At 46.3% G+C, this 70,479-nt stretch overlaps 9 protein-coding genes across 9 annotated transcripts; 6 read left to right on the top strand and 3 right to left on the bottom strand.

Moving 5' to 3' along the window:
* Positions 1-9,868: 9,868 nt before the first annotated feature.
* PtA15_1A413 (uncharacterized protein) lies at positions 9,869-10,792 on the bottom strand (the record flags this gene model as incomplete). The annotated part of the gene is made up of 5 exons (XM_053165439.1): positions 9,869-10,115; positions 10,196-10,254; positions 10,370-10,452; positions 10,541-10,597; positions 10,663-10,792. 5 exons carry the CDS (start codon positions 10,790-10,792, stop codon positions 9,869-9,871), a joined length of 576 nt encoding a protein of 191 aa, XP_053016630.1.
* Positions 10,793-21,914: 11,122 nt separating this feature from the next.
* PtA15_1A414 (uncharacterized protein) lies at positions 21,915-23,027 on the bottom strand (the record flags this gene model as incomplete). The annotated part of the gene is made up of 3 exons (XM_053165440.1): positions 21,915-22,736; positions 22,812-22,817; positions 22,893-23,027. The coding sequence occupies 3 exons, from the start codon at positions 23,025-23,027 to the stop codon at positions 21,915-21,917; spliced, it is 963 nt and encodes a 320-aa protein (XP_053016631.1).
* A 910-nt stretch (positions 23,028-23,937) lies between these two features.
* On the top strand, positions 23,938-26,202 carry PtA15_1A415 (uncharacterized protein; the record flags this gene model as incomplete). The annotated part of the gene is made up of 7 exons (XM_053165441.1): positions 23,938-24,601; positions 24,684-24,967; positions 25,128-25,154; positions 25,236-25,738; positions 25,806-25,885; positions 25,971-26,050; positions 26,128-26,202. 7 exons carry the CDS (start codon positions 23,938-23,940, stop codon positions 26,200-26,202), a joined length of 1,713 nt encoding a protein of 570 aa, XP_053016632.1.
* An 852-nt stretch (positions 26,203-27,054) lies between these two features.
* PtA15_1A416 (uncharacterized protein) lies at positions 27,055-31,048 on the bottom strand (the record flags this gene model as incomplete). The annotated part of the gene is made up of 17 exons (XM_053165442.1): positions 27,055-27,175; positions 27,262-27,459; positions 27,537-27,575; positions 27,661-27,900; positions 27,979-28,384; positions 28,477-28,648; positions 28,719-28,923; positions 28,993-29,064; positions 29,152-29,319; positions 29,400-29,560; positions 29,634-29,654; positions 29,722-29,769; positions 29,832-29,861; positions 29,929-30,074; positions 30,152-30,376; positions 30,477-30,913; positions 31,005-31,048. 17 exons carry the CDS (start codon positions 31,046-31,048, stop codon positions 27,055-27,057), a joined length of 2,733 nt encoding a protein of 910 aa, XP_053016633.1.
* A 348-nt stretch (positions 31,049-31,396) lies between these two features.
* On the top strand, positions 31,397-32,122 carry PtA15_1A417 (uncharacterized protein; the record flags this gene model as incomplete). Its single annotated transcript, XM_053165443.1, has 5 exons — positions 31,397-31,414; positions 31,587-31,604; positions 31,701-31,730; positions 31,827-31,909; positions 32,038-32,122. The coding sequence occupies 5 exons, from the start codon at positions 31,397-31,399 to the stop codon at positions 32,120-32,122; spliced, it is 234 nt and encodes a 77-aa protein (XP_053016634.1).
* A 2,448-nt stretch (positions 32,123-34,570) lies between these two features.
* On the top strand, positions 34,571-35,697 carry PtA15_1A418 (uncharacterized protein; the record flags this gene model as incomplete). Its single annotated transcript, XM_053165444.1, has 7 exons — positions 34,571-34,634; positions 34,721-34,829; positions 34,976-35,046; positions 35,159-35,268; positions 35,355-35,387; positions 35,449-35,602; positions 35,681-35,697. 7 exons carry the CDS (start codon positions 34,571-34,573, stop codon positions 35,695-35,697), a joined length of 558 nt encoding a protein of 185 aa, XP_053016635.1.
* Positions 35,698-48,036: 12,339 nt separating this feature from the next.
* Positions 48,037-52,343, top strand: PtA15_1A419 (uncharacterized protein; the record flags this gene model as incomplete). Its single annotated transcript, XM_053165445.1, has 13 exons — positions 48,037-48,314; positions 48,394-48,516; positions 48,611-48,668; positions 48,799-48,911; positions 49,225-49,395; positions 49,485-49,951; positions 50,036-50,465; positions 50,542-50,791; positions 50,876-51,013; positions 51,089-51,208; positions 51,341-51,513; positions 51,600-51,687; positions 51,768-52,343. The coding sequence occupies 13 exons, from the start codon at positions 48,037-48,039 to the stop codon at positions 52,341-52,343; spliced, it is 2,985 nt and encodes a 994-aa protein (XP_053016636.1).
* A 4,649-nt stretch (positions 52,344-56,992) lies between these two features.
* PtA15_1A420 (uncharacterized protein) lies at positions 56,993-57,408 on the top strand (the record flags this gene model as incomplete). The annotated part of the gene is made up of 2 exons (XM_053165447.1): positions 56,993-57,226; positions 57,310-57,408. 2 exons carry the CDS (start codon positions 56,993-56,995, stop codon positions 57,406-57,408), a joined length of 333 nt encoding a protein of 110 aa, XP_053016637.1.
* An 8,383-nt stretch (positions 57,409-65,791) lies between these two features.
* On the top strand, positions 65,792-66,599 carry PtA15_1A421 (uncharacterized protein; the record flags this gene model as incomplete). Its single annotated transcript, XM_053165448.1, has 5 exons — positions 65,792-65,852; positions 65,937-66,015; positions 66,137-66,214; positions 66,311-66,409; positions 66,524-66,599. 5 exons carry the CDS (start codon positions 65,792-65,794, stop codon positions 66,597-66,599), a joined length of 393 nt encoding a protein of 130 aa, XP_053016638.1.
* Positions 66,600-70,479: the final 3,880 nt, after the last annotated feature.

Here is a 70,479-nt window from a genome sequence, read left to right on the forward strand (position 1 = left end):
GACGTGTAAAGCATGTGTAAAACCACGCCGAACCTCTGTAAATGGTCCTTGGCAACCCTTGTATCCAAGCCCCAAGGTTCCACGACCAACAGCGCCTTCTCGCGCAACCAAATTGCCTCAGAATGCGCCCACAAGGGTCCCCCTGTCTCCTGGGCGCCCCTGGAGGCCTGCCTAGGCTATAAAAAGGGCCCTTTCTCCGCCCAAAAGGAGATTCCCCAGCTTTAAATTACATATTAGAATTTTACCCGCCTTCAACAGCCTCAATAGCCTGTGATTTTCCAGGTAAAATACCTACTTTTGTGATTTTTAGCCCCAATTTCCGCCTTGAAGCTGTCCAGTAACCACCCTGCCCTCAAGATTACCTCCTCTGAGCGCCTCTAACTGCCCAACTTCACGCCTGAAGAACCTCAAGTGACTCCAGGGTCTTATATAGGGATGGCCACTCGCACCCGGGCACCTGCCGTGGGTGCGGGTACTACCCTGGAATTTCACTCATGTCAGATACCCGCACCCGCACCCGCCAAGGCGGGTACCCGGGTGCCAAGTGCCAGGTACCCGGGTGCAGGTGGCGGGTTATGCAAACAACGGACCTGTGACAAGTCTGAAAAAGTGTCACAGGACCTCTGTCCGTTTGCGTGCAAACGGACAGGACAAAACATTGGCGTCCTGTAGACAAAACATCGGCCCTGTCCTGTCTGTTTGCACGCAAACAGAAAGGACAAAACATCGTCTCTGTCCTGTCCGTTTGCACGCAAACGGACGGGACAAATCATCAGCGTCCTGTCCGTTTGCACGCAAACGGACAGGACAAAACATCGGCTCTGTCCTGTTGTTTGCAGGCAAACGGACAGGAAAAATCATCGGCTCTGTCCTGTCTGTTTGCACGCAAACGGACAGGAAAAATCATCGGCTCCGTCCTGTCCGTTTGCACGCGAACAGACAGGACATGACATCGGCATCCTGTCCGTTTGCACGCAAACAGACAGGAAAAACCATTGGCTCTGTCCTGTCCGTTTGCACGCAAACGGACAGGACAAAACACAAAACATCCGCTCCGTCCTGTCCGTTTGCACGCAAACGGACAGGACAAAACATCAGCTCTGTCCTGTCCGTATGCACGCAAACGGACAGGACAAAACACAAAACATCCACTCCGTCCTGCACCCCCAAACGGGTACCAATGATCATCCTTACCCACTGTTGTCTGCTTGTTTCCTCAGAAAAATCTTGGCTAAGTATTAATTACGAGCTATCTACTTCATAAACATATTTATTCTTCCCACTTTTCTGCTTAACCTTTTGTCTTTCCTCTCCCTTCTTATCTACCTTCCATTTACGCAACACCCCACGCGGTATTTTACCGTTTTTCGAATAGAATGCTACTGTCATTCCTTGAGTGAGAGAAATGTTGCTGAGGCGGTGCCTCCTGACTGAAACGTAATCCCGACCAAAGTTGAACGATTGCTCAACATCCACTGTTGTTGCTAGTGTCAAAAAAATATGGTCAGATTTGAAAAAAAAAATGAAGAAAAATTGAAAAGACATACCTGGGCAACTGAGTACATCAAGTGCCATCTGGAGTAGACCTCCGTGTGTATTTCCTGCACGCCCTTGGGCAATCCACCATTTTATAGGGTTCACCGGCTGGCCTTCATCATCCAAGTTTAACCCACCCGCAAGCCACACATTGAGTGGATCAGTCTCTACATTTCCTGTGCGTGCTTCAGAAGCACCAATGAGCCTGGCAAGAACCCCAGTCTGAGGCTGGCAGGAAGAAATTTAGCTTGCTATCAGAAGAATTCAGATCCAAAAGAGAAAAAGACTCACCTTTGCGCGCGGAGTGGGCTGAGCTGGCGGTTTGTACAGATTTTCCCACATTTCTCTTGCAAGTCGGATGGCTTCGGCAATCCATTCAGGTTCCCACTTGGCAAGTTTGAAATATTCATCTTTGAAGGAGGGATGAAGAACTTGAATATTAAACAGTTAGTTTTAGTATGCATTGTATGATAATTGTTCTACAAAATGACTCACTCATAGCAACCCGGTACAATGGTGAGCAATCAGTAAGGGTGTAGCATTTGTTTGTCAGTTGAAGTCCTGCACAACAAGAATTTCTTAAGGCAGGGGGGTACACATTGCGCTGATCGGATATGATTGTCAATAAGTGGCTGGTGATCTGATCAATGAAGACAACGACTTGAGATATTTGGGCCCCGCCGCGTTGTGAGACTATCAGTGTTATGTCATAGAAGGGTTCGAGTATTTTGACCATGTCGTGTGCCAAGTCGAGATCGTTTTGGTTGATGTGATATGCTCGAGGAGTGCCATGTCGCTTATCTTTCTGCCACTCAAGACTGAAAACAAATATTATATGAGTACTTTTAGATCAATTGGATTAAGTATGTACTCACATAGCCTTGGAACATCTTCGGATACTGGATAGTTGCATGAGAGTCGAGTTCCACCTGGTCCGCACGTCCCGCTCGACATTATGTGGCCTCAAACAGTCGTTTTGCTGACAGATGTCCACAAAAAGTGCCCTTGAGTTTGGTGACTTGTTCAGCTTCCCTGCGATTGCTCGGAACTGTTTTGTTGGGAAAGATAGATTAAAATTGGGGATCATTTGTAATCTCAAAATCAGGATGTGAATGATGATAGCATGAGCTTACCTTTGCCAAGGACTCCTTGCATGATCGGGAAGTGTATACATCACCTTCGTCTTCATCACTCAAATTGTTTATATCTTCGGTTTCCAATTCAAGTTTGTCATCTTGGAGCAGCTCTGCAGCAATATTGCGGTCACTCTGATTGTTTAAAGCTTCATCGCCATTGTAAGAACCTCTTGAATCTTCATTCAAACTAAGTAGGATGATCAAATAGTCAGCTGAAATCGCAAGAAGAGTGTAAAAAACTTGGAAATACAATTGAATTTGGTGTTCTGGGTCATCTTGATCCGAGTCATCCAATTCTTCTTCGTCATCAGATGTGTGTTTGGTATCACTCCTCTTCTTGTGGCTTCCAAAAGGATGCAAGATCACTTGAACAATCAAATTAATTTAAGATATGGCCAAAGCATCGAACCTATTGAGTGCTGCCTTGGAACCTATCCCACTTAAATTTCTTGAGCTCGTCAACCATGGTTTGATTGTTTGTGGCATTGTCGGTTACAATGCCACAGATCTGTGAGAGGAACAGGGATTAATTCAAAAAAGACAAGCAGAGTGACTCCGAGGAGCTTACCTTGTTTTGCACCCCAAACTTTTCAACAATTAGTCGGACTGTGTTGGCCAAATAGTCACCTGTATGTCTTTCTTTTAACCTAACAAAGTCAAGAGGCATCGCCTCCAATTCAAAATCACCGGAACCTTCTTGAACCAAGCGGTAAATTACCGTTCCTAGAATATCGAACCCATTTGGCGATTGCCAGGCATCAAGGCCCAGGTACATGGCCCCTTGATGATTCTAGAATCACAATAATTATGGTGTTCAAAGTTGGTTTGCATAATTTTATGCATGCATAAATCATAAAATCATAAAATCTTTTTTGCAGGGGATATGACTGTCTGATTATGTAATACAAAATTTCCTCACCAAAATATTTTTATGATTTTATGATTTATGCATGCATAAAATTATGCAAACCAACTTTGAACACCATAAATAAACCAAAAATCAGAAAATATTACCGATAATGAACGGAAAAACAACCCAACTTTAAAAGATTCAATGAGAGACTCCTGCACTGATTTATATAGCCGGCCTATGTCATGGGAGACCACCTTTCGACTAGGCAAATTTTTGAGCACAATAGGATGCAAAATACCTTGATGTGCCTCTTCGCCAAGCGCTGAGAAAGGATGAGCTGTTTCAGCACACCAGATTGCGCAGAGCTGGGGGACCTGTTGAATCAAAAATTTCAGACCATCCTCTCAGCAAAAAGAGGAGAATTTATATCATCTCACCTCTTGCGGATCTATATCACCAGTTCCAGAGATGCCCAGCGCAGCCAGTTTGGTGTTTTGGTCCACCTCTCTTTGTTTCTTGAGGCAGCTAGCAACATGCTTCGATAGATTAGTGGGTGACGTGTTGTAAGTAGGGCGGTGGATTTTAGAGCCGCAGCTGAAATTTAAAACAATGAATCTGATAAGTCAAGCTAAGTGGAAAGAAGTCCAGGTCAAAAAAAAACTCACGCCCTACATGGGAACGCTATCATCTTGCGCCCATGTTTGTCGATTTGGTCGGAAAGTATAGGCGGATGATAGTGTGGGTAGGCTGTACTCTGTGAATTTTGATGCAATTTACGTGCTCTTTCTGGAAATTGTAAAGTGTGGTCAGTCATTTCACTCGTTTAGCAAACAAATAGATTTTGAAAGATACTGACTGAGCTCTTGGTCATCTGAAAGTCCCTGAGTATTTGCAGGGGTGGTGCTATCATGGTCAGTGGCCTCCTGTTCTTGGTCGGATTTTTCGTTGAGATCGATAACAGTTGGATTCTTTATTTGACAAGAAACTTTTTATTTGGCTGGAGAAATGTGGTCGGATGACCCAGATGCAGATGATGGTGATGATTTTTGGCGCTTCTTGTGTTTGGGTGCCATGACAAACTGTATCAGATGGCTGCAAGGAGGATTGAGGGAACTGGTTGGCGGCGCCGGAACTATTGAAGAATCTCAGACCCGGGGCGGGTACCCTGCTTTGCAGCACCGCAGTTGTACTGTTGGATTACGTGTAATCCAACAGTACAACTGTGGCGCATTTGGTGCCCTGGAAATCTAAATGTGCTGGGCAGGTACCCGCCCTCTTTTTCTCTACAAAACCAGACACCCGCACCCGCACCCGGCACCCGCCAGCGGGCACTAGGCACGTAAACGGGTACCCATGGCCATCCCTAGTCTTATACTAGTAAGTTTAAGCCCCTTCTCTTGAGATTCTCCGCCATTTCTTTCTGGGATTTGAAACACCCCTGTTTACAGGCCCCAGTTCTTTATTCTTGAGGGATTAAACACCCCTGATTTATCAGGCCCCTCTTAAAATTAATTATATCAATTTTATTATGTCTAATTGGCTCAAATTGCCCTATTTTTACGCCATAATTCCCAACATTTACGTTGGAATTATCCCTTATGACCTTGTCTTAGAGTTTTACAACTCTACACTTTTGCTTTGCACCACGTGTAGCTAGAAGGATAATATCCTTGGCATCACATAGGCTGACAAATTTCTCCATGTGCAAGGAGTTTCACGCAACATAAATGTGACTAGCTGGGGCTTCAATAGCTTTCTGACCAGTTTTTACTTTTCATGGAGCTGTGAAAGTCCCCTCTGGTGATCTGTCACCCCAATGTACGCGCGTACACGAAGGTGACATTTCAAAAATGCAAAACAGCTCACATGCATGTGCATGGAGACATTGGAAAACAAAAAACCATAAAAACAACTCACAAGCTTATGTGTGTTAAGAAGCCAAGTTGTTTGGCTGAAATCTGGTACCACAAACCTCCAAGCTTGACTTGAAACATACTTTCACCCTATTTTCATCCTTTTTTGACTCAATTATAGATGATACCTGACTTTTTTTAGGGAAATATGACAATTAAGGCGGGCCTTTCACATCATTCTTACCAGTGTGTATGTGTTGTTGATCTGAAAGAGGCCCAGCCTTCCATTTGTAACAACCTTTTACGAGTGCACATGAGGGAAAAATTAGCAAAGTGAAAACAATGAACACCTTCATGAGTATGTGAATAATATGAATTGAACCCCAAGAAATCATCCCAATCAACAAACGGGTCAAATTGAGTTATGATTTCATTGCGGTCATTGTGCCTTAGTGGTTTCAACTGTGTTCTGATTGAGTTCCAGTTGAGTTCTGCATGACTTCTGGATGATTTATGGATGAATCCAGGATCAGTTTCAGAACAGTTGTGGATGAGTTCAAGCATTATTCATTATTTCTTACACTCCTTTCACCGAAGCATCCAGCACAGTTCCGTAAAAAGGGTATGGTATGGCACTCTCTGGAGAGTGTGTCAAAATCACCCCTGGTGTGTTGTTCTCTCACCTAGTACTTGCCTTGGAGCACTGTGGCGCAGCGCCCCACAGCAAGTGTGGGAGGAGAGGTCAAGAAGGGGGGTCCCCTTTCTTGTCTCAACTAGGGAAGAGAAATGAGCTAGTTTCATTTCGCGTACAGCAACCAGGAAGGTGTAGGGGTTCAGGAGCAAACCCCTGCGCCTTTGAAAGAAGGGTGGGTGGGAGGTGTCTAAAAATTGAGACAACCCAGAAGTGGGCAAGTCTCTGATGGGCGTGGAGAGGGGCAAACTTAACCCAAGTCCCTCCCTGCTGCGGGCGTCTGGTCTTGCGAAGCAAGCGTCCGATAGCCCTTGGCAGGAGGGACTTGCGCGCTATCACCCCCTTTTCCAGAGCCTAGAATTTGAGTTTGGCTGGGTGGTTTTTCCAAACCATCACAGTTCCTTGCCCTCAAAACCTTATACCTTAAAAATTTGCTTGGCAAAAAGCCTTGCTTCTTGCGCGTCATCCCACACAATCTGAGGTATGTTACATCATTTCTTCAAGTTTAAATAAATTATCAAAGTCAACCAAACCTTGAATTTTACTGAAGTCAAGTAACAGAGAAGATCTGTGCTCACATACTTATAAATATACTTTTTTTTTTTGACTTACAGTCAAGCCTCTGAGCCCTCAATTGTTGGCACAGACCCGCCATCAAGACCGCATAGCCCTCTGAATGACTGGTAAAGACCTGTCATCAAGAGGAATATATACAACACCCTGGATGACTGGTACAGACCGGTCATCAAAGGGATATGTAGAACCTCTCAATTACCGGTCTGTGCCGGTCATCAAGGGGACTCAACACTCTCAATGGCCAGCACAGACCGGCCATCAAGAGTATACAAACCTCTCAATGACCCGTCTGTGCCGGTCATTGAGGGGACTTGACACTCCCAATGACCGGTATCAACCAATCATTGGGAGGACTCAACCCTCTCAATGACCGGTACTGTGCTGTTCATCGAGAGGGCTTTATCCTCTCAATGACCAGAACATACTGGTCATTGAGAGGGTCGAGTTCCCTCAATGACCGGTTGATCCCGGTCATCCTCAAGCTAGCTGCGTGTCAAACACACTATGTATTAAACAGAGAGTCTGTGCTCTCATTTTATGATTAATTTCTGCAAATCTGGGTTATAGACTTGGTAATAGTTTTCAGGTTTAGTTGTTTTGTTTAATTTTTCAGGACTGACTTGTGTCAGTACATAAAGAAAAAAAAAATACAAGGCTCAGCGCGTGCATGTTGAACTGATCTGGAGCAAAAAAGAAAATCATGGAATGAGGGAGATACAAGGGGAAAAGCAAAAAGAGGGGTGAAAAATGCATTCTCCGTGCGCCAGAAAGGGGAGGTATGGTATAAGACCCTCCTGCCAAGGGCTGTTGGAGGCTTGCTTTGCGAGTCACACGCCCGCAGCAGCGAGGGACTGTGTCAAGTTTGGGAGAGGGGAAGTTCGGAGCGATGAGCTTGCAGGGAACTTTTATTGCTGGGGGATTCATATATGAATCACCCGGGTGCATTTGTGCGCGTGTCTTCGCACAACACTGTGCTGCATGGCTGAAGCAGCCCAGCCCCAGCTCTGATCCATCAGGGCTTCCCACTTAGCCACCTCCATGGACAGAGGGGACTTGTGGTGCCCTGCTCGCTCCCCCGCAAATTAATTCTTGAAGTCATCCTTCAACCCAAACTTAACCCAAGTCCCTCGCGGCTGCGGGCGTGTGCCTTGCAAAGCAAGCCTCCGACAGCCCTTGGAAGGAGGGACTTGCGCCTTATTGCCCCTTTTTGTGGGGGCAAGGTTCTAGATTTTGGTGGGAGGAATTTTCAAAAGTGTATAATTCCTTGCTTCCAAAACCTTCTTGAGATTAAATTTTCTGAGGTTGAAGACTGGCTTGTTCCCATCCAACCTGGAGAATTTGAGGCATCTCAATCCATTCCCTCCACTCCAAATAAAAACATCAAAAGCACTGAATCTGTGGATTTTACATGGAAAAGGTCTGTGCTCAGCACCTCAGTTCCACAGTTCTGTCCAGAATAAAACGTAGAGGGGATCAATGGAGATAGAATAATTTCTACTCTTTTCTCCAGCATCTTCTGCTGACCTTGAGCTGATCACATGGGAGTGGGTGTGATAGGTGAGCTATAGAAAAAATCAAGAAAGTACCCCAAAATTCCATTCTCGCTATGCAAGCTTGGTGCGCTAGGGTCTAAGTCCCTCCTGAAGGAGGCTCGCTTTGCAAGTTCAGTCCCAAAGTCTTGAGGGACTTTGTTAAGTTTGCCTTTGACCCCAAACGCGCAGCTCAGGATCTCTCAAGCCGCAGCATGCAGCGGGCCCAGCATCCCAACTCGTTGTCGCCGGTCGGACTCCTTGCAGATCGGGCACGCAACAGGACCCAACGCCTAACTTAACACAAGTCCCCCACATTCGAGGGCCCTGGTACAGCCTGGGCTGGCGCGAAGCGCAAACTCCGAAGGAGGGACTTGGGACTAATGTCCACATTTTGGCCTGGGGGTTTGAGGCCTTTTGGTGGGGGATTTGTGCCATTCCAATTTTGACCTTGTTCCCAAACAGCCCCACACATGCCCTTTGGACCATGAGAATCCTCTGGTTCTTCCCCATCTTTTGACACTACACTCATCCCTGAGAAACCAACCCTTCTCTTTCCATGCTCCTTCAAACTTTTGGTTTTGAAGGTCATTCTGAGCTGTATCATGTGAATGTATTGAAAAACAGTACAGAATTCAATTCAATCCCCAGGAACCAAGCTCTGTTTTAGATGTCTTGCCCAATCCAGCTTGTGTGACAGATTTTCACTTTGAGGACAGGAACTGGAAGCCAAGAAGCTTGGCTGTTCCACCCCTTCATAGCTTCACCCGGGTTGGAACGGTTTTTGTTGTGTGAGGGGAAAAGAAGGAAAAATGGCTAGAAAGCCACAAACAACCCAAACCCTCAAGCCAAAATTACAACATTAGTCATAACGGAGAGTCCCTTCGGGACGCGGGTGTTCCCCCCTCCGTTCAAGAGGCTTAGTTAGGCTAGACCCGGCGCCGTCTGTGGGATGGCACATATGCTTGCCTCGGACATGTCAGATTGTGAAATGTTGACCGTTGAGGTGAAGACGACCCAATCAAGCTTATACTGCGCACCGGTTCGGGGCACGTTGAGAATTGGGAGGACGGTCAAAGTATTTCCAGTGTATTTCAACCGTATCCGGACATGCTTATCTGCTAGCTGCAAGCGTCCGGGGAGACTGGTCGCAGTCTCGTTTCCCTCCATAATCACTCACACAGTCCTTTTTACACGATTACCTCTTCATTTTGTCTTCTCAATTCCCTCTGGGATCCTCATGGGCTTACTTTGACCCAGGGATCTCAGAAAAATCAAGTTTTTTTTTCTTTGAACTTGATTTCACACAATTTTTCTCATTCAAAATTGTGATTCATCACACGCACCGTTTATGTCTTGTCTGAACGCGGTTTTTTCAATAATATTACTGCGGGTAAATAATTCCCTACTGACAAATCATTACTCAGATCACGGTAAGCCACTAGGTTCGCGTAATTCCGTGTTAAATCTTTTCAGCATGGGATTGCATTTTGCGAGTGCGAAGAACGCTCAAATCCAATGCCTTATTCAAGCACGCATGATAGCAGTTTTTAGCTCTTTATTTGACTTGTGAAGGCATTGGAGGCTGAGAATTTTCATTCAAGCTATTCTCAAAATGTATGTATTATAGAGACGCATGACCAGTAAGTGAGACTTGAATAGAAGGCGCGGTTCAGGTGGTCATATTTTTTCATCTATTTCCCGATTTCCCCAATTCTAGCAAGACCGTTACCAGTTCTGGAATTATTGATATCCGCACCAGTACGAACCCTGGCATGATGCGCACCAGGAATTTTGGTCCTACCCTTGCTACTCTTATAGCCGCCATTATTAGGTGGGTTCCCGAGATGAAACTTTCCTGAATCGTCCTCGTATCCAGGTTCTCCGGTATTCGGATCCCTTATCGGCCCGGTGCCTGTTCCCGATCTTCCTCCAGAGTTTCTAATGAATCATCACGGAGAAAAACACGAAAGTGTTAGAGGATTCGAGGGCTACGAGAAGCATGACACAAAGTAACTTACTGCCAGAAAAAGACATCATAGCCGCTGTTATTTTCGAGCTGACTCTCAGAAGGCGCAATCTATTTGTCCCATCAGCCAATATTTATGGAATATAGAAACAGTAAAATTCCCGTATCAGATCACTCCGCATCATTGAATGCTTTGCATGAAGAAAATTGAATAAGAATCACTAACAGTAGTAGCGTAGCAAGTCCCATACGTAGAGCCATTTTGATTAACTTTGGAGGGATCAATTTTGAACCAAGCAAATTTTTGATCTGGAAATGGTAGGCATGGTCAGAATTGGGATTGCATGGAATGAATTGAAACGGTGAAAATAATACTTATTGGTCCCATTTAACTCACTGGACATCCTAGTATTGTGGGAGCATTCCGCGGCTTGAATCCCAGGAGAAGCCGTGGCTGAAGTGAAAAGAAAATCGTCAAATTCCGAGCAGTATTATTCGATGTCACATTTCAAAACTCACGCGAGGCTTTCGCTATCCAAGAATCTGTGGGTTTTTTACCCAGAGAATAACCAGTAGCAGGATCACGGGAGGCTGAAACTGCTGCGCCTAGCAAGAAAACGCACAAAAGAATCACCGAAGCTCTTATCATGCTGTAATTTAAAGCGGATATTTTATGTCTATCTTATTGTTGCTGATAAATGGTAAGTAGGTGGAAGCTTTTTCTGAACTGAGTTCTATGTGAGGAATAACGCTTCCTCCAACCTGAATGAGCCTTTATTTATACCTGAGAATTTGTAAAATCACCTGTACGAAGTCGAGTCTCTAAGGGTCACCATGACTGACCAGAACCAACAGGCCCATGAGTCCCCTCAACACGAATCTCCTCACGCACAAGCTATCTTCCCTGTAGCTCAAAGTTTCTTCGGAAGCTGAGACGTGTAGTCAAGGTGTTGAGATTTAATTTTATCCACACGACCGAATCTCACTGATTTGGCCCCCCAGTAGCGAATACTCTGATTTGGCTCCAAGCAGCGAATGCTCTGATTTGGCTGTAAGCAGCAAATACTCTGATTTTGGGTTCAAGGAGTAAGATAAATCTGAGCCGTCATTCACTCACGATAGATCGCCCTCCCATGAAAGGTTCGCCATGCACACTTTTATGTAAAGATTCCCGAGAGTCTTTGTTTTGGACATTTAGGTTGGCGATTAAAATTGTACGCGAGTCTCTGTCGCCTTTCCATGGTTTCGGGACGGCTTAGATATTCCAAAAGAGTACTTGTGTATATCTGGAATCTCAGCAATGTGCGCTCGCACGCTATCGCAAATGGTGGCCAGCAAAGTTTCAGACCATTGCTACCGGCGCGGTAGCAGCGATTTATCTTGGCCTGAGGGTTTGATTCGGGATGGTCATTGCTTTTTATGTACGCGTCTCGGTTCCTGAAAGCGTGGCCCACTGATGGACTCGGGGTGACGTACCCGCGCTGACACACGGCTTCCGATAGCTCAGATTAGCATAAAGTTTGCACATGGTGGGATAACTTACGTTACATAGCTAACTTTCATTGTAAGGTACTCCTAAGGTTAATTAACCCTTCAATCCCAGGCTGCAAAAAAAAAAAAATCTCATCAACCTAGTGTCACTGCAAGGAGTCTGTGACCTTGCCAGGAAATTTTTACTTTAGAAAGATCAAAGAGAGTTTTCATCAACCAGTCTACGTTTATGATGTGATGCCATTTTTTCGGCTACTGATTAATGTACATACGGACCCAAAGATTGAAGCTTGAAACGAAGATAGATGAAGGACTATCATCTCGTGTTTTGAGGAGTGCTATGTTTTTGGGGGAAATATAACAAGTGAAAAAATTGCGACCTGGAATTTGACAAATTTGTTTTTTTAGTCAATCAATAGAATTAGTAACCTGGATAGTCCAACACTGCAACTGCTGCGCTGCCCTAAAAAAAGCGGCAAAGTAGTGTAGCAGCCATCCGCTTTTCCTGGCACCAATCAGCAATAGCGGCAGCGCCAATGCCTTGGACTGGCCTCCCAATCCATGAGACATGGATGAAAAGTGGCCAGATTCACCCCCTCGGGCCTGTTGCGAATGCAAGGGGACGGAGGGGGGCAAAAATTGACACCTGGGTGTAAACCCCCCGCGCCGCCGACGCTATGGAGTTCACAAACATGTCACCAGACCAACAACAGCCTCTTATAGTCTTGCCGTCACCGCCCCTCCTAGCTCAGCAGAGACCCAACCCCCAACTGACTGTCTCTCTGAGCTAGGTAAGTTTCTCTTGTTTCCATTCTCCTCTTCCTTTCCTTTGAGATCAATTGTACATAGCAGAGACCCAACCCCCAACTGACTGTCTCTCTGAGCTAGTCTCTATTTGCAATCAAGCCCAACGTTGGTATCAGAAACTTAGGAGAACGGTGTCTCCCCTGTGCCAACGCCATAGCTCAGTGAAGAGCTTTGGCTCTTTCACTGGGCTTGCGCTCAAGGTTTTTTAATTCAGATTTTTTGGAGTTTTTCAACCTGCGCAAGCGCAGCAGGGGAGCTTTCTTGCTTTGGTTCAACTGCAAATGCAATTGAAAGAGGGGGTTGATGCAAGGGGGTCCAGCCTGCGCAAGCGCAAAATTTGACTCAAAGGTTATTTTTCTTGGCCCTCAAACCTAATTAAAGTGCAATGGAAGAGGGGGCAAGGAAAAGCTTGGGTCTGTTGGAGTGGTAGCTCACTAAGCTGATGAATCAGTTGCCCAGAGAAAGCTTGGAATTGATCTGCGCACTCATCCAGACCCAGGCGTGGTTGTGGTCTTGGATTTCCAGAAAGTCTTTGGCCTTTGCTTTGTTTTCCAAGATGCTAAAACCCGTAACAAGCTCTTCCATACTGAGACCATTCGCAAAGTGGTCCTGGAACTTCTCAATTTCAGTTTGTATTGGTGAGACTTCCTCTTGGTTAAAGGCATCAACAAGTCGATCAATCAAGTTTTCAAAGCAATCACCCAATGGGATCTGATGACAACAAGCAGCTCGGACCCCTAGACGTTGAGCAGGTGTTTGTTGAGCATTTGAGTTTTCAGCAGCAGCTTCATCAACACCGGGAGCAGTGGGACCTCCCTCCGCATCTTCAGTCGGGACAGTTGCACCAGATCAACGCAAAACACCAGTAGCTGTGTTCCCCTTGAAAATCACTTGATAGTCCCTGCATTCGGGAAACAGGGTATTCTTAAATTGTCTGTAATTTGGGTGCAACTAAGATTTACACACAAGGAATCATGTGATCTCGCTCATCTTCCTACTACCAAGCACCAAGCATCCAGGTCAATTTACAACTAAAAAAGAATTCCAGACCTCCTCTGAGGCAGTGACCATACATTTGGCCTTGTTCCACCCAAATCCACTTGCTTCTTTGCAAGCTGCAAAAGCATCCCAGATCTTTTTGAATGTCTGGTTGAACTTTGACTTCACCTTTTGGACAGTAAACTCGACACCGGGGAACTCAATAGCCAGCTCGGTGTAAGACTCAAAAGTGATTTTGAAACCCTTTTGCTGAATGGAGAAGGGGATGATGGAGGTGCAAAACTCTGCCCTTCTATACTATCAGATAACAAGACCCACCAAGCTAAGCTTGGCAAGTTTTAATCAAGTGATAGGTCTGGTCTAGTTCCAGATGAAGTTGTTTGATGACAGGTATGTGAGAGTTGAGAGGGTTTATGATGATGGAAAGGGTGAAAGTTGACTCGATGTTCCCGGTGGGGGTTGAACACAGGTCTTTGAGAGGGTGGTATAGAAAGTTGAGAAGAGTTGTCTGGACTGAGAAGGGTATATGTCTTAGTTGGGAGTTGAACCAGGAACCGGGTAACTCGTGACAGTTGCGTGATATGCAACCAGTGATATGAGCAACAATGGGAAGTTACATTATCCGTAACAAAAAGTAACGGATAACGTAACTAAATTGGTGCCGTTATCCTTGCCCTAACAGCAGCATTGTTTTAGTTACGTTATTTTTTGATTTTTTTTCTGTTTTATTAGACCCGTTACGTTATCCCCCGCGATCTGAGGAGGATAACGTGCAGATAACGCGGGTTTTTTGCCTATTTTACGGTGCTTTTACGCCAGCTAACGCGGTTAGCGCGTTATCAGCGTTATTTTTTGCGGCATCAAGGCGGAAATTCGCCTCTGTTACGTTATCCAAAATAGCGCAGGAATATTTCACCAGATAACAATAACGCGTTATCTGGTAACGGTGGGAAGTTACGTTACGGAAATCCCGCTGGATAATGTAACGTAAGTAACTTCCCATTGTTGATATGAGAGTGAGCTCAGTGGTTATTGCAGATAAGAGGGGTGATATGGTATGTTATAAAAGTGTAAGGGTGATGATAATGGCTAATGGGGTATAACTGGTGGGTACTGAACTGAGGGAAAAACAACTGGGGGGGAGAGAGCTCCTTATATAGACAAATGTGAGGGATTTTAGCTACAAGGGGGACCCTGGATGAGGGATTTTAGCTGGTGTGCTGCGTACAATTGGTGTCAGAAGATACTAAATACAGGCAGAAAGTGGGGTGAGAAATGAAAGATGATGTCATACTAATGCAAGGAGTGCATAAACAAAGCAGGGAAATGTCAAATACAGGGGTACTTCATGCAAGGGGTGCATGAGTGGTGTCAGACTAATGCAAGGAGTGCAGAAATGGGGTCAGAAGACTGCATGCAGCTGCAAAGGGTGCATAAATGAGGCGGGGACATGTCAAATACAGAAGAAATGGGGTTAGTCCCCTGCATAAGCAGTGGAGATAAGAGGGATGGAAAAGAGTATGTGTTTGGCTGGGTCTGAGTATGTGTATACCTGGGAAAGGTGACTTGAGGGGTGTGACAGGTTAATGACTGAGGCTGGCCGTGTCCATGAGGGTCCAAGAGGGTGTAACTTCCAATCCTGCGGGGTTCCAGTGACGCTTCCAGTGGTGACTAGGGGTAAAATTTGCTGTAGAATCCATTTATGAGGTCTATTTGGTGGTATCTTGAGGCCTAGGGTGAGTAAATATATGTATGAGGAAAAACTTTTGATTTTTCACTTTTCCGTCTACCACATCGGTAGCAACTGTTTGGTGAACCTCTGGTTTGAATCCAGCTTTGCCTTGCTTTCCTGACTTGACAGCTTTGACATACATCTTGAGAGCACTGCGTTCCATGTCAGAGGTCCATACAAGGTTTTTGGTCTTGTCCTTTTTGGGTAGAGATGGCACTTGGCACCCGCCACACTTCAGCACATAATCATATGCACTTGCAGGTACCCATTGCGCGTGTGCAGCTCCCTGTATGTATTTTTACTAAAATGGAACCCCTGGCACCCGCCATGGGCGCCTGCAAGCGCATAGAATTATGTGCTGAAGTGTGACAGGTACCCGCCAGCGGGTGCCAAGTGCCATCTCTATTTTCAGGACTATACTCTGGCTGGGTTTGGGTTCCAATTGGACTATGTTGAGAAACATTTGGGCCTGATTGTTGAGAACCCATTGGCTGAGATTGAGTTTGACTCCAGGGGATAGGAACTGGTTGTTTTGAACTGATTAGTTGCGAGTTCGGAGTACTAGTGGCCTGAGTTGGACAAGATTCCCGCTGAGCTGGAGTAGAAGGAGTCTTTGAAGATTTAAACGGGTTTCAAGGCTTTGCGGTGCATTTTAGAGTTGGATGAGGATTTTGGGATGGTTTTTGTTGAGCCATAATGCAATTTATCAAGTACTGTTGAGTTTAGTACTCAGGTTTTTGTTTTGTCCTTTATGCTTCTCCCATGTCTCTCACATCTCACATACATGTCACAGTTTGTATGTAGTCTACCTGAGGCAGCAGGCGTGGAAGGACTCTCTCTTCATCCTTCCACAACCCTTGAACACCGCCACGCTCCGTGCCTGTTGCCCTCAGGTTAGTTTTGTTCTCTTTCTTTTCTCTTACTTGTTTTTCATTCCCTATCCTTCTGATATGAAATGCATCCTTCCACAACCCTCAAACACCGCCACGCTCCGTGCCTGTTGCCCTCAGTCCCTGTTCATCTCATCAGGTTATGAGCACCAGCTAGCTCTTGCGCATCGCTAGGCACGTTGAAAATTGGCATACTAGGTGTTACGAACTCGTGAACGCTACAAGGATCAATCTCTTGTGTCCTCGCTAACCCAGATGTCTACATCTAAAGACGTCAAACAGGACACTCCAACCCACGCTGACATCTGTATTTCTCCACAGATGTCAACCTCTTCCTCAAAGATCTCGATCGCCCGGCTTCCAATCCTCAAGGCCCCAGGTACCGACTCCAACTATCTCAACTGGAAGAAAGTCGTCCACAGGGTCTTCAAATCTACCAAGGTCAATCATGTCCTCAACCCAGTCGCACGCAATCTTTGCCCAGCTAACTGGGACAAGGATAACGGCCTCGTATGTGCGGTACTGGTCCAGATTGTTGATGAATCAAATCTTTGTCATCTCGCCGACGAGGATAACGCTGCGACGATCTGGAACAATCTTTCTCGTGCTCACCAGGACTCGACAACAGGTGGCCGGGTGTACTGGATTCGAAAGCTGGTGAACGCTTGGATGGAGGGAGATGATATCAACTCTCACATTGATACGCTTGCGAAATCCTACGAGCGTCTAAACTCTCTCGTCTCTCCCAAAAAACCACTTACCCCGGAGGATGTACACAACGCGGCTCTTCTTAGCTTGATTCCCTCCAATTGGCTGCACTGTGTGTCAGGCCTAATGAATCAGGAAGACGTCAAGACCGCGACAATTGTTTCTGCTCTAAAGAACAAAGCTATCCGTCGTGAATCCCAAAGAGATATTATCTCAGTATTGACTACAAAAGCCAACTCCACAAAGCCAATTGCTTCCTCCAACAACTCCAAGGGTCCTCGACCCGATTTGTCAAAGAAACCTTGCCGCTGCCCCTTATGTAACAGTGATTCTCACAACCTCAATTTGTGTAACAACACACAAAAACTCATTTCCGACCACAAAGCCGCACAAAAGGCTTGATGGGAAGCCAGCCAACGGGATAACCCAAACCCCCCTTCCAACAAGCCCGCTGCTAGAGCCGGTAGGACCTCCGTCGCTACCCTTGGTCAGTCACCTTCTGGCTACAATGAAGACAAAAACTCTGACTATTCCGGTTCTGAACTAGAAGTCACGGCCGGCAACACGGTCACCTCACTGTTGATCCCCTCTGAACTTCTGCAAGGCGGGGATACCAACATCGATTCTGGATGTTCAATGTCCATGACGCCGAACGGTTCAAATCTCATCAACCTCAAAACCAATTGCACACCAGTCCGTCTGGCCGACCACTCTGTTGTTGAGGCCACACACCACGGACTTGCGCAACTCCCCATCAAAGGGTGTGAACCGGTTAAAACTTTGGTTGTACCCGCTCTCCACGAACCTCTGCTCTCGGTTGCAGGCCTCTGCAATGCCGGAGTCACAGTGGTGTTCTCCAAGAACTCCTGTGATTTCTACAACACATCCGACATCTCAATCGATGGCGCTTCCATTGGGCGAGGGTACCGACGAGGAAACCTCTATTGTCTCCCCCCAGAATCTGTGAGATCCTCTTTGTCCATCACTATCACTCCCCCAGTCTTTGACCGTTCTCTCCTGGGGTTCCACGACCGTTTCTCTCATATTGGGTTGAAACCTCTCAAACTCTTACTGAAATCAAACGGTATCATACCATCAGACATGAACGAAACTGCCGTTCAACAATGTCCAACTTGCGTTCAAGCAAAAATGCCCCAAAAGGCCTTCAAGTCTTGTTCCTCTCATTGCTCAACCTTCCCCGGCCAACTTATCCACTCCGACGTAGGATCATATGAGGTGAAATCACGCGAGGGCTACTCTTATTTCATTACGTTTATAGACCACTTTTCCAAATTTCTGGTTGTATTTCCCATGAAATACAAAAGTGACTCCTTCCAATGCTTCAAGCTCTTTCAAGCATTCTTTGAGAAAAGTGGCGCCCACAAGATCATGGTCCTTCGCTCGGACAATGGCGGAGAGTACATTTCAAATGAGTTTTTGTCCTATCTTTCTTTGGCAGGTATCAGTCACGAGCCTGGCCCTCCACATTCTCCAGAACTGAATGGCGTGGCGGAAAGGATGAACCAAACTATAAGCAATCTAGTGCGATCTGCTCTCATCAGCGCTTGGACACCAAAATTTTTTTGGACGGACGCCCTTTGGCACTCTTTGTTTGCCTACAACTCGTTTCCCTGCAACACACCTGCAGGCTTCAAATCTCCCAACTCGGTCCTCAACCTACCTTCGGTCGATCTCTCCTATCTTCATCCTTTCGGATGTCTTGTGTGGTATAAAATTCCCAAAGCAAATTGCAAGAAGCTCGACCAGAAAGGCCAAGCATCTCTTCTCCTCTCATACTTATCAAACGGAAACGGGTGTTGGGTGTGGGACCTTGAGAATCGGTCCGTTGTTAAATCACGCGACATCATCTTTGTAGATGATTCGTTTCCCTGCGGATCCAAGCTCACGACCTCTCCCCCCTGCGCTTACAGCTGAAATACCCTGACCCACCAACTCTCTGTTCCCCAAAAATACTACTAATTTTTCTGGTGTTCTTTCCGTCAGCACAAATTCTCCCGACGCCTCAGCTAACACCCCAAGTTCTTCCCCTCCCTCTCCTCCCCCTCTCCCTCATTGCCCCCCACCCCCCCCCCCCCCCCCTCATGTCATTCCAAATCCATCTGATGCTCAACGTCATTCAAAACTCAAACTTCCACTGCACATCCCCCTCAAACCTCGTTTCAATCGCCGCCTCACGGCATCCATTCACGCGCCCGGGAACGCCCCACGAAAGCCGGTTGCAATATTATCCGACTCAGATTCTCCGGCGCCAAACTCTTCAGCCAGCAACTCTCCCATTCCCTCACCAGACCTTTTGGTCGTCTCTTTGCCTCCACTTCGTGCTGATTCCCCTCCTCCCCGCCGTGCTTCTCCACCTCTTCCTCCCCCTTTCTCGCCAACTCCCTCACCTTCTCGCGGCAGTTCTCCCTCTCCGTCTGCCAACAAATTTCCCCAGCCAAAACCTCCTTCCCCACCCAAACCGATCTCGCCCCCGCCTTGCTGCTCCACTTGCAAACAAAAAGCTCCTGAATGCTATGGGAACTGGGCAAAAAACACTGTTGCGGACTCAGACATCGATACCCCAAAGACATGGCGACAACTTCTCAAATCGCCGAACAAGCATTGGTGGCTCAAGGCGGCCGAGGATGAATACGCATCTCTTCTCGGTATGCAAACCTGGAAGCTTGTTCCCCGTCCAGCCAAGAGAAAAATCATCAAATCCAAGTGGGTTTTCAAGTTCAAGCGCCGCACAGATTGGAGCATTCAAAAGCTCAAGGCCCGCCTAGTTGCAATGGGCTATTCGCAGGTTCAAGGCCTTGACTACAACAAGGTGTTTTCCCCCACTCTCCGGCTAGAAACTCTCTGTTTGATTCTAAGTCTATTGGCATGCCGCGCTTGGAAAGTTCGCCAGGTTGACTTCAGAACCGCTTTCCTTAACGGTCACCTAGACGCCCCGATATACATGGAACAACCCCCAGGTTTTGAGGATCCCCTGCATCCGGACTGGGTATGTGAGGTAAACCAATCTCTGTACGGACTAAAGCAATCACCGCGCCAATGGAACATAGAACTTCACAAAGCTCTATTGGAAATTGGGTGGTCCAACTCAGTCTACGATCCAACGCTTTACTTCAAAATCGTCTCCGGAAAGCTTGTTGGGGCTCTAACCACCCATGTAGACGATCTTGCAATAGTGGGAGAGCCAGCCGCTGTAGACTCAATCATTGACTCAATCGGTCGCCATTTCAAAATTGGGGCCAATGAAGAACTCAATCACTTCTTGTCTCTAAAAATCACGCGCGATCTCCAACACAATCATGTGTTTCTGAACCAGGCGCATCACATATCCGAACTCGGCGCCCGATTCCTGAACAACAAGTCCCTCACCGTTTCCACTCCCACCAACTCTTCATTCAAGGATCTCGGCCGCCGGCTCCCCTTGGACCCACCCTCGCCGGGTCCATACCCTCAGCTCATAGGCTCTCTCCTATGGGTCTCTCAATGCACAAGGCCCAACATTGCCTTTGCCGTTAACTGGCTCTCCCAACATCTCCGTGACCCATCTGCGGCCCATTGGCACGCGGGCATCCGAATACTCAACTATCTCATAACAACGAAGGATTTGAAACTTTGTCTTGACGGTGATCTCACCTGTTCTGGCTTCTCCGATTCCAACTGGGCCAAAGATCGAGATGACAGGCGCTCCACATCTGCTTACACCTATTGCATCAGGGACAGCGCGATCTCCTGGAAATCTCGCAAACAAGCCACTGTGTCCCTGTCAAGCACGGAGGCTGAGTATAAAGCCCTTTCTGATTCCTGCAAGGAAGGGCTATGGCTTTGTCATCTACTAACAGAGTTCTGTCTTCAACCGGACACCGTGATTCCCCTACACGTCAACAATGAAGGAGCAGAAGCGCTTGCATTGAATCCCGAACACCACGCCCGTACAAAACATATCCACGCCAGGTATCATTTCATACGGGAATGTGTTCAAAACTTTGAAATTTCACTTCTCCACGTTTCAACAAAAGACATGCTTGCGGACATGTTGACCAAGCCGCTCACTTGTGTCTCTCTGAAAAACCATTTTCAAATGTTTGGTCTTGTCGAGTGATCTCTCCCCATATTCAACCCCCTTCACATTCTTCTTCTCTCTTTCCTTCCTTCTTCCTTTCCAATCTTTCCCTTATCTTGCTTTCTACATCTATCCCCTTTCCTTTCCTTTCCTTTCAACTTCCTTTCTCCATTCCTTTTTATTATTATTTCCTTTCTTTTTCTTTTCTCCATGGTTTCAGCAAGGGGGGGTGTTGAGTTTAGTACTCAGGTTTTTGTTTTGTCCTTTATGCTTCTCCCATGTCTCTCACATCTCACATACATGTCACAGTTTGTATGTAGTCTACCTGAGGCAGCAGGCGTGGAAGGACTCTCTCTTCATCCTTCCACAACCCTCAAACACCGCCACGCTCCGTGCCTGTTGCCCTCAGGTTAGTTTTGTTCTCTTTCTTTTCTCTTGCTTGTTTTTCATTCCCTATCCTTCTGATATGAAATGCATCCTTCCACGACCCTCAAACACCGCCACGCTCTGTGCCTGTTGCCCTCAGTCCCTGTTCATCTCATCAAGTATGATATGAGAGGAGTCAGAATCCACAACCTGGACTTGGGGACAGTAAGTGGATTTATCACCCAGAAATACAGGTCCAGACCTCTATTTCTGAAATGGCGGGGATGATAAATTTCAGTCGTGTGTGATCATGTATTTTATGATATTATTGGCTGCCACAAACACCAAATATATGGAAGTTATAACCTGGGCAACCTCCGTTATAAGCTGCCTGATTTATCATATAACATCACGTGGCCAAACGGGGCCTAAAGGTTTATGCACACTGACATCTCCCAGCCAAAATTGGCTTTATGATTTTATGTAAACCGTGACATGGAAGTTATAACCCGGGCAACCCCTGTTATAAGTTGCCCAATTTATCATGTAACATCGCGCGGCCAAACGGGGCCTAAAGTTTTATGCACGCTGACATCTCCCAGCCAAAATTGGCTTTATGATTTTATGTAAACCGTGACATATGCAATTTTGAACACCATAACCACAAGTATTACATGGACATTTAAAAACCTCTCAGGGTTTACATTGATGTGTCTACTAGCTTAAATCTGGTCCCTGGATTATTCTTGACATCATTGTTCATATGCCACTCGAACTGATATAAAACATTGAAACCTATATATACTGTTTCATTTGCATTGAATGTCGGCTGATCGTTAAACCTGGAAATCATATCGCTTTCGACCAGTTCCCAATCTTCTTCTTCTTCGCGGTCTTCGGTTAAAATGTTTGCCGTCTTATCTTTATCACCAGAAGGCACGTTATCCGAATCGGATTTTCTTTGCATCGATTTGCCTTTTCTACGTTTCATGTTTTGACGTTGAAACCTTGAAAAATCATGGAAGACGGATGTTAAACTATCCAATGGAGATTCTCTCAGATTTCTGCCCTTTGATTTTGAATCGCTCTGCGTTGTTTCTGGAGAACCCTCGAGATGAGATTTTTGAGGTTGGCGTGTGGGAGAGCCTTCTGCATTCGGGCTTTGTGGTTTGAGGTCTAGTGTCACTTTATCACTTTTGGATGAATAAAATTTTGTGAACCTATCGAGCATCTCAGGAGTCAAGATTCCTAACAGCGCATTTTTCGAGGTTTCAACGGCTTGGGTTTCGGTTGTACCGGAAGGATCTACGGCTTCCTGTTCGTGCTCCTTGCCAGTCGGGTCTGCTGCGTTGGGTAGGCAGAGATACTTGATTCCATCGAGAAGAGTACTTGTTTCTTGCAGAGTTTTTTCTAGTTCTTCTTCCTTGAGTCCCTGTTCACTGTGCACGATGTTCCAGCAATTGGAGCGAGGCTGGTGATCGCCAGTGGAATAGCAACAATCGCAATGCTCGCACCAGTCAGGCTAAATAGTCCAAGCGTCATAGCGGATTGGGAAACTGAATATCTATTGGATCCATCATCCTCGCGGCACTCGAACTTGAACCTATGATTCGAATGTGTATGAATCAAGAAGTCATCATCAAAAGCCTCCCGTAAAGCTTGACTGGATTCTTCTGACCAACCATACACTACCCACTTGGGTTTCCCAAGTCTGCTGGGGCAAGAGTTCGTTGTGGAAATGAATTGGTATAATGATTGATAGAGCCACATTGATAGGGCGCGAAGTCCGGTTTGTGATCTTAACCAAAGGCATGGTGTTGTGCTTTTGAATCGATGTAGAGAGCTTGCACAAAAGGGTTCCTGATCACGGTTTCCTATCTGAATGGGGTGGAAAACTGATTTGCGAAAATGGTATTTCGGGGAGCGGGCAGGCAGGTTGATCAAAGGTATGATACGAAGGCGAATGTGAGGATTGGTATTTCTAATTGAAACTTAGTTGGATGGCGAGATCAGCGGACTTGCTCTTCACCTCTCTTCACCGAGGTCACTGTGCAGCCGATGAAACCTGATATCATAAATATCAAATGAGTTTCAAAAGTTGATCCAAGGAGGTCGAAAACGATGCAACTTCAGCCCGGATCCGGTGCTCAAATCAGTCTACCCATCTCACATTCTCCGAGTCAATATGCGCACATGGCCTGACTGGTCAAAAACGTAGTCACAATAGATTTTGACTTGCTGGGAAGTTGGGAGCCACAATATTGTAAACCTTGAAGGTCCGAATGTCTGGGGCTACCTACCAAAAAATAGCACCCTGGTAGCAATCAAAGTGCTCGTTTATGTGTTTGCAATGTGAGGAGATTCAGAGATTTAAAAAAGAAAAACGCCATACTAATTGGGCAGTATGTTCGGACCAGGCGGATCTGTCCAGGATGACAGTGTTGGCGGCAGAGCAAGGTACTCAGCTCCGGAGCTGGAATGGTCACCCAACGGCCTCTGTGGACACTCGGCCAGACTTCTCCGGTGCTCCTCCCCCAACGGGGCGAGGACACATTTTCTGTGATGAACATCCTGAACGGACCAAACCAAGCCTCAGATCATAGATGGGCACCTACCCGGGGGACCGCTCTTCCGGTGACTGCCCGAGAGCCCCCGATGATGTACTCAACATAACATTGCCACCCAAACCATGACACTTGTTGAACGCCAACATCGACTTCAGCATGCTACTCAGGAAATCGACACTGCCATCAATATTCAGCTCTCTGAGGAGACCACTGGGCCTCTTCCCTTTTCTCTCATCATCCAGCCGACCCTCCAGGAGCAGCTGGAACCCAGCGACCCATGATGCAAGCGGAACACAAGTCCGATCGATTGCATCGAATGCGAAGCCGATTCTTGAGCAGCTCGACCTGATCCCCGCAAGGACGGAAGAGCCAATTGCGGGTGTTTACGATGGACAATGGAAGCAGGGAAAGGGCGAGATCCTCCGACCGGTTGACCCGGCTACCGGGAATCCGATCGGGCTGCATGTCTCGTGTGCGGACCACGGACAGACTCTTGAGACGATTGGAAAAGCACGAGAAGCATTCAAGAGCTGGCGCAACGTGCCCGGGCCGAAACGGGGGGAGATCCTGAAAGACTTCAACAGAGAGCTCGTCCGGCTTAAAGAACCCCTCGCTGGCCTCATCACTCTCGAGATGGGCAAGATTAAGAGTGAGAGCTTGGGCGAGGTGGAGGAAGTCGTTCAGATCTGTGACTACGGGCTCGGTTTGAGTAGGATCTTTGGCGGCAAAATCATCGCTAGTGAGCGCCAAGGTCACGTCATCAAAGAGATCCCCAACCCCCTCGGATTGGTCGGGGTGATTACCGCCTTCAACTTCCCATGTGAGTTTCATGATATTCCAAGAGACTCGAGATGATGGTGAAGCTGATCTTCCTCTCTCTCATCTCAATCACTGATACCCAGGTGCTGTTTACGGTTGGAACTTCGCGCTCTCTTTCATCACTGGAAACGCGACCATTTGGAAGCCATCACCTACGACGCCTTTAACAGCAATCGCGATGAATAAGATCATCACCCGGGTTCTCGAATCCCACGGCTTACCTGGGGCACTTTCGAGCTTAGTCTGTGGAGGCTCATCGGTCGGTGGACAGCTGGCTACTGAGCAAAAGGTCGACCTTCTCAGCTTCACCGGCAGTGAACATGTCGGTAAACAGGTCGGAGAGACGGTCCAAGCTCGGTTCGGCAAGGTGAGATGTCCTCATTAGTAGCTATTGGACCAGTATCCCGATCTCATTTTTGGGCTATTGGGTTGTACCTAATCTCATTGCTACCCCTACACGCAATGTTTGGAATCAATCTCAACGGAAAGCACTGACACCTTTCGAAAAACCACATTTATTCATTCAGGTTCTTTTGGAACTAGGAGGTAATAATGTACGCTGTTTCACTCAGTCACCTCACTCAATGAAGCTTGAGTTTGACTTGATGGCTTGCGCCTGTCGTATGAACATGTAGGCCTTGGTGGTCATGCCCAGTGCCTCAATTGACCTTGCGCTTCGAGCGACAGTGTTTGGAGCCGTCGGGACGGCCGGACAACGATGTACGACGACTCGGCGACTTTTTCTGCACGAGTCTATCGCAGAAAACTTCTTGAACTCGCTCAAGAAGTCATACGAACAGGTGACTACCAGGGTTGGCCATGGACTCGAGCCGTCGACCTTAGTATGTGCGTTGCACACTCCTCAAGCCGTCCAGAGCTATCTCGATTGCATCAAAGAGTGCAAGAAGGAAGGTGGAAAGATCTTGCACGGCGGGCAGAGGATCGAGCAGAGCCAGTTCGTCCAACCCACCATTATTGATTGGGGTGATCGGTTGAAAGTCCCTTCCGCAATGCCCAATATCGTTCGGAAGGAAGTCTTTGGACCCATCTTACATGTCGGAAGGTTTAGAAAATTGGAAGAAGCCGTAGAAATGACAAATTCAGTCGACCAAGCTCTTAGTAGCTCCTTATTCTCAATGTGAGCTTCTTTTCTTTGTGGTACAAAGGAATTGTGTGTTCGGCTCGAGATAATGTTTGTGGTTCAGGGATATCGGCGACGTCTTCTATTGGACTGGACCAAATGGTTCTCGATGTGGCATTGTGAATGTCAATGCGGGCACAAGTGGTAAGATGAAGGATTTTATGTTGTCACAGGTCACAGAGAAGTCAAAATCATTTGATCTCAATTTGGAACCATATCATTTCATTAGGCGCCGAGATTGGAGCCGGGTTTGGAGGGAACTTCCACACTGGATGGGGACGTGAGTCGGGGGGAGATGCCTGGAAACAAGTTGAGTGTCATGATTTTCATTGGCTAAGGCTTTGTTTGGATTGCAACGATTGACTGGTTTTGGTTTCATCTTGTAGTATTGTCGATGGTCCAGTTGTACCATCAACTTCTCGGATCAAATGCCGTTGGCCCAGGGGATCAATTTCACCTAGCAATAACCCTTTGCCCTGTTCATCCATCATCTGAGTACATGCGAGCCCATCAGGTGCAGCAGAAAGGTCCTTTGGCGATTTCATATTTTATCATATACTGTACTATCGATTGTCTATATGCTCCTGATTTTAGAGTCGTTTGTTTGTTGTCTTGCAAAACAATTTCTCTTGTTTCTGGTTTGAGGCATGTGTTGTATTTAGAGTTGCCATGTTGAAGTGACTAGGTTTGTATTTATGTGTCTGCTTTCACGGTGGGCTTGTTATTGAATGTTTGTCTTCAACGAGCTTGCGGGTGGCAGCTGCCCATGTTTTTCAAGAACCAAAACATTTTGAAGGAAACTTGTACCAGGCCAAATTTGAGGGCACTCAATGAATCTTTGTGATGTTGAAAATTTTCCGGCAGAATTGTTTTCAAAACCTTCCAATTGGTATTCAAATCAAATTTTCCTAACTGAAAAAGCTTTGTTTCTTTCAACGTTGATATTTTCCCTTGAATATATTCAAATTACTACATACCAATGGCTGGTCAGTACTGGCAGTGGCCATTCCAGCCATTGAGAGGAGTGCGCTACTTAGGGTCCTCATGAAGCGCAGTTACTTTCCTCTGGCCCTGCCGGTCACTAATGTATCATGGATACTGCACCTCTTAAACGAGAAGGAACACACACTTCTAATGATCATCCAATGTTTTATGCTCATGTATATACACAATCAACCGATAAGGGGAAGATAGGCGTTTGCGAATTGCGAGAGTGGGAGAGGGATTTCGTGGCAGATGCATGAGATGTGGGAACACATGGTTTGGGTACGAGTCTAGGTGAGAAAGGAAAGATGGACTGGGGATCAAGAGGACTACAAGAACTGTTTGCTCTTCAACCAGTCGATGATATTTTGTTTGTCCCGACTGAGCCAGGCGGCTTTGCTCTTGACGGTATCAAGACCTTGAGCGAGAGCCGATTGATAGTTCGAAGTACTACCAAACGTGCATGCCAAAAGAAAGAATCAACTTAGGTCAAGTCAAATAAAGAGTCAGGAGAAAGGCTGGCTTCAGGCACGTACTCCTTATCCTTGAAGAATTCAATCACCGATTGACGGTCGGCTTCGGTCGTGAATCGGTCAAAGGAGTATTGGATTAACCGACCGATGGAGAAGTTCCCCTTGAACCTGACCAAAAGCTGGTCGAGATTCTTTTGTACAAATTTGTACATGTCTCTACGAGAAACTCGATTGCTCGCTAAACCCGCAAAGAAGTACATACTACGTATGTGCATATCATTGTTTTTTGTCAGTACGCCTGCCGCAAAAGACAATAGCCATGCAGCGTCTTCACTTACAAATCTTGCTCTTTGACCTCTCCATTGAGGATAAAATCACTGAAAAAAGACAGAGAAATGGTTAGACTCTGATAAAGGATGAAGTTGTTTCGAGGAAATGAGAAGGGCCAAAAGTGTTACTTACAAGGTACGAGAGATGAGCTGGGGATCCTCGGAAGAACACAAGGCCGCCATGGCGGCGATCTTATCGGAGGGATTGCTGGGTTTGTGGTAAACGTCCAAGATGGCCTCGTACTCCTTTTCGCCCCCTTGTTTCGTCGCATAGGTGAAGACAAGCTTGCGTAAGTCGGCTGGAATCAACGATTTCGCACCACTTGGGTTCTCCATAAATTTCGAAAATCGGCTTTGGATCTCCTTCAAAACTCTGGTGGAGGATCATTCGAACAATCACACGAGATGAGATGAAATTTTGATCTATGATGACACACTGCCTGTGACTCACTTTGGATCCTCAGCTCGTGCCGCCGCGCCCAAAATCAACACCCTCAATTGAATGCGGTCTTGATCGTCAGTGGGGAGCGTGTCAAAGCCAATTTCCGCGGCCAAGGAGGAGACTAATTGTCGTTGGAATTTATTAAATCCATCGATCACTTGTTGATCCTCTTCCCACAAGATAGCGGAAACCGAGTCTAGGGCTGAGGTGATCTCCGACCAAACCAAATAATTTCTTTCTCCCCCTAGTGGGAAGAGGATATCAAGCGCACTCGGAGTGGTCGAGTAACCGGCTTGTGCCAGCACGATCGCATCTTGGATCAAGCCCATCTTGTCCGCTACGGTGAAGACAGAAGCGGCCTTGGAAATCTCCTGGCCCAACTTTTGCAACCGCTCAGCTGGATAACAGACTCGATCTAAAAATGTTACCATCTCCGAGTCGTCAGCTTTCAATCCCAAACTCCGCTCTTCCTCCCAAAATTCACTCTGAGCAAGACAATTAACTGACAAACTCCGCAAGTATCGGCGTTCAACTTATAACAGGTTGATTGAGGGCTTGGAAGAGCGATCTTCGCTTCTCGTTGGCAGTCAAGCACATCGTGCTTCACGGTGACGGTACCTGATCCATCAACCACTTTGATTTCCAATGGGACAAACCACAAGGTTTCATCCTCTTCGGGCTAGTGAGTAAAGTTCAATTAGTTTTTTGTTTGTTTGGCCAGAACCCTGCCAGCTGAGTGGAGATCTTACTTTGGGATCACCAGTGGACAAAAATCTCTTTTGAGAGACTTTTAATCCATCTGCCTCTTCGACCACTGTTAAAACGGGAAAGCCGACCTTGCCAGTCCAGTTGCTCATGATCTTGTTGATATCTTGGCCGGTTGATTTCGAAATGCCCGCCCAGAGATCTTTTGTTGTTCCGTTTCCATACAGATGCGCCTTGAGATAAAGTGAACTAATAGTTTAAATCACGATGAGCATACAGGGGGTATGGAAATCGGTTTCTCGAGAGGAAAAAACCTACACTCCATGTAGAAACTTCTCCTTTCCAACAAAGTTTGCCAACATCTTCAAAATAGAAGCTCCCTTGGAGTATCTAACATCAGCGAACAAAAGGATCAGAGGGAGACGAAACGCCAAGTGAAGTTCAGAACAAGTATGAAAAACAAGCGCAAATGCTTACGAAATCGCATCGAATATTTGATTGATCATTTCCGGATTCGGACAAGGGACTTCAACGGCATGAGATGATCTTTTACCATCAAGTTCAAGGGCTCTTGATAGATGGGCATTAATAAAGTCGTCCTCAGCGTGCCAATTAGGTTCCACTTCTGAGATGATGACAAGTTCACTAGGAGGTTGGGAGTGGAGGAGAATCGAAGTGTAAGGATTTCTACCGCAGACTTTGATGATTCTTAGAAATTCACATACCCCATCAACGTAGCAAAGGCCTCATTCAACCACAACTCTTGCCACCAACTCATCGTCACTATGTTACCGAACCATTGGTGCGCAACCTCGTGGCTTTGCACAGTGACTACTCTTTTTTGCGCCGCAATCCCAGAAGCATCATCAAATAAACCTACCGAGGTCTGCGAAAGTAACGCCCGAGATCAGGAGCATGAACTTCTTGTTGATAGAGCAAAATTGGCTCAGGGTCCGTACTCGACAGGTAATGAGACCCCACTAATGTTTCGAACAGCGTTATTAGTATCATGCTAGATCTGCTACAAATTGTAATGTATGTGCTTACATTCTCCATTGCCCCAGCGTCGAAGTCAGAGGCGACCAACGTGTCGAGCTAATTTGCGAGGTAAAATTTCAGGTTACTGATGTTGGCTATGCGTAAAGGAATAACTCAACTTTAGAAAGAGGATAAGGAATATCGAATATCTAGATGAGAAATCATAATTAATAAGTATTTCAAGACAGGTCAGGATTGAACGAGATCCAGTATCACCTTCTCGTAGACTGGAAGGATCCTTGCAGTAGTGTCCAGTAATAATTGAGTTTGATGAGCATGTTCAGCGGTGGCAAATACTCGGAGTGGAATTTTCTTATTAGTCAGTGGACTAATATAATGGCTTTCTTTTGAACAGAAAGGACCTAGAGAAAAGAGAAAGTCTTTAGCATTCTTGTGGGAAGTAAGATAAGAAAAGAATGTGGAGCAGGGGATGAAGCACCATTGGCCCACGCAACGAGATAGCTTGAGATCTTGGGGGTGGGTTCGAATTTCGTCAAGACCCAGTCTGCTGATGCCGACTGTCCTCCGATCGCTTCGAGCATGGTGGAGCTCAGGAGTGTGGTTTCAGGAAATTTCCCGTCGGAAGGCTCCTTGGAAATCTCGGAGGTGTTGGTCAAAGCAGTGGTTCCTTCTCTCGTGATTTGAGTCACTTGGACGGTCGCCTCTACACATAGCAATCAATTCGAAAATATAAACCGTCGAGTCCTTCTCCATCAGAAAACTGGTTGGTTTAAAAAAAACCCAATTGAGAAGAACAGACTGACTGATTGCAGGCTCATCCCAACAGGGAAAAGCTCGTCTAGCAGCAGTGGGTTCGAATTGAGTGAGGCCATAGAATCCTTTCTTTCCCTCGAATTCATACGTAGAACGATAGTAACCCATCATACTACCTTCGAGCACGCCCTTGTAAACGATCCCCAACTTAGCCTCCGACCCGGCAGGTAATTTTTGGCCGATGTTAACCGTACATCTTTCGAACTTTTCATCACGCTCAATGGATTTGACGACTTGCGGCTGGGATGAGGAATTCGAGGCTTTGGATTGGTAGACCACTTTGAGGATCTCAAGCGCTGGGGCAGCATGGAAAGTGATCTGGTCTGTTTCTTGCACAATGGCTAGATCTATTTCGGCGGTACCTTCGAAGAGGGGGGCTGGGGTAGCATTCAAGTCGGTCTTAACGCAGAGTGCATAATGGATTGGCCTGTCAAGAATACAGAAAAGAGCCCGGTCAAGGGTGGATATGAGTGAGTACCAATTCGAAGAAAGAAGACAGGCTGATTTGGTAGACTGACTTTACGTGGTCGGTCAGACGGTACTTTGCATCCCCCTCAGCCATGGCTTGGAGCTCTGAGTGGTAGTAGATTGAAGAACAGTTGAAAAGCCTAGCTCGGATGCTGATCGACTTGACTCTGCACTTGAGCGACGAGCGAAGGATTGAGAATGGAATGGTGGTGTTTGTTTTGTTGGGGTTGGCCTGGGTTGGCTGGTCAGGTGGAGTGGGTTGGCAGTGGTTACATCAACTGCCAACTCCTCCAGCCAAGAGAATCTGAAGAGATCGATCTCGATCACCCCCCGAGAGCAGTCCCCCTGAAGACCCCCGATACCGAAAAAGCTTTTTTTCTGCCAGCAATCACAGCGCATCTCTTATCTGACCAGACCATTGCCCGTCAAGCCATCGTCAACCATGCAGATCAAGGTCAAGGTAAGTCCGTCATTATTTAAGCCCCTAGAGCATCACCCGCTTCAAGAAAAATATCGCTTTCAAAGCTCAAACATCTCCGATTGGCTGACGAATTTCTAACCCTCCCCGTATTCAATCGATTGTCTCGAACTCTCCACGAATATCACTCCTTTTGCCTACAAACGACCCCTAGACACTAACAGGAAAGGAGGTATGCAAGCCACCATCGCTTACAATTGATAATTCCAGCCACTTATTCCTTGTTTCTCACCTACATCGCAACCAATCTACGATCCACGTCGAATAGATCGAATTGGACGTCGAATCTGATGATAAAGTAAAGCTCGGCATACCAAATCCCATCATGGAAAATCTGTCCCCGTTTTGCTCATTATGTCGCGTGTCTTGCCTGCGTATCGAATTTCTTTGATAGATATCCAAAGTGAAAGACCGGATTGAAGAAAAGGAGGGGATCCCGCCGTCCCAACAAAGACTAATCTTCGGTGGAAAACAAATGTCAGTGGCCGTTCGTGCTCCTCTCTCCGTTTGGCAATCAATTGTCAAAGCCCTTCAATCATTCTGATTGTTTGGAATGAACTGCTGAGCAAATACCGAGTGTTTCCTTTCTTCTTTTCGGATGACAGGGCCGATGAAAAGACTGTCAAAGAGCTAGGTATCGAAGGCGGTTCGACTTTGCATCTGGTTCTTGCTCTCAGAGGAGGAAAATAACAATCTCAGTAGCTAAATTTGTAACTACAAATCGGAATAGAAAGCTCGGCATTTGGTTCCATTGCCAAGCAAACCTTCCTTTTTTTTTGGATCCTGATTCTTCTTAAGTTCTCTTTAAGTCATTCTTGAATGCAATGCTGCACGCCAAAATTACAAATCAGCTCACAAGTCTCTCTCCGAAGCTATCTATTGTACCAGCCTGATATTCGGAGATGAATCGCTAGCTTAGCTGATTGTTTTCTAGATGTGATATGATCTTCCAAAAACAACGTGTTATGGTGTTTGGCTACAAGAGACTAGAACACCTCTACCACCCTCTCCACTTTAATCAACCAGATGCAGTCTCCTGTTTCTAGTAATTGATACCCTGGATTAGCAGCTTTTGACCAGAAAGCAGGCTCATCTCAACCTTGATCGTGTGGGAGACTGTATGGTAAACCAATTGTGGCAGGGAACCAGAGCGGCGGAGCTTAGCGAGGTGCCCTTGGGAAGAAATTTAACATGCATAAACCTTACTGAAAGAGAGCAGACAAAATCAGCAGGGGATTTTTGCCAATGTGTACCTCCCTGGCCCTAATCAGTTTCTGTGATTCATATGTGGCATTCCCACCTGGTACCTCTTCTCAACATGTTTGAACTCCCCAAGACTTGTCTTATTGACCAGCTGTGCTAACGACAAAAATTTCGTTATGTTACCGTTATCTACGCGTTACGCGTAGCGTAACTACCCTTCGTTGCTTTGATGGCCCACACCTGGCCAGGGCGCCGATGGGGTGTTCTAGCATCTTGGACAACCCCAGGACACAGTGTGGGCCTCCCATATCCAGTGGCGCCATCAGGATTGCTGCGTCAGCCGGGCAACCGGCATGGACAACCCCATGACAGCCGGTGATGGTGCCTCCCCTACCGGTGTGTCACGCAGGCATCTAACTGGGGCGGCCAGCTGGCGCCCAGGTCAGTGGCATCTCATTGGTGCACCAGGGGCGCCACCAATGCCCACAGTCCCGGTGGCATCCTGTTGCATGACCGAGTGGCGCCAGTATGGCTCTGGGTCCCTGTCACGCCACCATGGCGCATGGACTGCTGGGACGCCTTCTGGACGCATTGGCTTTTCCCAATCTGCCCCGCTGTGTACAATGTTTCAATTTACATACAACCTAGAAAGCATGCAGATTTGTTTGTCCACAGGATCTACAAGCAATACAGCCTTGTGAATCCTTGTGCAGATCCATTTCTTGAGAAGTCACTTTTCAAAAATTTATTAAAAATACATTGGTGGTGATACAAAAATTCTGAGGAGACATAATTGTAGAGGAGATGTCAAAGGATCAGACAGCTGTGGCTCAGACCTTTGGAGGTGCTGGGGGCAGAGCTATTAAAAAGTTAAAAAAACCTTACAGCCATTTGGTACTTTCTGCTCCCCTATGAAATTGGGGATAATATGCAAGTCCCTTCCTGCGGGAGGGGCCACGTTGCGGCCAGCCACAGGGACTTGTGTTAAGTTAGTGTAGCGGCCGCAACTGTAACCTCGAACACCAGGTGATTGGCGAACTTAGCTCAAGTCCCTTGCCTGCCGCTAACTTAACACAAGTCCCCCACATTGGAGGGCCCTGGTACAGCCTGGGCTGGTGCGAAGCGCCCTCACGCGAAGCGCAACCTCTGAAGGAGGGACTTGGGACTAATGTCCACATTTTGGCCTGAGGGTTTGAGGCCTTTTGGTGGGGGATTTGTGCCATTCCAATTTTGACCTTGTGAGCAAACAGCCCCACACAAGCCCTTTGGATCATGAGAATCCTCTGGTTCTTCCCCATCTTTTGACGCTACACTCATCCCTGATAACCCAACCCTTCTCTTTCCATGCTCCTTCAAACGTTTGGTTTTGAAGGTCATTCTGAGCTGTATCATGTGAATGTATTGAAAAACAGTACAGTATTCAATTCAATCCCCAGGAACCAAGCTCTGTTTTAGATGTCTTGCCCAATCCAGCTCTTGCTACAGATTTTCACTTTGAGGACAGGAACTGGAAGTCAAGAAGCTTGGCTGTTCCACCCCTTCATAGCTTCACCCGGGTTGGAACAGTTTTTGTTGTGTGAGGGGAAAAAGAAGAAATATGGCTAGAAAGCCACAAACAACCCATACCCTCAAGCCAAAATTACAACATTAGTTGTAAGCCTCTCCTACGGAGATTCCCTTTGGGACGCGGGTGTCCCCCCCTCCGTTCAAGAGGCTTAGTTAGGCTAGCACCCGGGGGGCGCGGCGCGAAGCGCCTCGCACGAAGTGCGACCTCCCGTCAGAGACAGAGACCCTGCGGGGCTGCCCCTTCGGGGCTCTCACTGAGGCTTTGTTAAGCTCGGGTGATCGGGCCGCGGGCTGGACCTCAACCCCCGGACCTACACCCGGGTTGAAGCCTTACTCCCAACCACTCGCCCATATCAGATAATCTCAAGGATGGCCAAGAATGCGAACCCGGTTCCTGGCGCGGGAACGAACGGTAGACCGATAGTCTTCATGGGTATGCCAGAGCTGAAAACAAGGATTACCACCTCCCTCGTTTTCGTGCGAAAAGGACTGATGAGATTTGGTTGGCCGTTTGTTCAGATATCAACATCGGCGAGACACCAGCTGGAAGGATTAAGTTCGAGCTGTTCACGGATATCGTGCCGAAGACCGCCGAAAACTTTCGTCAGCTATGTACGGGTGAACACCGGTGAGTAAGTTGAGAGAGTGTTGAAGAAAAGAGAAGCTGAATAAGCAAGAGAAAGTGAATTTCTCGGTTTACATTTTCTTTCCTTGGCCTTCTCGAGCTAAACAACCGAGCTAAACAACTATTCGTTGACACCATCCATCTTCAAGGCCCAATCGACAACCAGTGGGATACAAACACAGCATCTTCCATCGCGTCATCAAAGACTTCATGGTCCAAGGTCCGGCACAGTTTCTCTTCGGTCGATCTGTTATCGTCTTTACCTCATCGGCCTCTTGAATCAACCGTCGAATTGACTCGACGAAGAAATCATGCGATCTCTCTTCTTACAGGTGGTGATTTCCTAAACTCGGATGGCACAGGTTCAACCTCAATCTACGGGCAAAAGTTCGAAGACGAAAACTTCAAGCTTAAGCACGAATCAGCCGGTCTTCTTTCCATGGTCTGTCCTCTCACTCACACTGTTGCTTCTTTTGGCCCGGTTGAACTTTGCTCATTTGCACCATTGTTTCCTTTTTCAAACCGCAGGCTAACTCAGGGCCAAACACGAATGGATGTCAAGTGAGTAGTTTGAGCCCCGAGCAAATTGCCCTGCCTCATTTTTCCGACCATGTGTGTTTAGTTTTTCATTACGTCGGCAGCATGCGATTTCCTGGACGGGAAACACGTCGTCTTCGGCAAGGTCTTGGATTCCGACGGGCTGCTGGTCATGCGAAAGATCGAGAACGTGCCTACAGGGCCGAACAACCGTCCCAAACTGACCGTTAAAGTCACTGGTAAGCATCCGAGCGTGTCACCCCACCCCATCCTTGTTGTTCTCCTTTCCTGAACCGCCCCCTTTTTATCACCTTTAGAATGCGGCGAAATGTAGCGCTCTCCCCGTTGGCCACCCATGTGATTCCTTCACTCCTACTTCTCCTTGTCACCTGTTGATACCTTCTTGAAATTACATCACATGAGGAACGCATCCAGACAATTGGCACAGGCGCAGAAATTAGAATTTCAATAAAGGAGTGAACCATGCTCTTCAGTCGGGTTGTAGGTGACATGAGCGAAGGCGATTAAAATGCGCAGGGAGTATTATGGGTTCAGATTGTGCGAATAAGTCGTTGCCCACCCATGCTTGAAGCATCAAGAGCCAATGGCTTGTTTTGTTTGAGTATCCTTCCAGAAGAGATCATTTACTGCCAGATAACGCAGCCAGCATACTCTACTGCGAGCGTCTTATTTTAAGTGGGGTGAGATGCTGAAGCTCAACGGACAAGTTTTGTAAGAGTGTCGAGATATTTGATTTATCAAAACCACCTCTTTGTCCAAAACCAGCGCAACATGAGATAGCATTCCTCAAGTCTTCTCTTTGCCCAGGGCCATTCACACTCTTTTGTCCTTGTTAATTCTTTACTTTGTTTATGGTCTCATCACACCAAATACATAACAGCTTGAGTGTCCAAAAGAACCTCGAAAAAACGCCATTGTAAAGATGTACCCCACTAAGATGCCAATTTGAGTCTCCTAGTCTACCAGACCGATGGTAGGGTATCCATTTCTCATAATCCATTTGAACAAGTAGTCGCTTATGCCCTATTTCTAGTGTGTATGGATGCCTTATTCTTGTCTGGATTCCTTGGATGTGTGCTTGAGTTCCACCACAAACACCCCTAACTTCAAACTCCTTCCCTCTGGAGGAGTTCTGGTGTGAACATTTTTGGGCAAAGCCACCCTCCCCAGAGACTTACAGGCTTTCACAGTGGGAGGCCACCCACCAAAAAGTGAAAAAAAATTAATCTTTGAATTTTCCAGCCTGTAGTTTCTTCAATGTCCCTCCCATTATCAAGACTCAAGGAAATGTAGATTTTGTAGATTTTTTAAGCTCATCACCTCATCAATATACCCTAGCTTTTTTTGATAGATTTTTGGAAAATTTCAACCAGACCTAAGACCAAGCTCTTCTCAGGATGTGCCTGTGTCAGTGCATGTTTCCAAGTGGGGTAAGAGTTCCTTCCTCCTTCTGGCCTGTGAAGCCCTACTGTTGTTAGGGTTTCACACAAAGGACCACAACATTACTTGACCCCCTGCACTGGTAGAGTATTTGTTCTGAAGTCCCCTCTTCCCTAGTCCGGTAGAGATTAATTCTATCCCGGCTAGGTAAGCAGCTCCTCCATTTTTCCTTCTCCTTGTTTTCTTCTCTCTTTCTCAGTGTACTTTCCAAGTTGTACTCATGGGAGATTCATTCTCTCCCAGCTAGCTCATGCAACCAAGCCCCACAGATTTGAACTGGAAATAGTCTTAGGCTTCAACCCCGTTCCAAGCCTCCTTTCCACCCACCTTCCAGTGAGGGTCCATTCACCCCTGACCTTTTTTACTGTTTTTTTATTGTTTAAAAAATAAATGAAGACAAGATGCACACACATCCTCTCATGATGCATGGACATCATATTTAGCTTTGAAAACAACAGGCTCTCAAAGTTGAACTTCAGGTTTTCATGATCACCTTCAGTCAAGCAAAGAGGGTTGTGCATATCCCTTTGATGAACGGTCTGTACTGGTCATCCAGAGGGTTGTATGCTCTTGATGGCCAGTCTGTGCTGGAAATTGAGACAGTTGATTTCTCTTGATGAACAGCCTGGAGCGGCTATTAAGAAGTTGTACGCTCTCAATGGCCGGTCTGTCCCGGTCATCAAGAGTGATGGTGGTGTTTACTCCATTAGTTTTTGGAGTGCACAGGGTTCCACTCCCAATAAATTTGAGTGGAGAACTGTGCACTCTAAGATTTCTTGGAGTGAACTACTCTTTTTTAGTGCACATGGTCATTTTTGGTAGTGTGTAACGCATGACCCAAAATTAAATTTACAACTCCCACAAAATATTCATAAATTTAAAGGGAGTTGAAAAATTGACTTCCATGTATTAATTAATTGACTCCCAAAATGTGTTTACCTCGCGCGGACTGCCTCAGGATGTCCACCCTGGGTCCGCAGGACAAAATTTTGACCCGCAAGGATTTTGGGGCTTGGAGGGCTTTTTCCACCTTTGCCTTCTTTTCCGGGTCAAAATACATGCCCCAGAAGGCCGCCGTGGACTCCACGTAGGTCAGGGTGGGCGGTTCCACTGCTGCCTGGTTGAGGAACAGGGCGGCCCATACGCCCACGGGTCCGGTCATGTACAAGGACACAAATATGATTTGCTTTGCGTTGGTTGGGAACAAGGCCTTGTTCAAGGTCATATAGATGCCAACCTGGTGGGCGAAGAGGCTTGGATCTACAGCCTCTTGAACCTTGAGTATGGTCCGTGACATGTACGTGTAGTCTATGTACATGTGAGTCTGCTCTGCAGAGCCCGCGCTACGGCTCATAACAGTGTCAAGTCAATATTCAAGGTTTGTTGTACCATATTCAAGCTAGACAATCTGGCTTCTTAACACATATAAGCTTGTGAGTTGTTTTTTTTGTTTTCCAATGTCTCCATGCACATGCATGTGAGCTGTTTTCCATTTTGTCAATGTCACCTTTGTGTACGCGCGTACATTGGGGTGACAGATCACCAGAGGGGCCTTTCACGGCTCTGCGACAAGTAAAAATTGGTCAGAAAGCCATTAAAGCCCCAGCTAGTCACATTTATGTTGTGCAAAACCCCTTGCACATAGAGAAATTGATCAACATAAATTTGACCTGAATGATTGAGAATTGGGCATTGAGTAACTATCATTTCCTTATAGGTTGCAATTGAGTTATCCTTAAAGAATGAAACAGTTTTATACAACATTGCATGAGTGTCAGACACTGAGACACTAACTCCATGTGTCTACAAGTGGAAAGTGCATGTTTTATAACACTGCGGGCATCTTGATGTCGCTGCGGACCGCAGCGACATCTGACGATTCAGTGGGGATTCGAGCCCCGCGCAACAAGTATTGCAGCGACACTTGGCCGGCTGATGGACAGCGGGCCACCGAGCACAAGGACCGGTCATTGGGAGGAGGAATCCATACTCCTCTCAATGCCAACACAGGCCTGCGTCGAGAGGAGTACATGCACCTCGATGCCCAGTCTGTGCCGTCCATCGAGGGAAGTGTGTATGTACTCCTCCCGATGACCGGGCCTTGGGCCAGCCATCGAGAGGAGTGCGTACTCCTCTTGGTGACCGTTTGTTGTGCCGGCCATCGAGAGGTGTCTGTACTCCTCTTGACGCCGGTGTGTGCTGGCATCAAGAGGAGTGTGGACTCCTCCCGATGACCGGTCCATGAGCTGGTCACCAAGAGGAGTGAGAGGAGTGTGTAATCCTCTCGATGGCCGGCACAAGGACCGGTCATCAAGAGATTGTTATGTATTGGTGGCCGGCTGTCCAAAGGCAAATCTATCAGCCGGCCAGATGTTGCTGCAGCTGACGCTGCATTCTGACATGCAGCGTCATGATGTCGCTGCGGCCCGCACCGACAGCAAGATGCCCGCAGTGTAACCTAATGGTTAGAGACTGCTTTAGTAATTGACTCATGTACATGAAGTCATGAGTTCAATCCCCTGTCTTTACATTAATTTGTACCTTTTATGGCTATGTACAGCTTTTATGGATCAAACCATAATATTTCACACTTTTTGAGTATGCAATTAACTTTATTTCACCTTTTATTACATGTTGTACATACAGAGAGAGATAATCTTATCTCTCCATGTATTTATCCTTATTGAGAGCAATTACTTACAAATAGAGAGTTTACATAAATACTATGTAAATCCCTCTCTTGAATTCCGTGTTCCTCTCCTCCTCCTTGGAGTTAAGGATCCCTCTGGGGCCTTGACTCAAAGGAGGATCTGGATCCTGTAATATAAAAGGGGGGACCTTTCCCCTGGAGAGATCTCCCCCCAAGATTATTACACATAAAAACCTGATTACCTTACTTATATTACAAGTGAGTGGGGTTTAAGTTATAATCTACTAACCTTTTCTATTTACAGCTTCATCTTCCTTCAAGTATATTTCTCCTAGTTACAGGTGGGTAGTATAACACCTGTAACCTAGGATAAAAAGGATATATTTCCTTATTCAGCTACAGCGCTTGGCTCGAGTTATCGCCGCGTCCCCTTACATTTGTAAGGGGGCTAGCCCCTCCGCTACATAGCGTCGAGGTGTGGTTTATTCCCACTGGCTCTTTGAGCTACAGTGCGGCCCCATCTCCGCTGGCCGCAGCCCAAGCCGCTACAGCGTGAACTTAAAATCCATCAGAGCCACGTCACATAAGAGACGAGCCCTGACAATGAGGTCCTGTGATACTTTGTCATAAATTAAGCCAGACTTCCCATTGACTTCTGAATAATTTATCAATCATTTCCTAATAGAAATCTGACTGACATCAGACCCAGAACAACATAAAATTACAGTCAGGCACTCTCTGGAGAGAGTGTCAAAGTCTCCCCCGGTGCATAGTAATTAGACTGTGAGTTCCAAATTTCTGAATGATTTCTAAGCTTCAAAAAAAAAACTCCCTGGTAATCTTTGAAAAATAGGGGGTTTCAAACCACCTCCAGGAAGTTGTCCAGGTTGCACTTTCCAGGAAAAAAACACCTCCTGGAACATCTCCTGCGGACCTGGATTCCTGACCGGCAAGACCCTCCAGGAGGTCCAGGAAATCAGGAAAAACAAGTCCAAAACAAAGAAACAATACCATCTTTGACCTTAGCCCCAAACAGAACTGAACCCCCAGGACTTTTTTTCTCACCATCTTCCCACCACATGGTCATTGGGAGGACTCACAACCTCTCAATGACCTAGAGAATCTGCCGTTGGACCCGGGTGCCGCACCCGTTTTACCTGAAAAATAGGCACCTGCACCCGTACCCGGCACCTGCCGGCGGGTGCCGCGGGTGTACCGGCGGGTGCCGCCGGAAAGGATCCTTTCCGGGAGACAAGGCTGTTGTAGTCTTGTTGTCCGCGAGGGATCCGCGGACAACGAGGCTACAACAGCCTCGTTGCTTGCAAGGGATCCGCGGACAACGAGGCTACAACAGCCTTGTCGCTCGCAAGTGATCCCTTGCGGACAACGAGGCTGTATCTTGTTGTCCGCAAGGGTTCACTTGCGGACAACGAGGCTGTATCTTGTCGTCCGCAAGGGTTACTTGCGGACGACGAGGCTACAACTCGTTGTCCGCAAGTGATCCCTTGCGGACAACAAGATACAGCCTCCTCGCAACACTGGGTCGCTACGCTACGCTATTTCAGCGCTACGTGTTAGCGTAGCGGCAAAAAGCGCGCATCTATTTTGCATAGCGTTAGCGCGCTGTTAGCGCCGCACTTTGGGACCCCGGCCACAATGTAATTTTATGAGATAAAACCACTCCCATTTCCTGGTTCAAATTTCCTGTTCTTGAGCATTTGGGGGGACTCAAACTCCAGGTCCCAGGAGTTTTTTTTTTTGGCAGGGGAAATTTTTCCTGGGAAGTCCAACCTGGAATACTTCCTGGAGGTGGTTTGAAACCCCCTAATGTTCCCAAGCCCTACACGGCAGGGGTACTTCCTGCCCCGCCCGTTTGTGGAACCGACGAGAGGAGGGTAATCTGTGGAGCCGACAAGGATCGGCTTGGTAACCCCTCGGTAAGCTTGTTGGTTCCACGAAACGCTATTTTTCCACGTGGAACCGATGGGCTTCACACTTTTCCCCGTCGGTTCCACGATGTGCCTTCCTGGCACGCGTGGAGACCACGTCAGCTCGTTGCTCACGTCGGTTCCACGGCATTTCTTTTTTTTTTTACTTCCAGCTAAGACCAACTCAGGCTGGTCCTGAGGTTTTGAAAGTCCAACAAAACTTGATTTTGAAGAGAGGAAAAAAAACTTGAAAAAAAAAACTTAAGAAAAAAACCTATTGCAAACCCAATCGCAAACCATTGTTTGGGGGGTTGATATAGTGTGTAAAAGCGTGATACAGGAATGTGAAATGGCTGCGTTGTGTAGCACTCCATTTCACCCAGGCTCCCTGTGTTTGGTGTGGGTTCGAGTCCCAATGATGACAATTTTTGTTGGGCTCCTCCCGCTAAATTTTTCAGCCACGCCTACGTGGCCACGTGGATTCCACGGGTACACATCTGTAAGTATCCGTGGAATCCTTGGGGCCATCACGAGGTGCCCCCGTGATCCACTTGGTGGAGGTCACGTGAACGTGTGGACCAGCAGCCGCTGGTCCGACCTTGCGCGCGGCTACCACGTGGAGTCCTTGTGGATTCCGCGTGATTTCCCCGTGGATGGACTCCCCGGGTGTACTGGTTAGTTTTGTCTCTTTGACTGATTCTCATCAAGGGTGGGCTGTTATGTTACCCGTAATTGGGAACGTAACTGTAACGTAACTTTTAAAGTTACGTTACCCAGTAGTTACAGATACCTTGATTTTAGTTACGATATCTGCTGCAGAAAAAGGGCTGTTTATTTTCTAGTTACGTTACCCAGAAGTTTTCAACAAAATGGGTTACGTTACAGGTTTGCCCAAATTTGGGTAACTTTGCTGTAACTTTCCAAGAGAAATGACTATCTGTGGGTTTTTTTTGTTCAATATGAGTACATATTGGGCTCAAGTTGATGTAAAACAGCCACTGATGCCAGTTTCTGCCCAGGGTGTGAGGTCAAAACAGGTGCACAGTGAGGATTGAACCCGCAACCTGAATGTTGCAAAACATACAAGAGGCAAGCACTAACCATTATGCTAAATTAATTATTCAAATGAACAATTTCTTGGAAAATGTTGAACAAAACATTTCCACCCCAAAAAAGTTACATTATCCAAAACCTCCAAAACTCAAAAATAAAAAAAAGTTACTTTACGTGGCTAATTTGGATAACTAAAAAAAAGTTACGGTATACAATTAGCCCTCCGTAACGTACCGTAACGTAACTGCCCACCCTTGTTCTCATCCTGTGATTCCCTAATGCTGTTGGCAGGTGTGGGAGTTAGAGGCTCAGAGGTTGCAGGTTGGTTCTTGTGGCCGTCAATGTCATTTGTAGTTGAATTTGGTGCAGGATTGACCTCAATATCAGTTTTGTTGGTAGAAGAACCCGCCATGAGCCAAGCACCAAGAGTTAAGAGTGGTGTACGTGGTTACAAGAGAGTGTCACCGAGTCTGGATGGTGGTCCCAAGCTGGCGGCCTGGGGTATTGGGTTGCCGGTTGGACTTGAGAGCCAACAGTGTTGGCTTGCCGCTGCTGGCAAGCCTTTGTTGGCTGTCTTCCGTGTTGGACCCTTGTTTGACGTACAGTCAAGCCAACGGGGCCAACAAGTTGGCCCAACCCAGCCGTACCATCAGCCTGCTCAGCAGGGCCAAACATGGTTGGCTGGGTTATGCCATGGCACTATTCTGACCCCGCTTTCATGCCAACAGAATGGGCTGGTTGCATTGGCATGACAGCTGGGTCGGATGGGTCAAACCAACGCGGGTCTGACCCATCCCCGGCGTTGACCTGCCTCCGCAGTCAAATTTGCGGCAGGCAGGTCAAACCTGACATTCCCTTGACCCCGCGGGCGCGCCAACACAACTCAAAGTTGAGAATCAAGCGGTGGTGTAGTGAAATATATCATGTAAACAACATTTTTGATGATATAGATAAAAAAGGATTTCTTCAGTCCTGTTTGTTTCTACTTCCATGTCGGGCCCAGTTGAGATCAATGAGGTCATTGGTAAGCCTTCAATGTTGTGCTCCCAAAGTGAGCTTGACTGATTGAATTTGTTGCTGGCGTAAAGTGTACGGTATACTTTGAGGTGGAACAAGCTTCATGCGTTGAGGTAACTCAAAAGTGCCTGTTGATTTGGGCTTGTTGTCCTCGACAATCATATTGTGAAGGATAACACATGTTCGCATGATTGAAACCATGTCGTGGGGGTTCCAGAAGCAAGCAGGTGAGGCAATTATGGCCCATTGTGCTTGTAAAACACCAAATTCCCTTTCAATATTTTTTCGAGCGGCTTCTTGAAGTTTTTCGAAGTGTTGAGATCAAGCATCCCTTGGCTTTGATAAGGGTTGACCAGGCAGGATATATTCCATCAACAAGGTAATAAACATGCTGATATTGCTGGACGCAGACTTCAAATTCAACATTGTGGAACTCCGTCCATGCCAGGCAGAGGCAGTTGTTGGAGGGGAAAAGTTGTTTAGTGGATGCCCTCCAGGGATGGTCTTGGAAAAGAGTGGGGATCTTTGAGTGATGAGGTATGAGGGTGGTTGATTTACAACGGCGCTGAGCGCGCGTCGGCGGGGTTGTGTTATTGGGAAGGGAGGGAAAGACTGGGATGGATGAGGAAGGTTTGAGATGTTGGGGATCGTCAAAGAGCGCCGGAAGGCGGAGTCAGACAGGAAGAAGATTGACAAAGCTACGCCATGTGCGTGATAAGAGTTCCCGCAAGTCGTCGGGATGGATAAAGCTAGCAGAATACTTGGGATCGCAATGAATAATTAAGGTGTTCAAAGTTGACTTGCATAAAATCATAACACCATAAAATCATAAAATTTTAAGCAGAAAAAATATGTACCACCCCAACACTCAAAACAGAGCATTAGTTTGAAAATGGTACATAAGAAATTATCACCCAAAGGTTTATGATTTTATGATTTCAACTTTGAACACCTTAAATGATGATGAATAAAATTGTGATGGAAAAAAATATTGTTCAGAGTGTCTCCCATGCTGCTCCATCATCTAAGTTTGGACAGAACTTAGACTCCGGGTGCAGCACGCAGCGGGACCTTCATCATACACCCACGCGCGCGACAAACATAAGAACAGAAACAAAACGGAACAACACCACCACAAAAAAAACTCAGACAAAACCAAACCCACCACACTGAACCCATCCAAACGCGCGCAATCAAGAAAGGTAAAAAAGAAACCACAGAACCAAAACAGAAAAGAAACAAGATAAGTAACAGAAAGAAACAATCCACATAAGAGAAGACAACCAAAACCCGCGGGCCATCATGTGTCCGCCGCGTGAGATCCACGCGTCTCAGATTCAAAACTTGCTTCATGAGACGTCTTGAGGTCCGCCGCGCGTCCGCGCTGTGATTTGAAATTTGGCTCTATGTGTACTGGATAGCGCACCACAACGTCCCAGGCAGTTCCAGCTAGTTGTTCTTCAAAAATAGGTGACTGATTCAGGACATTAATATTGTTAAGAGCCCCTGCCGTTCCAAAAAAACTGTGCCAGATCCATAATCATTGATTGGCAAAGGCTTCCAAAACAATTGTTGGTCCATCTTCTTTCCCTTTATACTGACCAGCCAATGCAGTTGGGCAGTTCTTCCATGCCCAGTGCATGCAATCCAGGCTGTCAATGCAGCCTGGAAAGCCTCAAAGATTGTTGATGTCAAGCATTCTTGTCAAGTCTTCGGCAGTTGGCTTTTGTAGATACTTGTCCCCGTAAAGAAGTTCCCTTGATTCACAGAAATGCTTGAGAGTCTTTTGAGCAGTAGCTTCACCAATTCAATAATATTCATTGGTGGCATCTGATGCACATCCGTAGGCAAGCTGTTGGAGAGCACAAGTGATCTTCTGGAAACTTGACAGGCCCATCTTTCCTGTGGCATCCTGATAAGTGATTTTTATTAGTTCCAAAGATATCCAAAATATACAGAAGAAAATAACATACTGGTTGTTGACCAAAGCATGGAGTGAATTCCGTTATGTGGGCTGCAATCTTCAGGAATAACTCTCTTCTGAGTTGGAAGCGCCTCTCAAAATCACGATTGTTGTACGTTGCACCATTGATAAAATAGTCCTTCATGAGCATCTTGTGTCCGGCGGCGTGGTTTCTTTCTTTTTTTGGGCGGTGTTGGGGTGGAGGGTTTGGATCTCTGTCTTCCTCAGTCTCCAACAGTTCTTCAATTGAGCTGAATCCGTCTTCCTCATCCTCTTCTTCCTCATCTTCATCCTCTGTGTCTGCCGCAAATATGTCCTCAACAAGTTGTTGTCGTGTATCCATGTGGTTGATCATGGCTAAGGAGAGCTAGCTAGTTTAGCTGGGCAGTTAGCCACAATGGATGTTGTTGAAGTGGGTGCGCTAAGTTAACTTGGCTTAAATTTGAACTTTAGCCGCGGGCTAAAATAGCAAACTGATACGCCCGGGGAGTCCTTTGACGAGGATATCTTGAGGAATCCTTGTGGATTCCCTGTAGTGCCCCTGCGCAAGGTTGGACCAGCGGCTGCTGGTCCACACGTTCACGTGCTCTCCACCAATTGGATCTTCCGCCCACCGTGAAATCCACATGGAGCACAATGCCAAGCTGGTGAAAAAAGACCTGCACCAACAAAATGATGCCATTGAGATTTGAACCTGAGCTGCGTGCCAGGGCAAACCCAACAGCGTTGCTTAGCAGCTACCACTACAGGCATACAGGTGACGTTCCTGCACGCAGCGTCACCTGCGCAGTTACTGCGGCCACCAAAATTAGGTGATCCAGATTGTGAAACAGCCCCTCGTTTATCAATATTGGACCCACTCAGGAAGCCGTTTGTGAGTCAATTTTCCATCAAAGTTTTTTTTCTTCCTTTCAATTACTTATTTTCTCAAACTTTCAACACTTCAGGACCAGCCTGAGCTAGTCCTGGTTGGAAGTGAAAAAAAAGGTTGTGGTTGTGGAACTGACGTGAGCAACAAGCCAACGTGGTCTCCACAAGTTACAGGAGTGTGCTTTGTGGAACCAATGGGGAAAAGTGACAAAGCCGTTGGTTCCACGGGGAAAATGATGTTCTGTGGAACCAACAAGCTTACCAAGCACTTACCAAGCTGATCATTGTTGGTTCCACGGATCAAAAGCTCCTTGTCGGATCCACAAACCTGCTTGCGAGGAAGTACCCCCGGCGTGTACAGATGCTCTTAGGCCTAGCCTCATCACCCTCTGAGTCACCTGGAGGTTTATGGTATTCAAAATTGCATAAGATTTTTTTACATAAAATCATAAACTGCAATTTTGGCTGGGAGATGTCACTTAAAGTTGTATGCACGCTGACATCTCCCAGCCAAAATTGGTTTTATGATTTTATGTAAATAGTGACATATGCAATTTTGAATACCATAGTTGTTTTCTTTTTGGGTCATCTCTCCTCCACCTCGTCTTCTCCTTGCTTCAACAGTTCTCACCTGTTTTCACAGTTATAACCTCAAAAGACCTCCCAAGCCAGTTTTTTACATCACAATTACTTCTGAGGAATTCCAGGGACTTAGAGCATTTCCACCGCGGGCCCTAAATCGGGGCCCTAGTTGGAAATTTCAGGAGTTTACCGCCTCAACCCGACCCACTGCGGGCGCTATTTGCGTCGGAAATTTACGGCCGTCCCTAAATATTGACCTTGAGTCCCTACGGGCCTACATGTAGGGACTCCAAGGGACTCACTAGGGACTCATCCATCCCCACCTCAACTCTCTTTCACACACCAAACTCCTTGTGAAACTACAGCTCACACCCCCAAATGTACAATCCCTTCACATGATGGCCAAGTCAGGCCGGCCATCAAGAGGTACTCCCCTCAATGGCCCGTTTGTTCCGGTCATCGAGAGGAGTACATTCTCCCCTCGATGGCCGGTTCCTTCCGGTCATCGAGAGGAGTACATACTCCCTTTGATGGCCGGTTCCTCCGGTCATCGAGAGGAGTACATACTCCCCTTGATGTCCGGTTCCTTTTGGTCATCAAGAGGATACTCCCCATGATGACCGGAACAAACTGGTCTGTTCTGATCATCGAGGGGAGTTGGCCGGTTTGTTCCAATTATCGAGGGGAGTATATACTCCCCACGATGACCGGAACAACCCGGATTGTTCCGACCTCATCAAGGGAGGTACATATTTACTCCCCTTGATGGCTGGTTCGTTCCAGTTATTGAGAGGGGTATATACTCCGCACGATGACCGGAACGACCCGCTTTGTTCCGATCATCAACAAGAGAACTCCCTTCGATAACCGGGTGGATTTGACGGGGGAGTGGACCGGGGGCGACGCATGCCTTTCATGACTTTTTACAGACTCTCGCGATGTATGCCGCAGCAGTTTGGGGCGCTAAAACTGGCTGCGCACTGCCAGAGATCAAATTTTAGCGCCCCGAAAATACCGCCCGCGGTGGAAATGCTCTTACACTAGGAGAGCCCGCAGAGGAGCCAACACCCTGGTCAATCACACGCGCCAAAGGGAGCAAAAACCAAATCTGGTCACTTACCATCGAGCTGGCAAGACATCTAACACGGCATGGCGGGCACTGAAGACAATGAAGGACTACTAGGCTTCCAAGAATCCATCCTGAAAGAGCTGAACGAGAAGGATGGCCTGCTGATCCTTGCTCGTGGACTGGGTCTCCGGACGATCGTCTCGAGTTTCTTGAAAACCCATTGTGCTCGTTCTCATAGTCATAATCGTCCCTCTCTGGTCTTTGTCATCAATGCTACTGCCGACGATGAGACCGGTATCAATGATCATCTCGGGATGCGCATGGCTTGTATAGGACACGAAATTGCTGCTTTGGAACGGTATGTACTTATCCTTCCTTATTACTTATCTTTTTCTCTCTGACTCGATTTCTCTCTGTTTTTTGTTTGGCGTCTTTAGAGAACGGATCTTTAAACTGGGTGGCGTCCTCTCTATCACTTCAAGAATTTTGATCGTCGATATGCTCAACTCCAAAGTCGACATCTCTCAAATTACTGGAGTTGTCATCCTTCATGCTGAGCAGTAAGTCTTTCTTCGATTCCCCTTTTTTAAATATTTTTTGCAAGGTTCCTTTTCTTTGCAGATTCACTTATTCCTTTTTTTTGATAACAAAAAGGGTTTCGACGACTTCAATCGAAGCTTTCATTCTTCGCGTCTTTCGAAAATCTAACACTGTCCGTATTCTGGTCCCCTTTTTTCTGTCCCTTCTTATTACCGTACGACGAAAAGCAAATGCATTCCCTATGTTGAAGGAACACTTCTCATTTTATTGACTTTGTTATTGAATTCCATTTTTTGTCAAAGAAAGGATTCATCAAAGCGTTCTCAGAAGAGCCCGAACATTTTACTTTTGGATTTTCACCACTGCAGACCGTTTTGAGTCAACTGAAGCTTCGGAACGTTTTCCTATGGCCAAGGTGAGCAAAACCATGGTAATTCCCCCACCCCACGCGTACCCATACACACACCAACGCAACAAAAAATTGATGCATCTAAATGTGTATATTGGAAATAGGTTTCGAGTGGAAATCAAAGAAAACTTTGAAGCCATGAAACCGCAGGTGATCGAATTACACCAACCAATGAGTCCATCAATGATCGAGATTCAAACGGCTATTATCGAGTGCATGGATGCGACTCTAGCGGAGATTAGAAGAGGCAATACAAATGTATGTACTCACTGAGGCGGGTTTCGGCTTCCGCGGAGAATTCGAGACTAATTTCAGACAGCTGCACTCGTCGCTCCTGTCAGTTGGAAGTCGACGATCTCACTATTGACAATGCTCTTCATCGGTCCTTCGATCAAATCATCCGCAACCAATTGAACCCTATCTGGCATCGGGTTAGTTTCAAGACAAAACAACTGGTATCGGATTTAAAAACGCTTCGACAGCTGTTATCGTCAGTCAAACAGCCCACTTGGAGATGTCACCATGACACACAAATGTTTGAGGAAGAAATCCACTGATCTAAAACTTGCTTGTTTTCAGTTATCTACTTGCTTTCGATTGTATAACTTTTTACCGGTTTCTAGAAACAATCCTGGTTGCTAATTCTCCAAAGGAAACAGCAGCTGGTCCACCACAAAACGAAAGCCCGTGGCTCTTTACTAGCGCTGCAGACACGATTTTTTCGGTAGCCAAGAACAGGGTCTACCTCAAGACCCAGGATCCCCAGAAGCAGGCCGCGGGGACAGACTCAAATGAGATATCACTCTTGGCCGATGGACCAACTGCGGAGGAAGAGGAGGCTATGAGAGAAATCGAAGAGATTCCTTACCACGCTGCCGAGAGGGCTGGTAAGAATGTTCCGGACTCCAAGTTTGCTTCGGAGACTTGGGGCTGGTTACCACAAGGCATTGAGCCTGTCCTGGAAAATCAGCCCAAGTGGCAGCTATTGAAAGACGTACTCAAAGAAATTGAAGAAAACTTGTACCAGGCGGCCGAAGATGGAATAGGTACAGAGATCTCATGCGATTTTCTTCGAGAACCGGATCAATCAGATCACCGCTAACTTCAGATTGGTGGTTTTGTTCTTGTAGTCGCCTCAGATGAGTCGAATGCAGTCTTGATAATGTGCTCTTCGGCATCAACTTGTTCGGTCCTTAAAGAATATCTTGCCACTCAACATACTCCATCAGATCCTAAATACGGAACTCGACCGATGATGAAGCGGAGACTGGGGGATTATTTTTTTTGGAAGAGGACGGTCGGCCAGATGTCTCGCAATCTCCAGCAGGGCTCATCGGGCCCGAGTTCGAAATCGACTGCTGCTGATGATCAAACATTGAATGCTGCACTGAAGCGAAAGACCGAGTACCAACGAAAGGCGTCGTATCTGAACAAGAGACGGAGAGTCAGAGGAGCCTCCAATGCCGCCAACTCGGGTAATTCGAGAGATAATCCTGTGGATCTGAGCAAACCTAACGACCCAGAAACTGTCGAGAAAGAGGCAATCGAGGTGGCAGATCTGTAAGTATGATTGAATTCTCTCGAGTCAGAGGCATACTGGAAAGTTTATCAACTGAAATCATGGGATGAAGTTTAGGTTCGATTCGATGACGAGTGCAACCACTTTCCAAAACGAGTCAACTGTAACAGACGAAGTGACCGAAGTTTTAACAACAGACGACTTCGACGCCGCGGATTTCGTGGCCCATTTTGACATGTTATCGATGAATGATTTGGTCGTCATCCAAGTCTATCTGGGTGATGAAGACGATAGCGTCTTGGAGGAGCTCAGACCTCGTCACGTGATTATGTATGAACCCGATGTTGGTTTTATCAGACGAGTTGAAGTAAGTTCTTTCGTATCCCCTTTTTCTCGAAATTCAAATCGCAGCCCATACTAAAAGCGCGCCTGAGCGTCTCTTCGAGAGTAGTGTTTCCGCCTTAGACATCCCGAATTGAATGTCAAACCTTACTTCCTAATGTACAGCGAATCAGTCGAAGAACAAAGATATCTTTCGAATATCCGACGAGAGAAAGAATCCTTTGAGCGACTGATTAGAGAGAATTCAGTCAGCGACTTTCTAGTTTGCATATGACAAAGCGAAAAAGAGAATTGATCTTTGTACTACTAATCATGAAACCAGACGATGGTTATTCCTATTGAAGCTGAAGCAAGACCCGGAGATCTTAGTCAAGAAGAATTAGTTCAAGCGATTTCCTCGAGGCAAGCCGGAGGCAAGGCGCTCAAAGTTGGAATGCCAAAGGTCAATTTCAATTCTTTTTTTTCTTCTCATTGAAAAATAAACCTCATCAGTTTGAATTCCTCTAACCGTGCCAAGATCAAAGCCGATTCTTGTGATTGAAACATCCGCTCTATTCTGATCATTTATGTATAGGTTATTGTGGACGTTCGTGAATTTCGGTCGTCTTTACCCTCGTTATTGCATGCGGCAAATTTCATGATTGAGCCGACTACACTCTTGATTGGTGATTACATATTGTCACCTGAGATGTGTGTTGAAAGAAAAAGCATTGCCGATTTGATTCAGAGTTTCAACTCTGGAAGATTGTAAGTTACTTTCCTCTCAATCCTCGACTTGAACTAGTCTCAGTTAGCAACCTTCTTTTGTGATAAATGTTTCATCCTATCTTCAGGTATCAACAATGTGAAATGATGTCAGCTCATTATAAAATACCGATTTTGTTAATCGAATTCGATGAAAAGAAGTCCTTCACGCTCGAGGTTTGCGGCTCTCGTTTATAATATTCTGGTATTCGAAAAATATATATACTGAAATATAGAATTTATGATATCGATTGTAGACTTACAAGGAAACTAGAGGAAACAAGACGAATACGAACACGGCAGCGCCATCAGATTCAGATTTACAGGCCAAACTCGTCTTGCTAACCTTGACGTTTAAGAAGTTGAGATTGATTTGGTCGTCATCGCCATCCGCAACAGCCGATATCTTCAGAGACTTGAAGCTAACTCATCCGGAACCGGATGCCGAGACGGCTAGTCTGATTGGAATGGATGACATCTCCGTGGGCGAAAAGGGGAAACTAGATTTGATGGCGATCAACAGAAACCAGCAGAATCAGAACTTCGGGATCTGTAGTTCTGCCCATGAGGTTTTGAAGGTTTTACCCGGAATGGATGAGCTTAAAGCCAGGAAACTGATCTATGGCATCGTCAATACTACTAGCATTGACACAACTGCATCAACATCGTCAAGCACTTCGATCGATGCTGCTTCCGCTTCTTCCTCGATCTTCCAAGTGAAGAACTTGCACGATTTGTGTCAGTTATCTGAGCGAGATCTCAAGAACTTGTTCGGTCCTCAATCAGGCTCTAGGTTGTTCCGTTTTATTCATGACGAAGTCGATCAACGATAAATCATTCATAGTCATCTATCTTCTCTTCACGCGTTGCAACTTTTGTTGACTCTTGTATTGAAAACCAATGAAGGTTATAAGGGCTTGGAAAACCAACTCCAAAAATCATGGGACATCAGGGCTTGACAATCAAAGAATTGTCCTACACCACGGGCGCATAATTTTCAAAGTTCGTCGTCAAACCGCTCAAGGCAATAATTTGCCATCGACTCGCCGCAGCTTCGGCAAAAAGCGATCCCAGTGAGGCAAGACCGCCAATCACCATCTCCCAACGGGGTAAGGCTAGCCTTCCACACAGCAGACCTCCTAGCCCCGTTGGGCAGGAGTTGCCATTGATAGGCCGGCAATCTCACCGGCTTACAATGGTGCTGCAAGACTGTGCTGGCCCACCGTCCAAAACAAAATGCCCTGTATTTGTCCTGGCAAGAATACTGCCCAGCCACGGGCATGGCATCACAGGCATGGCTACCCGCCACGCAGTTATGTACAGTCACTGGACAGATACATTGGTACCCCCAAAAACTCATTCTAGAAGGCCAACCCACAAACTTGAAGTCATGAGGATTTGGGAACAAGTGTGTAAAATGACTTCAGAAGAATGAACATAACAAAATAAAAAGTATTTGGAACATCACAAAACCTACAAAATTGCTGGCATTAAATGATGATTTTGGAAAATCTTCAATACCATTCCAAAAAAAATAACAAATTAAGGTGTTCAAAGTTGAAATCATAAAATTTTCATTACATAAAATCATAAAATCATAAAACTTTCAAATGATGATTTTATATGTACCATTTTAGAAATGTTGCTCTAATTTGAGTGTTTGGGTGTACATATTTTTTTCACCTCAGAATTTTATGATTTTATGGTGTTATGATTTTATGCAAGTCAACTTTGAACACCCTAAATATTTGGAATCAATAGGGGGGTTCACAATAGGATAAAAATAAAATTTTAGAGTCAATTTTAAGGCCCTTATCAACAAATTTTTAAAAATCTGGCAAGATGTGCAGGACTGGGTGTCCCCTGAGAATCAGAGCAACTTCTTCATTTTTTAAAAAATCGTTCATAAAGGCCTTAAAATTAGCTCTAAATTTTTATTTTTATCCTATTGTGAACCCCCCTGATAGATTGACATGTGAAATGAATGATAATAGATGAAAAAAAAATTGGGTTTACTTTGCGCACGGAGGGAAACTTGTTGCGCACGGGAATTTCCGTTGACTTGATGTCACATGACGTCGGGCCCCCCTCCGTGCGCGCCACCAGCTCCCCTCAAAAAACTATCCGCACACGGGGGTGCCGTGCGGTGACAGGTGGCTGGGTTGAGACACTCCGGCCATCTGGAGGAAACAATCCCCTCAATGACCGGCACAGACCGGTCATCGAGAGACTACATCCCTCTCAATGACCGGAATAGACCAGTCATTGTGAGGTTACATCCCTCCCGATGACAGGCACAGACCGGTCATCAAGAGGGTATATCACATCTCTCTTGATAACCGGCATTCCGGTCATCGAGAGGACACATCCCTCTCAATGAATGCTACAGACCGGTCATTGGGAGGCTACAGATGACCGGCATAGACTGGTCATCAAGAGGCTACATCCCTCTCGATGACCAGAATAGACCGGTCATCAGGAGGTTACATCCCTCCCAATGACCAGAGTAGAGCGGTCACCGAGAGGATACATCTCTCTCAATGACCGGCATTCTGGTCATCAAGAGAGCACATCTCTCTCAATGACCGTCATTCCGGTCATCGAGAGAACACATCTCTCTCAATGACCGGCATTCTGGTCATCAAGAGAACACATCCATCCCTCTCAATGAACGGTACAGACCGGTCATTGAGGGGGATGTGTCCTCTCAATGACCGGTCTATTCCGGTCATCAAGAGGGATGTGACCTCTCGATGACCGGTCTATCCCGTTCATCAAAGGGGATGTGTCCTCTTGATGACCGGTCTATTCCGGTCATCCATTGGTAGGGATGTAACCTCCCGATGACCGGTCTATTCCGGTCATTGAGAGGATTGTAGCCTCCTGATGACCGGTCTATTCCGGTCATTGAGAGGATTGTAGCCTCCTGATGACCGGTCTATTCCGGTCATTGAGAGGGATGTAGCCTCCCAATGACCGGTCTATTCCGGTCATTGAGAGGGATGTAGCCTCCCAATGACCGGTCTGTACCGGTCATTGAGAGGGATGTAGCCTCCTGATGACCGGTCTGTACCGGTCATTGAGAGGGATGTAGCCTCCCGATGACCGGTCTGTACTGATCATCGAGGGGGATGTGTCCTCTCGATGACCGGAATGCCAGTCATCAAGAGAGATGTGATATACCCTCTCAATGACCGGTCTGTGCCGGTCATTGAGAGGATTGTTTCCTCCGGATGGCCGGAGTGCTTCACCCCGGCCACCTGTAACCGCACGGCACCCCCGTGTGCGGATAGTTTTTTGAGGGGAGCTGGTGGCGCGTACAAAGGGGGGCCCAACGTCACGTGGCGTTGAGTCAACAGAAATTCCCGTGCGCAACGAGTTTCCCTCCGTGCGCAAAGTAAACCCGAAAAAATCAAGTCCAAATTCATTAAATTCATTCTGAAATTTTGTGGGCAGTAAAAAAACATCAAAAGTACAGTGGGTCATCTAATGTTTTTGGCACTGCATTTTTAATTGCACAAGCTCAGGCAACAGAATTGAATTCATGTAATTGGCTACAGGTGTGGAAAATAAGTTCCCCAAGAATGATTACAACAGAAAAAATATGAAAGTGAAAAATATGAAAAGTGTGAAAATTTTCCAATTTTGTGCAAATTTCTCAGAATCTTTATTATTGCTCAAACCAAGGAGAGAAAATTACAGATCATAGTATGGCATGTGACAGGAATTATAGAAAATTATGGACTTACTTTGCGCACTGCAAAAAACACTTCGCACACTGCACAGTGCGCGGATTCCCAAACACTTCGCGCACCGCGGGTAAAATACACAACTCTTTGAAGATTTTTGTTGGCCAATCAATAGACAGGCTTCCCATTGGCCTCTCTGAATTTTTTGGGAGTTTTTCAAAGCATTCTTGCATGTTAAAAAAACATTAAAACCAAGAAGAAATGTAGGATTTGGGCGCCTAAAAAACAATGTTCTCATAGCCCCAAAATTCCAAATGATTTATCGAGTAATGGAACATGTAAGAACACCTACTTCAGAAGTTTTTAGCCACTTTCTGCCAGGATACAATTCTGAAACATGAGGATAATTTGGATGCAATGTGCTAATATCTGGTGAAGTTTCTTATTTTTCAGACCTGTATGCTTGCACAAAGTGGCTGAAAATTTTTGAAGTAGCTTTTCTTACATGTTTCATTACTCATTAATTTATTTGAAATTTTTGGGCTATGGGAACCTTGTTTTTTAGGCGCCCAAATCCTACATTTCTTCTGGTTTTTAATGATTTTTTTAAACATAGAAGAATGCTTCAAAAAAACCCCAAAAAATTTGGAGAGGCCAATGGGAATCCTGTCTATCGATTGGTCAAGAAAAGTTTTCAAAAATTTGCGTATTTTACCCCCAGTGCACAAAATGTTTGGGAATCCACGCACTGTGCAGTGCGCAAAGTGTTGTTTGCAGTGCGCAAAGTAAGTCCGTTATTTTTCATATTTGTGTTTTGAAGACTATTTTGAACCATCTCACCAATACTATAAGTGACTTGAAGTTGGTTGGTTGAGTTTCTATGGTCCAAAAATGGTGTGGTGTTTACAATTGTCTACCCACTGTACATGTGGTATGTACTTGTGTTTGGCAAGGGGTTGGGAGGCTCGTCAATTTTTTCCTTACAGAAGCTCTGTAGCCATTGGTAAATCTAGCAAGCCTTAAAGATTTGCCAAATCCAAGTTTATTAAATCCACAGAACCATGGAAGGCAAGATCATGGGTTTTGCCTATGTTCATTAGCAAAAGACATATTACAAGTTGAAAATAATCCCCAAATACCCCGGGGGCACCTTGGATTGACCCTCCAGCTTGTGCTGCAGCAACAAGCAAAAGTGGGCCGGTCAAATTGGATTTCAAGGAGGGCCTAATCAATTGGTTAGGGCAGCTCCAGGGAGGGGCAGGACAAAACCGGATCCCCTGGGGAGAAACACACCTCCCTCCCCCTCCCCTCTTAAATAGACGCCGGGTTGCCACCCAACTCTTGCCAGAAGTGTTGCAAACACCCCTAAATGCCCCCACCCAAGCCTTGCTGTCAACTACAATGGTCTTGCACGCAACCTATCCAGATCAAACTTGGCCATATTCGGACCCTTCCCCCTTGCCTTGTCTTCCTACATATTCCCCTGAATTGCACCCTATTGCGCCCTGACTGCGAACTTTTTTTTCATAGGTTGCAATAGTTGCAAAGACATCACAACCCAGCTAGCCCTTTGCCTTGTTGTCATCTTCATCCTCTGCCCATCAGCCTCAACATCAGGTAAGACCAGCCCTAGGCCCCTCCCCTTTGCTTTGTTTTCACCTCTCAACACCCGGCAGTCCCACCTTACTCAAATCTGTTAAATATCTGTTTCCCATGTCACTACAGTTGCCTCACCCTGGCCCACACCCCCTCTTTGCCCGCGCTATCCTAGATCCTTGAACCTGCAAGCAGCCATGGCAAAACTACCTCCAACCGCTTGCAGCAACAATCCCTTGCGTCCAGTTGCTTCAGCATACAACCACTTGCTGGGTTGTTATTATGTAGTGGTTGATGTCAAGCACGCGGAGATCCATTTCACAGTCAATGAATATCTGGACCATACCGTGTCAACCAAGCCGGTGATTTACACGTCTCCTAACAAAATCTATTTGACCCACACCTTAGTTATGCAGGACTTGGACCTTATCGTAAGTTTCTTCATGGCTTTTTTCGTTGATTTCACTTGAAAGCTTCCAAAAGACATTCAACACTCTGTTTACCTGTTTTCAAGGTTCCGTTGCGTGATGATCCTCTCAAAGCTTTGCTATTGGAATTTAATCTTCATCACACGTTGTTTCTCTCGAATCTACCAGATCACATTGCCGCTTGAGAACAAGTTGAATGTCAAATTAGGTCAGGCCTCTTATATCGGAAAGCTTTCCAGACCTGAGAGAAGATTGGAGTCTGACTCGATGGGTGTTTTGATTGCTTGGTTTATCAGATCCAGAAGCGAATGTGAAATCCTTATGGTTAAGAACAAAGCAATACGTTTCAGCTATGCCAAAGTTCCAACCAGGTGTGACGGACGCTCTAGTTATATGCCTTCTTGGCGCCGGTTGTGAAATTGGATGGACCCCTACATCTTCTGGAAGTCTTGAAGCACTATCCGAACATCAGAGCCCTCCTTGCCAAGTCTGACATTGCCCCGGCTACAAATTGTGAGATATCTAAGGTACTCCCCCTCACGCTCATCGAGAGGTGCGAGCTAATCAAAAAATCACTTCGCCCAAAACAGCTGCCTGAGTCAGTACATGCTCTCAACAGCCTACCGGCGAACCACAAAACAACAGGGTCATCATTAGCAATCAATGTCCTTGTATCCAGGGACCCTCGCTGGATCCGGCGCACTCGCTGGACAAGATACTGTCCTCGCTGGAGGTCCTGCTAATCCATTCGCTGGCAATAGTATCTTTGGCGGCGCAGCAATGTCCCCAGCTGGCGCCAGTGTCGACGCACGAGCTGGTCGGCTCTCTGAGCGCCTACACGCCTGCGCTGACCATCGACATCATCCTGGTCCTCGAGGCGCCTCCCTGCAGCCGCATATGCTCCCCTGCCCTGGCTCGCCGCCGCCACTCAGCTCGCCCTGAGCCGCATCTGCACCATCGCCGCCCGGGCCGCCAACCCCGTACGCGTATCCCCCACCTTCGCCTGCTCGTCCTGCCCAAGCTTCGCCGCCATCGCCATCCCCACCAGACAATGGCCGCACATTGACCCCACTGCTCTCAACCTACTCCTCGATCCCCATCCGCTCACCTTCTGCCTCCCAACACCCCTCAAGCCAAGCAAGAGCCATCCGAGTTGCAAAATGATAATTCAAGTGCCGCTCCTGTTGGTCCAACAAAGCACAAAAGCTATTGAAGTTAAAAAGAAACTGTGATGATGACAGCAACCAAGGTGACTGCGTCTTTGAACCAATGTTTTTTCCCCATCACATCTCACCAGCTGTAAGCTGTGGTGTGCCTTCTCAGTCTGAATAGCACCAACATAAGACTAGAAAGGAAGCTTAAAGAGAATTTTATTGCTTAAGTAGCATGTTTTCTTATCATTAACCCTGCTACTATGAAAAGTTGGAGGACCCACTGAAAGTGGGACAAACATGGTGATAATCTAATTGTAGACCTGCTGGAGTCAAATTTTTCTAACATGCAGTACATGAAAATGTTGAGATAGACAAAGCACTTCAAGGATAATTAAATTTCCCAAAAAAAATACTCAAAGTTTGAGGTTGGGAAAATCATTGAAAAAAAATCACTCCGTGCTGAAAAAAAATGCAAACTGAGCGTGCTAAGCCAAAAAAATAAAAATGTGTCAGACTGAGTAAAAAACAATGGGGCACATTTTTGGGGTGATTTTTTGGACGGGCCTGCACAAGGCCCACATGGGCCCCTAACAGGCCCGTTGGGCCCATTGAAAAAGTAGTATTTGTTTGGAATTCCAATGCTCTGCTAAAATGTGAAATGGGCCAAACTGAATAAAAAACATGGGGGTACATTTTTGGGGAGATTTTTTGGACGGGCCTGAATGAGGCCCACATGGCCCCCACAAAGCCCACTGGGCCCATTGAAAGAGTAGCCTTGGTTAAGAAAGCATATGCTCAGCTAAGAAATAAAATGTGTCAGACTGAGTAAAAACCCTTAGGGCACATTGTTGGGGAGGCTTTTTGGACGGACCTGCATCAGGCCCGTATGGGCCAACAGGGTTCCAAGGAAAAGGAAAGGGCCTGGACATACATTCTGTGAGTGCACAAATGTCATACAGAGGTCAGAAGCCCTTCAATATCTTCTGTTGATTAGTGGTCAATTGGTGCTGTTCTGAAACATTGTATGGGCATTCTTAACCAAGACTACTTCTGGGTTGGCCGAACCAGCTTTAGGTGGGCCCTGACGGGCCTGATGCAGGTCTGTCAATAAGCCCTCCCCAAAAGTGTGGCCCCATGTTTTTTACTCAGGTTGACACATTTTTGCTTCTTAGCTGAGCATAGGCATTCTTGACCAAGGCTACTCTTTCAATGGGCTCAGTGGGCTTTGTGAGGGCCATGTGGGCCTCATTCAGGCCCGTCCAAAAAATCTCCCCAAAAATGTACCCCCATTTTTTTTATTCAGTTTGGCCCATTTCACATTTTAGCAGAGCATTGGAATTCCAAACAAATACTACTTTTTCAATGGGCCCAACGGGCCTGTTAGGGGCCCATGCGGGCCTTGTGCAGGCCCGTCCAACAAATCACCCCAAAAATGTGCCCCATTGTTTTTTACTCAGTCTGACACATTTTTATTTTTTTGGCTGAGCACGCTCAGTTTGCATTTTTTTTCAGTACGGAGTGATTTTTTTTCAATGATTTTCCCAACCTCAAACTTTGAGTATTTTTTTTGGGAAATTTAATTATCCTTGAAGTGAAGGCTGTGTATTTCTCTTTTTGTCCTTTGTTGATACCATGGAATATTACCTTTTTTATGTCTAAAGTGTTTTGTTCAAATTTGGTGAGTTCTTGTGAGATTTGAAGTCTGGCTTCAATTCTAGAGGCTGGTGTCCTGGACAAAAGCAAGAGATCCTGGGGCTGAGTGTTGGGTTTGCAGAAGCAGGACCCAACAAGACATTAATGGGGGAAATTGTTTACAAAGAATTCATCAAGTTTGATCAATTTGTTATTGGGTCAAATTTTGCAGTGTGAATACATGCCAAAGCACTTATTAGGGGGTATCAAATATGACCAAATCCACCATTATGTAATTGACAGTTTTGGAAAACCCACCATTAATATAACATGCTGGTCCTTCAGCTACCCCATTTTGGGATGCACTGGTCAAGAATTTCATTTTTGCCTAATTAACTGGTTTCTAATTGTGGATTTCTTATATTTGATACCCCCTATTCTGAAGCTTTTGCATTTACCAATAACATAAAAATTGGGAAATTTTTATCTCTGGGGTAAAATCTCAACAAAAATTCCATTTGACTGATGATTTCCCTGTGGAAAACATCCATACATCAACTTTGCACACTCTTAAAAAGCATTCTACACTTTGCTGCATAGAAAATTGAATCAAATGCAAAGGTTATTTGTTGATTTCATATATACTTTTCCCCTTCTCACACCAAAGGGCAAGTCAAACTGAGCCACCAAATAATTTCTTAAAGGTTTATCTGCTTGCTATCTAAATCAAATTTTATCAGATCAAATCCATAATACATAGTTTATTTTTTACCAATCACAAGTCTATGTTGGACTGGTCACAGTGAGAAAAATCAGGTCCAATCTTTTTAGCAATATATGCAAGTTTAGATGTACAGTGGGTCATCTAATGTTTTTGGCACTGCATTTTTTATTGCAGATGCTCAGGCAACTGACCCAAAGTCATGGAATTGGCTGCAGGGGTGTAAAATAAGTTCCCAGGAATGATTATGATAGAAAAAAAATGAAAATGAAAAATATGAAAAGTGTGCAAATTTTCCAATTTTGTGCAAAGTTCTCAGAATCTTTATTATTGCTCAAACCAAGGAGAGAAAATTACAGAGTACAGTATTGCATGTGACAGGAATGATAAAAAATGAAAAAACTGAGACCGTTTTCAATTATTTTTGTTGGATCAAATAAATCTGGTCAAATTGGTGTTGATTTGGCCTGCAGGTGCCAACTTCTATTTCAAATGGGTGGATACCTCATTCACCCAAAAAATCATTGAAAATGGTCTCAGTTTTTTCATTTTTTATCATTCCTGTCACATGCAATACTGCTCTCTGTAATTTTCTCTCCTTAGTTTGAGAAATAATAAAGACTCTGAGAAATTTGCACAAAATTTGAAAATTTTCACACTTTTCATATTTTTCACTTTCACTTTTTTTCTGTCATAATCATTCTTGGGAACTTACTTTCCACCCCTGTAGCCAATTCCATGAATTCAGGTCTGTTGCCTGAGCTTCTGCAATGAAAAACGAAGTGCCAAAAACATTAGACGACCTACTGTACATGAAATCCTGCTACCAACCAATCAAGTCCACCAAAAACTGATAGAGTTTCAAAAGAGTTTACATTATGAACTTATGTCCCTTGCCATATATCAATGACAAACATGCATTAATCATCAACACTTGCTTAAAATTAACCAAAGATTGCCCTTCCTATCACCTTTGTCTGTCCCCCAACTCAAAATTTCCTCCAAAAGAAAAGCTTGGTCTTAGTGTTAAAATCCCTGCAGCGGCGGAGCTGCCTTGGCCTCTAGTGAATATTAAGCTAAAGAGCCCTAAAGAGGGCACGAGGGTAGAAAATTGCTTACATACTTGGTAGATATGCCTTACCAAGCGGGTTTACAGAGACGGTGGTGGATGCTCTAATCCACTATTTCTTGAGTTACACCCGCACCAATGCGGATGCTCTTAGGCTAAATTTCATGCAAGTATGTCACCCACAAGGAACAAAATTTGGGGCCGCGGGAAGCATGTGAAACCCCCTAATAGCCTCAAAGAGGCCAAAAAAGCCATAACAAGCCCAAGCTCTCAGAGCATCCGCTTTGGTTGCGGATTAAGGGAGGATTAGCGTAACTAATCCTCTTGGCAACCGCATTGGGTCCGATTTAATCTGACTAAACTCCTCCTGGGAGTAAAATTTGGAGTAAGCGGGAGTAAAGTTACTCCTTGCTAATCCTGGGAGTAAGCACTGCATGCAGACACTCCTCCCAACCCAAAAGTGTGCACCAAACACAGCTTAGAGAAGCTGTAGGTGCATAGAACATACTTACACATCTTTCTATCCCACACCAATGTGGTTGCCGGCCGGGATTGGTGCTAATCCGGCAGTAAGCAGATCTGTTACTCCCCAAGTTACACCCGCACCAATGCAGATGCTCTCAGGCCACTGCCTAACTTGACACAACTCCCCCCTGGTGGGAGGCTTGCTGTGGCTGGCCGCAAAGCGGCCCCTCTCGCAGGGAGGGACTTGCGCGTAATGGCAAAATTTTGGCTGGGAAAGAAATCACAAATGGCTGGAGGGAAAATATTAATCCTCAGCCAGCCTCCCCCTCAGGTCCTGTGGACCTTCCCCAAAGACAAAAGATACTTCTGGACCTCAGCTTTCATTTTGCACCAGTCTCATCTCCTCAATCCAAACCATTTGCACTGTACTAATGTTTTAAAAATAAATAAAAAAACATGAAGGAATGTAAACTGAGGATGTGCAGCCATCATGCCTGGTGGATCCTGGATCCACAAAGCCACAGATCCTACACATTTTGTTGCAGATAGGAAACTCAATTGTGCATATTATCAGAAAATCCAAAAATGGATCTTCAGAGCAATGTAATATCCTTCAGGATTCCTTTGACCTTCAAAACGGATTCCTTCAATCAGTTTTGGAGCTTTTTGCTCAACATTTTGGGTGAGGGTGCGCATCAGCACTGCCAATGAAACTGTCTATTCACTTTTTTTTTGTACATATTTTGTTGATTTTTAAATAACTAGAGGCCAAGGCGGCTTCGCCGCTGCAAATTCAATGGCCATCCTGCCTCTTTCAATTACCCCTCCTCTTGACAGGCTATCCATATTAGACAGGCAAAAAATGATTTTAAATCTGGCCAAGTAGGCTGTTGTGAAGCATCTCCCATTCCCTGCTAAGGAACACACACTCCATTGCATCCCATGCATGTAACAAATACATATTTCTCATTCAAATTGATTTCATGCAAAAAAATTGAATTGCACAAGTCTTTAATTAATCTGAATAAGTCAAGCCCTGATGTTTCTGTGAGACTGCTTAATATATAGCAAAAACAATTCAAAAAAATCCAAGGACACTTTAGTTATGATTCATCTAATCACTTCATACTCCTCCATATCCAAGCAAGCTCTGTCCATGATCCCCGGCATTCTTGTGTGACCCAGTCTGTCTGGAGTTTGATCAATGTTGCCGTGAGGAGGGCCCCAGGGAGAAGGATTGGGAGTGGGGGCCGCAGGGATTTCTATTTACACTTGCAGGTTGGTCTGTGCAAGTACCACCTGCGCAGGGGCAAGGGGTTTGGTCAGAGGGGGCTGAACTTAACTCAGTCCCTCCTCCGCCTCCAAAGGAGGGACTTACAAAAAAGAGTTTTCTTTTCTTTTTGGCATGACAGGTTTGTTCAATATATGTACATCAACAGGCAAGAAGCCTGCACATCTATCAGTATTTGTTTTTTTATATAGCACCCCACCCTAATTGTTAAGAAATCAGCTAGAAAGAAAGCCCCATAATGGGTCAGACAGGGTTCCCTAGGAGCATTGTCTCACAGATTGCAATCCATTTGATGTCAGTGTCATCAAAAAAAAGCAAAATTGCTTTTTATCCTCTGTACATACACCTGTCAGAGCTATGGAAAAAAACAGACAGATGTGTCACTTTTTTGCCTCAAAGGAACTGTATGTACTTCACTGTTTTGAGGTACCTGGCAGAGTGTCTCACAGGCCATCTTCTGATGCTAATTTTTTGTTGAAGGAGGGGTGGTACATCCCCAAAATTTTGTGAGGTTGTAGGCCAAGTGTAGACCTTTATCATGGTCTTTACGGTGCCACAATAGCTATTGTTTTGAAAAATTTATTGCAGACTTAGGATTTTCTCTGCAAAATCTGAAAAACTTGTCACACCAAAAATGTCCACTGATTGAAAAGTCCCCCCTTTGGAGGCAGGCACAAAGCGCCCAGGAGGGACTTTTGTAGCTAAGTTTGGGAGGGGGCCTTCGACTCGCGAGTGGTATGGCAGGGTGGGGGAGTCAAATTCTCACATCTAATCTTGATGACCAGTCTGAGTGGTCATCAAGCAGAGATGTGAGTCCCCTCAATGACCGGTCTGATTGGTCATCAAGAGGAGATGTGAGTCCCCTCAATGACTGGCACAGACTGTTCATTGAGAGGAGATGTGAGTCCCCTCAATGACCAGCACAGACCGGTCATCAAGAGATGCGAGTCCCCTCAATGACCGGTCTGACCGGTCATCAAGAGGAGATGTGAGTCCCGTCAATGACCGGCAAAGACCGGTCTCAAGAGGAGATGTTACTCCCCTCAATGACCAGCACAGACCGGTCATTGAGCGGACATGTGAGTCCACTCAATGACCGGCAAAGACCAATCATCAAGAGACGTGAGTCCCCTCAATGACCGGTCTGACCGGTCATTGAGCGGAGATGCAAGTCCACTCAATGACCGGTCTGACCGGTCATTGAGAGATGTGAGTCCCTTCGATGACCGGCAAAGGCCGATCATCAAGAGATGTGAGTCCCCTTGATGAACGGTCTGACTGGTCATCCAGAGATGTGAGTCACCTTGATGACCAGCAAAGACCGGTCATGGAGAGGAGATGTGAGTCCCAATGACTGGTACAGACCGGTCATTGAGCGGAGATGTGAGTCCCCTCAATGACCGGTCCAGATTGGTCATAGAAATAACTGTACTGCATATGTACTGACAACTGAGTCCCCTCTTTGCCCTTGAGCTGACCTGTAACCACTCAACGAGTGTGTACAGGCCAGCACTGGCTAGCATTGTGTCTGCCCAGGCGCAGGGCCCTAGCAACCAAAGTTGAGGTGCTCAGGGTGCAAAGCATGAGGACCCAGGTCTTGTGCAGCTGGTTTGGATACTTAAAGGGTGTGAGGGAAGCTGTTTGTCCCCCCAGAGGATCTGGTTTTGTCCCACCCCCTCCCTGGAGCCCACTAATCACTTGATTACATTTTTGACCAACCTTTTTTTGCCTGTTGCTCCGGCACGGGCTGGAGGGTCAATCCGAGGTGCCCTCCGGGGTTTTTGGGGATTAATTTAAACTTTTATGGGATTTTTGCTAATGAGCAGAGGCAAAAACTTTGATCTTGCCTTCTGTGTTTCTGTGATTTTAATAAACTTGGATTATTTAGTGGTTTTGGGGTTAAATATCCTTCCTTTCTCTGCCAGATCAGACATTAGGCGTAAGCCTTTCCTGCGGAGAGCCCTCCGGGCGGGGTCCCCCGGACCCTCCGTTTGAGAGGCTTAGTTAAGCTAGGGCCACTGCTGGGCTTTACTCACAAGCCCCTTTTTCAGAGGCTTGTTTCGCGAGGCGCCTTCGGCGCACCGGGTCCCCCGGCCGCTAAAACAAGGGGTTCTTGATAAGGCTAAAGGCAGCACTCGCGGAGACCCCCGATCCTGAAAGAGCATTCTGCGCAAAACCACCCATTTCCCCGACCCGAATCAAGCGACATCAAGATATCAGATCCCAAGAATTAAGCATGGCGCTTCGAAAGGGGAAAATTCAAGAAGAGGACGCTTCGCAATTGAAATTAGGACCAGGTCAGCAACCCCGTGTTCCTATCTGAATGAGATCGTGAATAAACTATACAAATATTTCATGATTGGTCTGTACCTGCATTCAAGAGTTCGAATCGGCTGGTTGCCTGTCGATATCCGAAGTCAGGCTGCTACTAGAACAGAGAGATAAACCGGCGGATACCGCGTCAGTCACGACCATTCAGCTCACAATTCCCCGATATCCTTGAGCATATGATTTGTCTATCCCATCTCAACCAAATTCTTACATCCACGGCTTCGGACTCGTACCTTATCACGACGGAAAGCGTGTACAAAAAGGCGCATGAATATGTGAATCAGTTTGCGAAGTTTAATTCCACCGATTCAGCACAGGCGGCTCGACAGTTGAGTCAATTCCTTGGTCTTCTACTCCGTTCTTCTGCCGAGTTGGATATTCAATGGAGAGGAGATACTGAAGATTTTACTACGGTCCGAGATAGAATTTTGAGTAAAGACACCAGCCTCAAGCAGTTCCAACTAGCACAACTGGCCTCGCTTTGTCCCGAAGAAGCCGAAGAAGCAAAGAGTATCATACCGAGGTGAGCACACGTGTCATTAGATACATTCGATTATGTTTCAAATGCCACCCCTATTCCTGCCACTTCAAGCTGAATTGAATGCCGAAACATGTATGCCCTTTTCCCTTTTTTCAGTATTGCGGGAAAAGATGATGATGCTCTTCAAGCACTCCTCAACGAGATCTCTGGCCTCAAGCGATATCAAGGATAGCCTAGCTAGAAGTTACGCGAATGTAGCCAAAGAAATTACAAATTAAATACCACACGCCGGGGGTACTTCTTACCGCGAGGCAGTGTGGATCTGACGGGTGACACCAGATTGGTGAAACCGACGTGGACTTCACCGTGCCCCCGGCAATTGTGGGCTCCCCGTCGGAAATGGACAGGGGTCTCGGATCCTCGTCGCCCCGACAAGAAAACTTCAGTGGACTCCACGCGAGTTAATTTATTTGTGGTGGAGTCCACAAGAGTAGCTTTTGTGTGCCATGGAAGCCACACTTTTCAATTTCTGTGATGCTGATTCCACAGCTGCTCCGCTTATGCTTTTACATATGCTTGTAGCATGGCTGTGGTGCATTGTGTGAGACAGAGACCCTGCGGGGCTCTCACAGTGAGGCTTTGTTAAGCTTGGCAGCACCATCACCTCCAGCACGCCCGGATCACAGCAGCAGCAGCATTAATGGTGAAAGCGCTGCGCTACAGATGGCGCAGCGCAGCGCAAAGTGTAGGGCTTTTTGGCCTGGATGCGCTGCGCTAATTTATAGCGTTTTTGGGCTACACTTGCGCTTTTTGGTGCAAGCTTGTAGCTTTTCTCTTTGGGTCTTGCTAAATGCATGCCAACTTTTTACTCCATGCACGCCACGTTTTTGGCGTGTATAGGTGGGTACGTCAAGAAATTGGCGTAAATGGCCTGATAACACCAATTTTTTTGTGCGCCGGGCTGTGCACACCAACTTTTAGGGCCTGTACCATAGCCCGTGGATTCCAAGGATCTTGCCTGGGATTTGGGTCTTTCTGTGAAATCCTCAGAACCCAAAATCCCACTTACCATAGCGCCTTTTTGACACCCTCAGGAACCAGGGATGACAGCCCATTTTCCTTGTTTTGGAAAAATAGGTCCGACCTATTTTTTTTGCCTTGGATTTGTGCACCATTCATCCCCCTGGCACGCACATCATTCTATGCGTCACGCACACATCACGTCTTTGTATCATCTTGACTCATCCCAATCCTACCAGTATGATGCAACTCAATCCAAGTCTCTTTGCAGTGTCTACAGCCCCAGCTCAGCCGAGAGAAGAAAAAAACAATTCACCAAGAAGAACTGCCAAATAAACAACCAATTGAAATCAAGACACCAAGGCCTAAGCCAAAGAAGGTCGTTCCGCCCGCCAAAAAGAAGACATCAATGTCAGGATCTGATGAAGACGTAGTGGATTGATCTGGCGTGGATGAAGCTGGAAAGGCTGAAAAGACTCCCAAGCCAAAGCCAAATAGTATTTCTGCAGCAAAGGCATTGGCCAAGAAAAAGAAGGTCAAGTCCAATTCTGACAAAGAAATATCTGATCTCAATGACTCAGATGACGACGGCAAATCCAACAAAAGAAATGCCGCAAAACCAAAGCCAAAGAAGGTTGCAACAAAGAAGGCACCGGCAAAGAAGAAGAAGGCCAAGTCAGATTTGGACAAAGGAATATCCAATCAAGATAGCTTGGAGGATGATGGAAAAGGTGGAAAGAAGGGCAAACATAACTGGACTAACAAACAGAAATCAGCACTCCTCTCTTTGATCCTCAACCAGATTGCTTTGGGGAAGGGGACCAATAACGGAAACTTGAAGGCGGAAGGTTGGACAAAGTTTGCCAAGCGTATGAAATCTTGTTTTGATGTTCAGTTCACCCAGGAACAGCTCAAGAATCAGAAAGGGTTGATGTGAAAGACTTTCATCAGCATGAAGTTCTTGCTTTCTCAGTTGGGTTTTGGATGGGATGAATCAACTAATATGGTCACCGCTGACAAAGACACATGGGACAAACTGATTGAGGTGAGTTATGAATAGGGATGGCCGCGGGTACCCGGTATCTGTGGCCGGCGCGGGTACCTGCCAGCAGATACCGGGTGCGGGTGCGGGTGTCAGGGCTAGCCAAAAATTCAATACGCGGTTACCCGGGCGTGTACCCGCCTATCTGACCAAGCAACTGTCTGTTTTTGTGCAAACGGACAGGACACCCATGTTTCGTCCTGTCTGTTTGTGTGCAAACGGAAAGGACAGAGGTGTTGGGGCTGTCCTGTCCATTTCCGCAGGTACCTGGTATCCGTGGCCGGCGCGGGTACCTGCCAGTGGATACCGGGTGCCGGTGCAGGTGTCAGGGCTAGCCAAAAATTCAATACCTGGGTACCCGTGCATGTACCCGCCTATCTGACCAAGCAACTGTCCGCTTTTGTGCAAACAGACAGGACACCCATTTTTTGTCCTGTCTTTTTGCGTGCAAACGGAAAGGACAGAGGTGTTGGGGCTGTCCTGTCCGTTTGCGCAAATGGACAGGACGCTGATGTTTTGTCCTGCATGCAAACAAACAGGACAATGATGTTTTGTCCTGCACGCAAACAGACAGGACGCCAATGTTTTGTCCTGCCTGTTTGCGTGCAAACGGACAGGACACCAATGGTTTGTCCTGTCCATTTGCGTGCAAACAGCTAGGAAACCCGATGCTTTGTCCTGACTGTTTGCGTGCAAATGGACAGGATAGAGTACTTTTTGGGGCTGTCCTTTCCACATTTGCACGCAAACAGACAGGATTGAACAAAAAATTGGCGTCCTGTCCGTTTGCACGCAAACAGACAGGACAGGCGCCACCCCTAGGGTCTATGTGAGCCGCAGCTGCGCAACTACGAACCCGCTTTCCAGCCCTTGGGCCCCCAACCCCGGGTGTTTTATGTTCCTTTTGAGTGGCAGCTATCTGCTAAAACACGGAGGCATCCGCCAGCGGATGCGGATGCCAGGAATTGGGAAAAAACGGCCTTGCATACCCAAACACAAGTGGGTATCTGGATTCAAATAAACCATCTCTAACAATTGCACCCCAGTACTAGCCACTTGCACCCGGGTACCCGCCACTTGCACCCGGGTACCCGCCACTTGCACCCGGGTACCCGCCACTTGCACCCGGGTACCCGCCACTTGCACCCGGGTCCCGCCACTTGCACCCGGGTACCCTCTCCGCGGGTGTGGGTGTCTGAATTTACTGAAATTCTGTCCGGGTACCCGGGTGCAAAGTGCCATCCCTAGTGGTGAAATGTTCTCTTCTCTCTATAACAATGACTAATCAATCTTGTACATGTAGGCTCATCCAAAGAAGAAGCTTTGTGCCCTGCAAGCCAATCCCATCAAATGGTAAAATTTAGCTTCACACCTTTTCACCCGAACCTATGCAAGAGGTATCACTGCTTTGTGGCCTGGAGAGGCACCCCCTGTAGCCGAGGTAGATGAGTTGTTGGGTCAATCGGGCTTGTCGGCAAACTCAATAAAGCGTAGAAATTCTCAGGCACCTAAGGATGACGATTCATCTTCGGATTACGCTGATGTTGAGGTAGTCGCGCCTCCCATATGCACCCCAGCAGCCAAACGCATTTGCTCCTCAAAGTACGATGTCATCAAGGTTGGCGTTGAGGATATTGTTACTGCTATTTCTGAGACTGGAACACCAACTGTCTTGGCTGAACTCCCCCCAGTCCATAAGGAAGAACAACCAACCAAAAATCAATCCACACTCAAGGAAGCCTTTAAATTGATTTCATCTATGTTCCTTGATAAGGTGTCTACTCAAGGTTATGTTAAATTCATCAAGGTTGTCAAGTCCGAGAAAAATGTTGTATCGTTCCTAGCGCTTGCATCTACTACAAACCCCTCTGTATGTAAGGTCTGGCTTGAAGAGACCTCTGCCAAACCCATATATGACATGTAAAGATTTCTTTCCCCCATAGGATAAGGATATCGAGCTTTCAACTGTCTCCGTTCTGATTATGATAGTTGTCATTACTCTTCTTTCTGATATGATAAGAATATCTAGTTTCTATTTCTTTTCTGATAT

This window comes from Puccinia triticina, chromosome 1A, assembly GCF_026914185.1.
Source record: "Puccinia triticina chromosome 1A, complete sequence".
Lineage (NCBI taxonomy): Eukaryota > Fungi > Basidiomycota > Pucciniomycetes > Pucciniales > Pucciniaceae > Puccinia > Puccinia triticina.